Source organism: Dendrobates tinctorius, unplaced genomic scaffold (assembly GCF_039654945.1).
Source record: "Dendrobates tinctorius isolate UK_male_01 unplaced genomic scaffold, ASM3965494v1 ptg000039l, whole genome shotgun sequence".
In the NCBI taxonomy this organism is placed as follows: Eukaryota; Metazoa; Chordata; class Amphibia; order Anura; family Dendrobatidae; genus Dendrobates; species Dendrobates tinctorius.
This window is the reverse complement of record NW_027361707.1, coordinates 2157078-2229166: the sequence shown is the minus strand read 5'-3', so window position 1 is coordinate 2229166 and position 72089 is coordinate 2157078. Positions and strand designations below refer to the sequence as shown.

Sequence of the window (72089 nt, the reverse complement as noted above, 5' to 3'; positions counted from 1 at the left end):
TATCTATCATTTATCTATCTATCTATCTATCTATCTTTCTGTAGTATGTAGCATGTAAAAGATTGGGCACCCCTGGTCAAAATTCCTGTTATTGTGACCAGTTAAGCAAGTTGAAGATGAAATGATCTCTAAAAGGCCTAAAGTTAAAGTTGACACATTTCCTTTGTATTTTAGGTTAAAAAAAAAAAATCTATATATATTTTCAAACTATTTTGGGGCAAAAGTTTGGGTTAGTACCTAGTAGCACCCCCTTTTGAAAGTATCACAGCTTGTAAATGCATTTTGTAGCCAGACAAGAGTCTTTTAATTATCATTTGAGGGATTTTCATCCATTCTTCCTTGGAAAATTCTTCCAGTTCTGTGAGATTCCTAAGGCGTCTTGCATCGTCTGCTATTTTGAGGTCTAGCCGCAGATTTTCAATGATGTTCAGATCAGGGGACTGTGAGGGCCATTGGAAACCCTTCAGTTTGCACCTCTTGAGGCCGTCTATTGTGGATTAGACGTGTGTTTAGGATCATTATCCATTTGTAGAAGCCATCCTCTTTTCAACTTCAGCTTTTTTACAGATGGTGTTATATTTGCATCAAGAATTTGTTGAAATTTCATTGAATCCATTTTTCCCTCTACCCGTGAAACGTTCCCCATGCCATTGGCTGCAACACAACCCCAAAGCATGAATGATCCATCCCTATGCTTAATGGCTGGCAATATGTTCTTTTCCTGAAATTCTGTGCCTTTTTTCTCCACATGTGCCTTTGAACATTGGGGTCAAAGAGTTCTATTTTAACCTTATCGGTCTACAGGACTTGCTTCCAAAATACATCAAGCGTGTTTAAATGTTCTTTTGCATACTTCTGACACTGAATTCTATGGTGAGGAGGTAGGAGAGGTTTTCTTCTGATGACTTTTCCATGAAGGCCATATTTGTGCTGGTGTCTCTGAAAAGTAGAACAATATACCACAACTCCAGAGTCTGCTGAATCTTTCTGAAGGTGATACTTGCAAAAGAGGGTGGTAGTAGGTACTAGCCATGCAGGGTGCCCAAACTTTTACCATGGCCCATTTTCCTTTTAGTAATTTTTAAAATGAAAACAATGACAATATTTTTTTTGCCTAAAATACAAAGGAAATGTGTCATCTTTAACTTTAGGCCTTTTTGAGAGCATTTCATCTTCAACTTGCCTAATTGTTCACAATAACAGTAATTTTGACCAGGGGTGCCCAAACATTTACATGTACTAAATATGGATGGTTAGGACATAGAATGGATCTAGGAGTTGCACATTATACACAGGTCAGCATCAACTTTACATTTTTGCCTGTGTATGGTCCCAGGTCCCATCATCAGAACAAGGCCACTTGTTTCAATCAGGTTTCATGTTAAATGTAGGTTTTATAAATTTACATAATGTTTCTTTCAAAATTTTCATACTACTATTTATTGAAAAAGATTTCATACTAGACTCGTCATTACTAATCTTTTCAGAAGACTTTTTGAGCAGTCTAATTATCATCACAGAAAGAATTATAATGAAAAGTAGCATATCTACACACTGGATACACCATTCACAATAGGTGACATCACAGCTCACCTCCTCCCCCTCCTTTATAATGACTGAAAACCTCTCTACACAGTAGATAACACAGGGTCCACCATTCATAAAAAGTGATCTCACAGCTCACCTCCTCCTGTACAATGATTGATAACACCTCTATATACAGTAGATAACACAGGATCCACCACTGACAATAGATAATGTCACAGCTCACCTCCACATCCTCCTGCACAATGACTGGTAATACCTCTACATACACCATTCACACAATAGGTGATGTCACTGCTCACTTCATCATGTACAATAACTGATAACACCACCATATACAGTAGATAACACAGGATCCATCAGTCACAATAGGTGATGTCACAGCTCACCCCTTCCTCCTGTACAATGACTGATAACACCTCTATATACAGTAGATAATGCAGTATTCACCATTCACAAAGGTGATGTCACAGCAAACCTCCTCCTCCTGTACAGTGTCTGATACCCCCTCTATCTACAGTAGATAGCACAGGACCCACCATTCACCATAGGTGATGTCACAGCTCACCTCCTCCTCCTTCTCCCTGCATAATGACTGTTACCGACCTGAAGAATGTCTATTCACTTATACCATATGAGTAACGGCTTAAAAAATAAATAAAACAAATTCTTCATTTGTTGGTCATTGTGCCCCCCAAAGATCTCACTAAGGCTCGGCGTACATTTCTCCTGCGCTCTGCGCTGAGCGCTTACACCGGGGTTTCCGTGTAATTCTCTGAAATACGTGATTCAGACAGAACCATTGGAGGAAGGTTCCCTATAATGAGGCAGATGGAGGCACTGTGGATGCCGTCTGGCCTGTGATCCACCATTATTTGTCTTTTTAGGTGTGCATAAAAGCACGGTTTGCCATAGTTTTTGTCATGATCCAGGACAGGGTTTTGTCTTTGGCCCGTCCTGGTCAGACAGGGGTTAATTGTTTCTGCCTCTCTCTGGCAGAGGGCAGCTATTAAGTGGCCTCTCGACCTAGGTCCAGTGTCAGTTATACTCCTGCCCTCGGCTGAGTTAGTTGACCTCTTGCGTACCTGTGCCTTGTGCCTGATAACTTGTTGCTTGTTTGGTTTTGATCCGGTTCTGTCCCTGTTACGAGTTCTGCCTTTCCCTCTTGTACTGCGCTACCCTCTCTGTGTATGACTCTCTGCCTGTGACTTGACTATTCTCTGCTCTGTCCCTCTGGTACCGCACCGCCCTCTCTGTGTATGACATCTGCTTGTCTGACCTGCGTTTCCCTCTCCTCTACTACAGTATCTCTGTAGTAAGTATATTACATCTGCAGTAGTAGGATGCTAAGCCCCGCCCCCTGTAGTCACATGATCGTAGGTCCTTGTACTCCTTACTACTTTCAGTGTCGCAGGTCCTGTCTGCTTGAACTTTCACTGTAGTATCGGACCCCGGGCCCACCCGTTGTGTGGGTAAGTCACCCTGCTCAGCCATGGCAGTTTGCCGACGCTGACAGGATCCTGACAGTTTTGAGCACCTTTGAAAAGGACAACGCTAAACAGAGGCTAGATGGAGTACAGAGTAACTCTGCTGACTCATTATAGTGAATGGATCCTTTGGGTCTTTCATGAGAATCACATCACTCGGAGATTAATGTTTGTAGATGGAAACCCCAATATAAGTGATCAGTGTAAAGCACAGGATAAACATGATCCAAAAAGTTATTTAAAATGTTCCCAATAAAAGCTTCAACTCAATGAACAAAAAAAGCAAGTCCCCACTCAAGTCCATCATCTGTTAATGGAAATATAGGGGGCTTCCATGTTGCTGGTAGTAGAAAGGCTCTGGAAAGCATTATGGCTCCTCGCCCTCCAAAAGAAGTCCAATGAATTCTGTGCTCCCATATCCAAGTTCCCCCTCCTTTCTGAGCCCCACAGTGTGCCTAAACCACATCTAGAATCCACATCTCTGACATTTCTGAAGCAATGAAAACTTGCCTCATTTAAGGTTGCATGTCTTCAGAAGTAGGAGCTGGGCACTACCATGTTCTGGTCACTACAATGTACTGGGAATTACAATGGCAGTTTGCAATGTTCACTCAGCAACATCCACTGCTGCTTTTTCTGGAAAACACCCACTGAGTCAAAATCATCACTACACCTGTAGATAAATTCCCAATGGGGTATAATTTCCAAAATGGTGTCACACGAAGGGGGATTTTGCTCTTCTAGCACTTAAGGGCTCTATATATGGAGTCCTCAAACTATTCTAGGAAAATCAGCTCTCAAGGAGCCAAATAGCACTTTGTACATCACGAGTCTCGCCGTATGGCTAAGTAGTACTGTACAGCCACATATGGGGTATTGCCACGTTCAGCAGAAATTGTGGGACAAATTTCGGTGCCATTTTTACCCACTTGCATATCTGAAAATGTACAATCTGGGGCTGAAAATAAATTTTTCTGGGAAAAACGTAAATTATTTTTTCTTCATTGCCCAATGGTATACAATTCTGTGACACACCAGTGGAGTCAATTTAATCACTGCAGCCCTAGATCAATTTATTGAGTAGTTTGTAAAATGGGGTTACTTATGGAGGGGGTTATGCTGTTCTGGCACCTCATCAGCTCTCCCAGTGGGTTGTGTTATATGCAAACCATAACAGCAAAATCTGCACTATAAAATTTTTACAACAGACTAAGGTCCATTTTTTCCTATTAGCCCATAAAGAAATTAAAAACTTGGGACTAAAACAACATTTTAGTGGTAAAATTGTAATTTATTTTTTATTCAATTCCCAATGGTATAAAATTCTCTAAGGGACATGTGGTGTCAACATGCTCACTATGTAAGAAGATGAGCCGGGACAGAGTCAGCGGTTTCCGATGCACTTTGGGGCCGGAACTACTGGGACTGTCACTACTGTTGCCGGGTGGAAGGTTCTTCTGGAAGGGGAGGACCTTTGCACTGGACAGCAGGGGGCATGGGGGAGATAAAAGGGACTGAGCGCAGGGACGAGGGAGGTTTGGCGGGAAGGCGACAGGAGAACAAGGAGAAGGTAGACTCTCTCCCTACTGCTCCGACTGCTAACACACATGATCCATTCCCCAGCGTTCTGTCTTGCAAACTGACTGTGTCCATACTGAGCTGTCTTCGGACCCTGCCTTGCTGGACGGATCCTTCCCGCCCTCAGTGAGAGACAATCTGACTTGCTCCGTTCCTAGAGACTACTTCAGAGGGTCACACGCTGCCGCGGCCTGCGTGCTTGCATGCGGTTCGTGTTCGGCGCCATTCCAGAGGAATCCACATAAAGGACTGTTTCTACGTTCCAGTGCACTCAAGCCAAGCGGGACCGGATACATCAGCACATCAGCACAGTCGGGAGACAGTGCTTTTCGTTACTCCGTAACAGAGCCAGAGACATTGTCCACGATCTCCTGTACTCAGGAGAAATTGCACAACAAATTTTGGGGTCCATTTTCTCCTGCCATCCTTGTAAAAATAAAAAACAAATTGGGGCTAAAACAACATGTTTGTGTGGAAAAAAAATGTTTTTTCATTTTTACAGATCAGAGCAATGTAAATTTCTGTGAAGCACCTGGGTTTCAAGGTGCTCACAACACATCTAGTTAAATTCCTTGAGGGTCTAGTTTCCAAAATGCGGTTATTCCTGGGGGTTTTCCACTGTGTAGGCACATCAAGAGCGCTCCAAATGTGACATGACACCCACAGATCATTCCATCAAAGTCTGCATTCCAAAACATCATTCCTTCCTTTCTGAGCACTGCCACGTGCCCAAACAGTAGTTTTCTACCTCATATGGGGTATCTGCGTACTCACAAGAAATTGCACAACAAATTTTGGATTCCATATTCTGCTGTTACCCTCATGAAAACAAAAATAATTGGGGCTAAAATGTTATAAATTTCTGTGAAGCATCAGGGGGTTCAAGGTGCTCACCACACATCTACGTGCATTCCTTGATGGATCTGGTTTCCAAACTCAGATCACTTCTGGGGCATTTTCACTGTTTAGGCACATCAGGGGTTCTCCAAATGGTACATGGCGTCCGCTAATGATTCCAGCAATTTTTCCATTCAAAATGTCAAATAGTGCTCCCTCCCTTCCAAGCTCGGCCATGTGCCAAAACAGTAGTTTCCCCTCCCCCCATATGGGTATCGGTGTGCTCAGGAAAAATTGCAGAACAATTTTTGCAGCCCATTTTCTCCTGTTACCCTAATGAAAATAAAAAATTGGGGGTAAAATAACATTTTTTGTGGAAAAAAATTAGATTTTTTTTTCACAGCTCAATGTTATAAACTTCTGTGATGCACCTAGGAATTCAAGATGATCAACACACAACTAGATAATTTCCTTGAGGGGTGTAGTTTCCAAAATGGCACCACTTCTGGGAGGTTTCGACTGTTTAGGCACATCAGGGGCTCTCCAAATGGTGTCTGATCAATTACTGTACAGACAATTTTATGTTCAAATAGTCAAACGGTGTTCCTCCCTTCCGAGCCCTGCCGTGCACCGAAACAGTAGTTTTCCCCCACATATGGAGTAATGTCATGTTCAGTAGAAATTGCCCAACAAATTTTGGTGTCTATTTTCTCCTATTACCCTTGTGAAAATATGAAAAATTGGAGGCTAAAGTAACATTTTTGTGAAAAAAGTTAAATGCTCATTTTTTCCTTCGACATTGCAAATATTCCTGTGAAGCACCTTAAATTTTCTTTCATATAGACCCCTCAAAGTCACTTCAAATGTTCAAATGTGATGTGGTGCCTAAAAAACGGTTTTGTAAATTTTGCTAGAAAATTAAAAAATTGCTTATCAACTTTTAACCTTTCCAACTTCCTAACCAAAAAAACTATATTTTAAAAATTCTGCTGATGTTAAAGTAGACATGTGGAAAAATTTATTTATTAACTATTTTGTGTGACATATATCTCTGGTTTAAGGGCATAAGAATTAAAATTTTGAAAATTGAAAAAATTTCTAAATTTTGGCCAAATTTCCAATTTTTTCGCAAATAAACACAAGTCTTATCAAGCAAATTTTACCACTGTCAAGAAGTACAATATGTCATGAGAAAACAGTCTCAGAATCATTGGCATTCGTTGAAGCATTCCAGAGTTATTACCACATGAAGTGACGCTAGTCGGAATTGTAAAATTTGGTCTGGTCATGAAGGTGAAAAGAGGCTTGGGGGGTGAAGGTGTTAAAAACAGGCAGGAAAATGTTTTACTGAGGTTTCAAGATGTGTTATTCAAGCTCTATTAAAGAAGCAACAATAAATTGGCAATTTTGAGGACCGTAGAAGTAGGAGTTGGCCAAAGAAACTTAGTGTGTCATGCTTACGTCTATTAGAAATTGGAAGACATTCAGCAGTACCATCAATTCAGAACTGGGAACAAACAGCAGGGCCCAGCTACAGTCATCTACTGTTTGGAAAGATCTGTCCTGAAGTGGTCTTCATGTATGGCCAAAAAACATACATTTGACATGAAAACCAAGCCAAACAACTTAAGTATGCACAAAACCATAGAAACTGGGGTGCAGGACAATGGCAGCAGGTGCTAAGGACTGATGATTCAAAAGGCAGTTATTAGCAGGCACTGAGAAAGACGCCTCCCTGCAGGACCCCGAAGGCCCCTGCGGCCATCTCGGATCCGGGAGCCTGCAGGGAGGAGGCCCTCGGAATAGCGCGATCACATCGCTCAGGGAAGCACGCAGGGAGCCCCCCTCCCTGCGTTATTCTTCCCTATGCCCCCGGTACACTGTGATCATGTTTGATCCAGTGTGCTGGGGGTTAATGTCCGTGACCGCCCCTGGCACATAGTGCCGGGTGTCAGCTGTGATAATCAGCTGACACCCGGCCGCGATGAGCGGCGCTCCCCCCATGAGCGCCGCTGATCGCTATGACATACTATCCCATCCATGGAAATTAAATCCCAGGTCACATGGACAGGATAGTACGTCAGATGGCAGAAGAAGAAGCAGTTGTCAAGGGAATGATGCTAGGACTGACGATGCAGCAGCTTCCTCCCCTCTCGTCATTGTTTGCGTCAGTCATTCTGTTCATTGATTGTTATAGGATGTTCTAAACAAACGCTGGAATAAAACGTTTTCTATATAAAAAAAAATTCCTAAATAAAGAAAAGAAAAATATTCCCCAATAAATACATTTCATTATGCAAAAAAAGAAAAACAATAAAAGTACACATATTTAATATCGCCGCGTCCATAACGACCCACCCTATAAAACTGTCCCACTAGTTAACCCCTTTAGTGAACCCCTTAAAAAAAAGGCAAAACAACAATGCTTTATCATCATACCGCCGAACAAAAAGTGTAATAACATGCGATCAAAAAGACGGATATAAATAAACATGGTACCGCTGAAAACATCATCTTGTCCCACAAAAAACAAGCCATAAAGCATCATCAGCGAAAAAAGTAAAAAGTTATAGCTCGCAGAATAAAGTGATGCAAAAATATTTTTTTTTTATATAAAATTGTTTCTATTGTATAAAAGCGCCAATGCATAAAAAAGACATAAATGAGGTATCGCTGTAATCATAGTGACCCGAAGAATAAAACTGCTTTATCAATTTTACCACACGTGGAACGGTATAAACGCCCCCCCCAAATTCATTCATTCTGCCACCCAAAAATCGTAATAAAAAGCGATCAAAAGATTTCATGTGCCCGAAAATGAAACCAATAAAAACATCAACTCGTCCCGCAAAAATAAGACCTCACATGACTCAGTGGGTCAAAATATGGAAAAATTATAGCTCTCAAAATGTGGTGATGCAAAAACTAATTTTTGCAATAGAAAGCGTCTTTTAGTGGGTGACAGTTGCCAAACATAAAACCTGCCTTAAATAGTAAATCAAACCCCCCTTTATCACCCCCTTAGATAGGGAAGAATAAAAAATTTTAAAACAATGTATTTATTTCCATTTCCCATTAGGGTTAGGGCTAGTATTAGGGTTAGGGCTAGTATTAGGGTTAGGGTTAGGGTTGGGTTTAGGGTTAGCGGTGTGTTGGGGTTAGGGTTGGAGTTAGAATTGGGGGGTTTCCACTGTTTAGGCACATCAGGGGCTCTCCAAATGCGACATGGCGTCTGATCTCAATTCCAGCCAATATTGTGTTGAAAAAGTCAAACGGTGCTCCTTCTCTTCCGTGCTCTGCCATGTGCCGAAACAGTGGTTCCCCCTACATATGGGGTATCAGCGTACTCAGGACAAATTGCACAATAACTTTTGGGGTCTAATTTCTCCTGTTACCCTTGGAAAAATAAAAAAAATTGGACCTGAAATAATTTTTTTGTGAAAAAAAGTTAAATGGTCTCTTTTGTTTCAAAAAATTTCTGTGAAGCACCTGAAGGGTTAATTAACTTCTTGAATGTGGTGTTGAGCATCTTGAGGGGTGCTGTTTTTAGAATGGTGTCACTTTTTGGTATTTTCTATCATATAGACCCCTCAAATTCACTTCAAATGTGATGTGGTCCCTAAAAAAAATGGTGTTGTGAAAATGAGAAATCGCTGGTTAACTTTTAACCCTTATAACTTCCTAACAAAAAAAATTTTGGTTCTAAAATTGTGCTGATGTAAAGTAAACATGTGGGAAATGTTACTTATTAAGTATTGTGTGTGCCGTATCTCTGTGATTTAAAGGTATGAAAATTCAAAGTTGAAAAATTGCGAAATTATCAAAATTTTTGCCAAATTTCTGTTTTTTTCACAAATAAATGCAAGTCATATCAAAGAAATTTTTACCACTAACATGAAGTACAATATGTCATGAGAAAACAATGTCAGAATCCCTGGGATCCATGGAAGCGTTCTAGAGTTATGACCTCATAAAGGGACAGTGGTCTGAATTGTAAAAATTGGCCTGGTCATTAATGTGCAAACCACCCTTGGGGGTAAATGCTTCCCCAGACTGGTGTTCACTGGTTGGGACCCGGTCCCTTTATCTGCCCTTATTCACACATTGAGGTCAACTCTGACAAATGGTAAGATTTTTAATATTAGACATCGTAGGACCGTCCTGACCAGAGTTACCTTGTCAATCATGGAATGGCTTTTATGCTATTTTTGATCAAAAACAGTATTACTAAGAACTCTTTGTTATTTACATGCACTTTTACTTTTTACTTACTTAGTTATAGCAGAGTTTTTGCTCATTTTGTCTCTTGTAGGTTTAGTGGTAAAATCACGCCTACAGTTCTACAGCCTACCACTGAACGCTGCAGCAGCATTGTACACGTGGTGTGACTGTTGCAGCTTGTGCACGACCACTGGAGCAATGACAGAGACTCAGCTCAGGATCAAGGGATGGCAACAGAGAACAAAAGAGATCATAAGTGTCTAAAGGCCCTTCATACATTAGATAGCTGTAGGCTGAATGGCATCTCCAGCAAATCCCCCATATTCATGAACACTCGGCTTGGCAAGCATTCCTGTGTAATTCACCTCACTTGGAATTTTTTCCCCATTTTTTATTACATTATATAATAAAGTGAATAGTGACATTCAAAACTACAACTAATTCCACAAACAAGCCCTTGTATGGTTATGTTGATGAAAAAAAATTTAAAAAAATCTCCTGGAAAGAGAGGAAAAAGTGAAAATGCCAAAAAAAAGTAAAATTGGATGCCTCCTTAAAAGGTTTATCCAGAACTAAATTAATTTTTGACTATGAGCCAAAGAACTAACAGGCAGGTAGTTTCTAACAGAGTCAACTACCTGCCTGCTCTGCCCAGCGCAGATATCTACCGACACTGAGTCGAAATTGATGCCTCCTACCGGCTTCTCTTCCGCTAGAAGACAGGCTGCGTGGAACCGATTGTCAATCAGCACGATGTCGGCAGTCAAGGCCCGGCGACAGTGCAGTCCAGAAGAAGAAGAGTTGTCATGTTCACGTGGAGTAGCTGAATCACTGTCAGGAGTGGTCAGTGACCGCTCTGAGTTGGCGCCGGATAGAAAAGCAAGGTGGTTAGCAACTATCTGCCTGCTCTACCTAGAGCAAATCTATTCCTATGCATAGTGTTCATTGACCGCTCCTGCCAGCTTCTCTTCCACTATAAGACGGGCTGCTGAGAACGGACTGTCAATCAGCATGACGTCAGCAGTCAGGGCTCGTCGATAGAGCAGCCCAGAAGAAGAGTTGACCTGCTGACATGGAGCAGCTGAATCGCCGGCAGGAGTGGTCAGTGCCCGCTCTGAGTTGGCGCCGAATAGAAAAGCAAGGTAGTTAGCAACTATCTGCCTGCTCTACCTTGCGCAGATCTATTCCTATGCATAGGGTTCATTGACCGCTCCTGCCAGCTTCTCTTCCACTATAAGACAGGCTGCTGAGAACGGACTGTCAATCAGCATGACGTCAGCAGTCAGGGCTCGTCGATAGAGCAGCCCAGAAGAAGAGTTGACCTGCTGACATGGAGCAGCTGAATCGCCGGCAGGAGTGGTCAGTGACTGCTCTGAGTCAGCACCGGATAGAACAGCAAGGTAGTTACAAAATATCTGCCTGCTCTACCTAGCGCAGATCTCTGCCGATGGAGAGGGGTCATTCACCGCTCCTGTCGGCTTCTCTTCCACAAGAAAACAGGCTGCGGGGAACGGACTGTAAATCAGCATAACATCGGCAGTCAATGCCCGTCGACATAGCACCCCAGAAGGAGAGTTGGCCTGCTGACATGGAGCAGCTGAATCGCCGTCAGGAGTGGTCAGTGACTGCTCTGAGTCTGCACCGGATAGAACAGCAAGGTAGTTAGCAATTATCTGCCTGGTAATTTTTTGGTTCATAGTAAAGAAAAATGATTGAGCCATGGATAACCTCTTTAAGAGGTAAGGATAATACCAGAGTGCAAAAATGTACTGAAAAGTACCACAGAAAATATGCATTGTTTGAGTGTGTGAAAGCCGGCTCAGAGATAATTATTGATGAAATTGTTGGTGACATACATGACTCCATACTGATCTTACGCTTACAGTACAGGCAAAATAGTTCTCCTGTCCCTGAATAGTCATTGTCACAGCAGAAAGGTGCCTCGGCGTCACCGTCATACCTCCATCAATCCCTCCTCGCTCTGTCTGACACCATCACGGCCCCTCTGAATCAAACTAATTGAATTAGCGCCATCAATAGTCATCAATAATATTCAGCCCTTCAGCAGCTACAACAAATTGGATGAATGTGTTTTCAGATTGTAGGATTTTAGGCCATTGATCGCAAAGCTGATAATACCGAAGCCTGTTTAGATCTGCTCTAATTGACAGACAGACATTGATGGATGTCATTATAATGTATCCAAAAGGTAATCCCACTCGTAAGGTTACTAGAAAGAGGATCAATCAATGGACTGGAATGGCGCAGGACATGAAATATGTTCTTGTGGGCCTGGGTCTATGGTAACAGTATTACTGAGGATGTCCAGGGTGCACCTTGACTAATAGAAATATATGAACCAGAGACAAAGATTTAATACTGAAAATTAGGAAGAAAATAAAGACTAAATACAGAAGTTATCATATGATGACTCTGTATTATACACCGTTGTATACATACAGCCTTGATCCAAATTGGATTGGTAGGGTGCAACACCCAGTATCCTTTCCAATTATCTCAAGAAAAGTGGCCCCATCATTGTTCCCTTAGTCACTGCATCTGGTACAAACCAGCTTCATACCACTTAAAGGCTATGAAAACCATTTATCACGAAAGAAATAGTCTACATATGTAAGTGGTTTGAACCAAGTTTCAGTCCACCATATTCATTCCTTTATTCATTTTCACACTTTATCATATGCAGTTTGCAGCCTGGTCCAAGCTTCAGATTTTTCTTTTGTGGGATTTTCTCTCTCAGTTATATAGGCTGGATGTGAGCACTGTGTATAACTAGGTTGTTGATGGATACACAGAGCTCGCATCCAGCCTATATTCCTGAGAGAAACGATCCCAATCCCAACAGTTCCAATACTGTTTTTTTCTTATCATGTTATTTCCTCTATATCTATTGCCTATTTTTTGTGCCTTCCAAGATACATTCCCCCATGTCCACTGCAGATCTAGAATCATAGAATCGTAGAGTTGGAAGGGACCTCCTGGGCCATCTGGTCCAACCCCCTGCTCAAAGCAGGATTCGCTAAATCATCCCAGTCAGATGTCTGTCCAGCCTCTGTTTGAAGACTTCCATTGAAGGAGAACTCACCACTTCTCGTGGCAGCTTGTTCCACTCATTGATCACTCTAACTGTCAAAAAGTTTTTTCTAATATCTAATCTGTGTCTCCTCCCATTCAGTTTCATCCCATTGCTTCTAGTCTTTCCTTGTGCAAATGAGAATAAAGTTGATCCTTCTACAATGTGACAGCCCTTTAGATATTTGTAGACAGCTATTAAGTCTCCTCTCAGTCTTCTCTTTTGCAAACTAAACATTCCCAAATCCTGCAACCTTTCCTCATAAGACAGGGTTTGCAGACCGGTCACCATTCTGGTCGCTCTTTTCTGAACTTGCTCCAGTTTGTTGATGTCTTTTTTAAAATGTGGTGCCCAAAACTGGACACAATATTCCAGATGAGGTCTGACCAAAGAGGAGTAGAGGGAAATAATTACTTCACGTGATCTAGACTGTATGCTTCTGTTAATACATCCTAGAATTGCATTTGCCTTTTTTGCTGCTGCATCACACTGTTGACTCATATTCAGTCTGTGATCTATTAGTATACCCAAGTCTTTTTCACATGTGCTGTCACTTAGCCCTATTCCTCCCATTCTGTATATGCTTTTTTCATTTCTATTGCCCAGATGTAGTACTTTGCATTTCTCCCTGTTAAAAACCATTCTGTTCGTTGCTGCCCACTTCTCCAGTTTATTTAAATCTTTTTGAATCCTCTCTCTCTCTTCTCTAGTATTAGCTATCCCTCCTAGCTTTGTGTCATCAGCAAATTTAATCAGTTTACCCTCAATTCCTTCATCTAAATCGTTGATAAAGATGTTGAACAATACAGGGCCCAGGACAGAGCCCTGTGGTACCCCACTTGAGACATTCTTCCAACTGGATGTGCAGCCATTTGCGACCACTCTTTGGGTCCGATCACTAAGCCAGTTATGAATCCACCTAACAGTTGCCTTGTCCATTCCATACTTAGTCATTTTTTCAATAAGGATTGTATGAGAGACTTTGTCAAATGCTTTGCTGAAGTCAAGATATACTATATCTACAGCATTTCCTTGATCCACCCAATCAGTGATACCGTCATAGAAGGAAATTAAGTTAGTCTGACATGACTTATTAGTTACAAACCCATGCTGACTCTGTTTAATCACTTCATTCTTATCCAGGTATTGACATACATGTTGTTTAATAATTTGTTCAAAGATCTTTCCTGGTATAGAAGTCAGACTCACCGGCCTATAGTTGCCTGGGTCCACCTTCTTCCCCTTTTTGAAGATAGGAACAACATTTGCTCTTCTCCAGTCTTCTGGCACTTCTCCTGTTCTCCAAGAATTTTCAAAGATTATGGAGAGGGGCTCAAAAATTTATTCTGCTATCTCCTTCAGTACTCTGGGGTGTAATTCATCTGGACCTGGAGACTTGAATTCATTTAGGTTAGCTAAGTGTTTCCTCACTATCTTTCTGTTTATAGATAACCTGGATTCTTCTATTCCCTTAATAGGACAGTGAATAACAGTTGATGTATACAGCCCCCTCCCTGCTGCTATCACTAAGGTCTAATTCAAACGTCCTGTTTTCACAAATGTTTTCAAGATATTATATGGAGCTGTTCACATATCAATGCTTCTTTTGCATGAAAAAATAAATAAATAAAACGGTGACATCTGTTTTTGATCCAAGTCAAGTATCAAACTTTGCCCATGTAGGTCAATGGGGTCATGAGTAAAGCAGAGAGCTCCGTTGTGTTTTATCCATGTGCTGTCTATTTTTTAATGCCTAATGGGTAGGAGAAGTTTGGTATTTCTTTTTTTTTGCATATGAGAAAAACAGACGCCAAACTGGTGATTAAAATGGGCAAAAGAACTAAAAATGGTTGGAAATTGGATTGAGCACACTAAGCTGTTAGGCTTCATAAAATATTGCAGCAGAAACATTGTTGCTTGGGATGACAGATGGAATAGATGAAAAAAAAGAAAGATTCTTATGAAATTCAAATTTTTCCCCAAAATTTGGTTTGTGGCAATTCACAAATACTGCAAGCACAGTTTATTACAATGCCCAGTTTCAGTTAACAGGGAGCTGAATGGCTTTTGTCGCCCACTGTATGGCTTTTGTGCAAGCATGCAAGCTTTAAAAAAAAATGAAAAGACCGAAGGCAGGGAGTCCATGCAACTCTGTGCGCTTTTCTTTTTGGGGATAGGGTCATTTCCATTAAGATTGTCACGATCGATGTGTGACTGGACACACCGCCTCCAGCAGGGTGAATTTATGACACATGCGACCCTGGATACACCGCCTCCAGCAGGGCGAATTTAAATAATAAGGGGAAACACCAGGGAAACAATAGCAATGGTGGGCCCTGCGATAGGGAGCGGGGACATGGAGAGCTCCTGCACTCACCTGAGTCAGTGTTTCTACACTCCTACCGATCCCTAGGCTGGTTCCGCACCGGGCGCCACTCAGGATACCTTTAAACCCTAGCTCGCCCTGCACCTACCCCTTTCTAGTGTAATGGCCGGTGCAGAAACTAATCCCACCACTGCACTGAAACACACACAAGGGAAAGTGACAAAACAGGGAACACCACTTAGCTCTGCTCTGTTGCTCTTGCTCCTAGCAACAGAGTCCACCACCAGAATGCAGCTTTTCCTCCAGATTTGCTGCAACCTCACCAGGCCTTGTCAGAGCTGCAAGGAACTCTCTCACTAGCTCCTTCCTCCACCAAGGATGGTTGGAAATGAATACTATCACCAACAATCAGTGAGAGCACATGACTCACCTTTATAGTAAGCCAGAGGAATCACACCTGCTTAATTATCATGTGCAATGACACTTACCACCACCGGGGGAAAACTAAACTGAAACTACAAAAGTGCAATGACCCTAATGGCCACCGGGGCAAAACTAGGAAAAAGACACCACTGTGTAAAAACCCTTAATGGCCACCGGGGGTAAAACCAACCCTGAGCAAACAGCTCACAGGAAAAAAACGTTACTTGTGTTTTTACCTGACATGATCCAGCATGGATCATGACAGTACCCTCCCCATGCTCGTTCACACACAGGTCCAGACCTGAACGTTTATTGCCACTCGTTCGTTTGTCACCATTTGGAGAACTCTTTTTGGGATTGACAACAGAGGCGTCCCCCTGTGTCACCAAACTCACACCCCCGCACTTCACCAAGGGGTACACCACCCTCCAACCCCTTCCACCACGAGGTCTGCACCTCCCAAGGTAGGCCAATGACGAGGGTTGAGACTTGCCCCTACTCTCCTGCAGCACATCTGCTGCTCTCACTGGAGAGGAAGGGGTCCGTTGCAGGGAGACAGCAGAGACAGTAGTCCCTAGGCAGCAGCCTTCACACGACTGCCCCCAGCTGACTACTTCCCTCACCCGCCAATCTATTACCGGGTTGTGTCTTTTCAGCCAAGGGAGGCCTAAAACGATAGGTACTGGCATTCCCTCCATGACGTAGCATGACAAGGACTCCTCATGATGTCCTATACGTAGATGGATATTCTCTACAACTTGGGTTAAGCTCCCCTGGCTCAGTGGAACAGAGTTTATGGCCTGGATGCTTATAGACTGGGCTAGCGTCCTACACCTCAGACCATGAGTCTGGACAAAGCGAGCATCCACCAGACTGACTCCTGCTCCACTGTCCACAGCACCGGTATCACCTCCGGTACCCCGCCAGCCAACACCTCTGCTGACATGGTACCTTGGGAGGGCAAAATGGAGGAAATGTATACTCCCTGGTTGCCTCACTCCAAGCGACCAGGGGGATGCGGCTTCTTAGATGGCACAGAATATTTGGCGCGAGTTGAGCAAGCCTTCAGGACATGACCAGTGTGCCCACAGAAAAAACATGCCGACAAAACTCCCCGAACCGTAGGCGGCTCCGTACATAAACTAGCTCCTCCTACTTGCATGGGTTCGTCTGGAGACTTTGCACATACTGAGCAGGCTCTCATGAAATGACCCGGCTTCCCACAGGAAAAGCATATCCTCCCACCACGACGAGCCGCAGACACCCCATTTTTTGTATCAACAACACCGGGCTGTCTGGGTTCCTCCGTCCGCACTGGTGGGTTCTCCTCCCTGGCGAGGACAACGGGGGGCACATTTTGTGTATGTCTCTCCCTGAGGCGTCTATCCACCCAGATAGCAAGGGACATGGCGGCCTCCAGCGACCTGGGGGCGGCGTACTGCACCAGAGTATCCTGCAACTTTGGAGTCAGGCCCTGCACAAATTGACTCCTAAGGGCAGGGTCACTCCAGTGAGTGTCAGTGGCCCACCTCCTAAACTCTGAGCAGTACTCCTCAGCAACCCGGGCTCCCTGTTTACACCTACGGAGTTTGGATTCCGCCAGGGCGGCGCCATCAGGATCCCCATACACTAGCGCCAAAGCCGCAAAAAACTCGTCCACGGACTCTAATGATGGAGAATCATCCGGTAGGGAGAAGGCCCAGGATTGGGGATCCCCTTTAAGAAGGGACATAATTCCCACCCATTGCTCTTCACTCCCTGATGAACGAGGGCACAGCCTGAAATACAATTTACAGGCCTGCTGGAATACCAAGAATTGATCTCTCCCTCCAGAAAACCTGTCAGGGAGTGATATCTTGAGTTCTGGCTGAGCCTGTCTCTGAACTAAGCCCCCAAAGCCCACCAACCGCTGCAGTTGCTGCACCAACTCACCGCGCAGCCTCCTAATCTCATCAGTAAGGGTCTACAGCATTTTTTGTAAGGGTCTGCAGCATTTGGGCAAAAGTCTGAACTGGGTCAATGGCTCAGCAGAAAAAAAGTTATGTGGTTGTTGATAATGTCACGATCGACGTGTGACTGGACACACCGCCTCCAGCAGGGCGAATTTATGACACACACGACCCTGGATACACCGCCTCCAGCAGGGCGAATTTAAATAATAAGGGGAAACACCAGGGAAACAATAGCAATGGTGGGCCCTGCGATAGGGAGCGTGAACATGGAGACCTCCTGCACTCCCTGAGTCAGTGTCTCTACACTCCTACCGATCCCTAGGCCGTTTCCGCACCGGGCGCCGCTCAGGATACCTTTAAACCCTAGCTCACCCTACACCTACCCCTTTCTAGTGTAATGGCCGGTGCAGAAACTAAGCCCACCACTGCACTGAAACACACACAAGGGAAAGTGACAAAACAGGGAACACCACTTAGCTCTGCTCTGTTGCTCTTGCTCCTAGCAACAGAGTCCACCACGAGAATGCAGCTTTTCCTCCAGATTCGCTGCAACCTCACCAGGCCTTGTCAGAGCTGCAAGGAACTCTCTCACTAGCTCTTTCCTCCACCAAGGATGGTTGGAAATGAATACTATCACCAACAATCAGTGAGAGCATAAGACACACCTTTATAGTAAGCCAGAGGAATCACACCTGCTTAATTATCATGTGCAATGACACTTACCACCACCGGGGGAAAACTAAACTGAAACTACAAAAGTGCAATGACCCTAATGGCCACCGGGGGAAAAACTAGGAAAAAGACACCACTGTGTAATAAAACTTAATGGCCACGGGGGCAAAACCAACCCTGAGCAAACAGCTCACAGGAAAAAAACGTTACTTGTGTTTTTATCTGACATGATCCAGCATGGATCATGACAAAGATGATGTGGAGGAGGTAGAGAAGGAGGTGAATAAGCGATACCTGTGGCAGATAATGTGGCAGAACATATAGAGGTGTCACTGCCAGAGATGAAGAACCATAATGTAAAAGAATAACTGATACAGCAGTGGAGGAGAAGGAGGACTGTTCACAACTCTGGCTCAAACTGATGGTGTCTCTATCAGAGTTAACATCATCCTGCTGTGAATGAGACAAGTGATGTGTCAAATATTTCAATACACCCTCTACTTCTTACCTACAAATATGCTGCCAGATGCAAAGGTGAATAATTGTGATAGAAGTGTTCATGTTCTATAAAAATACAAAATTTATTGAAAAAAATCCATAAAAGACAACATTACATATAACACGTGCAATTAAGGACATACAGTAGTGATACCCTAGGGTGCAAATAATTTTATAGTAACTGTTCGATTCAGAATAAAATTGGTGAGATGAGTCAAAAATATCTCGTACCCATATGGGGCCATGCCCTTTTAACACCTATGAATTGTATGTCCACCATAAATCACACAGTCCCAAGTAATTGTGGACCACAACACTAGACATGAGTCAGAGCATAATTGCCACTTTCAAGAGATACAATGCATGCCAAAGATCATATTATGACCATCAATGCATATGCATACTACAAATCATCTCACCAAAGCACTTTAGGGCAGTCACTCAGACCCTTTAATGACCCTGACGTGCGTTTCGCTAGTGGTATGCCATACTTTCTCAAGGGGAGGTAACCTATTGCTCCCAAACAGGACCTTTTGTATCCTAGACAACCAATCATGTGTAACTCACGTAATCAGGCCTCTTTCTGGCAGTGTTGTATCAGCGCATGCGCATATGACCAGCCGCCCTGCACACACGCCTCCCAGCGGAAGCACCTGAAGACAATGTGCCGGATGACACTGAGCGGGGGGGAGGCAAGTGAGCGCATGCGCACCATGGCCACAGTGAAAGTTCAAATATTTCCACATATTAGATCATATATTCAAAAGGATTATACAGATAAAGACACAGAGAGAAACAATTTACATTAATTATAAATCACCATCATTCAAATATTCATTTTTTATCCATTGCTCTTCCTTTTTCTCTTCCGTGTCTTTTTATAGGACTTTGGCCCAAGGTAGTAGGATCTTCATAGCCAGAAATACGTCAGCATATCTTGTCATCAGGTGTATTAGGATCAAAATAGCACACATCAGTATAAAACAACAATACACACAACAGAATATAACTGTGACACTAGTCACTACTCATGGACAAACCATGAGGCAGGGTAGTCAAGAGGTCCAGGATCAGATAACAAGCAAGCTCATCGTAAACTAAAGTCAAAGTCCAAGATCAGAATTCCAGGAAGGTAAAAGATCAAGACAAAGGGGCTAGGCCAATGGATAGTCAAAGGCAAATCCAAGGTCGGGAAACAAGGATCAGAATACAAAGACTCAGAGCACAGAGCAAACACACACCACTTGAGCTTAGCTACAACTGGCAGTAATTGGAGGCAGATAGCCAGCTAAACAGCTAAAGAGCCAGGAAATCACTCTGAGCAGGAGACAAATGGTGGAAATCCCACACGCCCCAGTCCTGATTGAGCGGCTGGTCTGTCATTCAAAACACTAACAGCTCAGCTTGTCCCTGCCTCCGATTTGACGGCTCAGCTGTCCATCACCATACCGACAGCTCAGCATGCCTCAACTCTAGATTGGATTAGTGCTGATGCAGCATTTAATATTGTCTCCTGATGGCCCCTAAAACTGATAATGTCACCTGATACTACAACAGCCCCCATACACAGTATTATGTCACCACAATCACCCACATACAATATAATGTAGCCACAGCTCCCCCACTCAACATGATGGCCTCCATAACCCTCAACACAGTATGATAGCCCCCACAGCTGCGCCCAAACATTATGATGATTCCCATGACCCCTACACACAGTATAAAGGCCAAACCGTTCACTACATAGAGTATAATACGGTGGCCCACAACACATCATGATTAGAGTTGAGCGATACCGTCCGATACTTCAAAGTATCGTATCGGATGGTATCGGCCGATCTTTAAAAAAAGTATCGGTATCGCCGATTCCGATACCGGAAGTCCCATTCAAGTCTATGGGACTTCCGGTATCGGAATAAGAAAAACCCTTTCCTGCCCTTGTACAGCCTCTCTGGGGTCTGTACGGGCCTTTCGGGGGGCTGTGCCGGCCTGCCAGGGGGTCTTTGCAGGCTCCGGTGGTCTGTGCCGGCCTGCCGGTGGTCTGTGCAGGCTCCGGGGGGCTGTGCCGGCCTGCCGGGGGGCTGTGCCGGCCTGCCGGGGGGCTGTGCAGGCTCCGGGGGGCTGTGCCGGCCTGCCGGTGGTCTGTGCAGGCTCCGGGGGGCTGTGCCGGCCTGCCGGGGGGCTGTGCCGGCCTGCCGGGGGGCTGTGCAGGCTCCGGGGGGCTGTGCCGGCCTGCCGGGGGGCTGTGCCGGCCTGCCGGGAGGCTGTGCCGGCCTGCCGGGGGGCTGTGCCGGCCTGCCGGTGGTCTGTGCAGGCTCCGGGGGTCTGTGCAGGCATCGTCCGATGGGACTACAAGTCCCATCGGGCGATGCCTGCTACCATGACAGTGATTGACACATTAGCCAATGATGGGACAGTAGTAGTCCCATCATCCGGCTAATGTGTTAAATGTAAAAAAAAAAAAAAAAATTACATGCTACATACATACAACATGCATACTACATACATGCTACATTCATACTACATACTACATACATGCTACATTCATACTACATAAATACTACATGCAACATACATACTACATATATACTACATGCATGCTACATACATACTGCATGCTACATACATACCACATATATACTACATACATACTACATGCATGCTACATGCATGCTACATGCTACATACATAACACATATATACTACATGCATGCTACATACATACTACATGCTACATACTACATATATACTACATACATGCTACATACTACATGCTACATACATACTACATATATACTACATGCATGCTACATACATACTGCATGCTACATGCATGCTACATACATACTACATACATACTACATGCTACATACATACTACATATATACTACATACATACTACATACATACTACATGCATGCTACATACATACTACATGCATGCTACATACATACTACATGCATGCTACATGCATGCTACATACATACTACATGCTACATACATACCACATACATACTACATACATACTACATACTACATATATACTACATGCATGCTACATACATACTACATGCTACATACATACCACATACATACTACATACATACTACATACTACATGCTACATACATACTACATATATACTACATGCATGCTACATACATACTACATGCTACATACATACCACATACATACTATATACATGCTACATATATACTACATGCATGCTACATACATACTACATATATACTACATGCATGCTACATACATACTACATGCTACATGCATGCTACATACATACTACATACATACTACATGCTACATACATACCACATATATACTACATACATACAATACATTCATACAATACATACATAGACATACAGTACATATAACATAGAGTAACATACTTACCAATACTTGTCACATTGTTCCCCGAAGCCATTGTCTTTTCCGGAATAAATATTAACATAACAAACCACAAAAATACTCACCCACGATCCAAAGCAGTCCACGAGTGTGTCCCACGACGATCTTGGGTAGAGAACTGCAGCATCAGATGATGCTGCCGTTCTCTACGGGCTGCAGGAATCCAATGACGGAAGGTAGGTATCCTTCCGCACTGTATTCCTCCGCCACTTAAAAAAAAAAAAGTCCCTAGTCTCACTTTATGCCATTGCTGTGTGGGAAATTGTTATGTTAATATTTATTCCGGAAAAGACAATGGCTTCGTATGTATGTAGCATGTAGTATGTATGTAGTATGTATGTGGTATGTATGTAGCATGTAGTATGTATGTAGCATGCATGTAGCATGCATGTAGTATGTATGTAGCATGCATGTAGTATGTATGTAGTATGTATGTAGTATGTATGTAGCATGCAGTATGTATGTAGCATGTATGTAGTATGTATGTAGTATATATGTAGTATGTATGTAGCATGTAGTATGTATGTAGCATGCATGTAGTATATATGTAGTATGTATGTAGCATGCATGTAGTATGTATGTAGTATGTATGTAGTATGTATGTAGCATGCAGTATGTATGTAGCATGTAGTATGTATGTAGTATATATGTAGTATGTATGTAGCATGCATGTAGTATGTATGTAGCATGTAGTATGTATGTAGCATGCATGTAGTATGTATGTAGCATGTATGTAGTATGTATGTAGTATATATGTAGTATGTATGTAGCATGTAGTATGTATGTAGCATGCATGTAGTATGTATGTAGTATTTTTTTTTTTTTTTTTTTTTTTTTTAACATTTAACACATTAGCCGGATGATGGGACTACTACTGTCCCATCATTGGCTAATGTGTCAATCACTGTCATGGTAGCAGGCATCGCCCGATGGGACTTGTAGTCCCATCGGACGATGCTTGCACAGACCCCCGGACATCAGCACAGCCCCCCGGCAGGCCGGCACAGCCCCCCGGCAGGCCGGTACAGACCCCCACAGGGTGCACAGACCACCGGCAGGCCGGCACAGCCCCCCGGCAGGCCGGTACAGACCCCGGGCAGTCCACACAGCCCCCCGGCAGGCCGGCACAGCCCCCCGGCAGGCCGGCAGAGACCCCCGGAAGGCCCGAAATGACGGCGCATCATGATGCGCACACACCGCGCATCATGATGACGTCAGGCCGTCAATCAACTGAACTTCCGATTCCGATGCCGAATTCCGATATTGAAAAAATATCGGAAGTCGGTATCGGAATTCCGATACAGCAAGTATCGGCCGATACCCGATACTTGCGGTATCGGAATGCTCAACACTAATCATGATGACCCCAAAGCTCCCACACACAGTATGCTGAGCCCCACACTCTATGATTGCCCCACACAGTTTGATGAACTCACAGCTTCACCAATACATTAATACAACGTATAGCAGAGCCCGGAACACCGGTCAACAGAATCTCATAGATCATCATATAACAGAACCCACAGAACAGTACCTTCTTGGAGAGGTATCTATCTAATCAACCATCTATTACAGCATGAAGGACCAAAAATCTGAAAGACTATTTCGTCAAATGCCACTATCAAACTAATAAATAGCCATCAATTGTTTCTACAATTAAAAGGCCCCTGTTGGGTTGTACCCAAGCAGTAGATGTGTAGCCTGTCCGAATATTGAAGGAGCCAGTGATTTTATCGATGCTACTGTTAGCTCAAGATACATTAGCATTCAGTCTATAACGTGTAGCACTCATGAAGTGATTTATTTTGCCACTTGTACATGCCCTTAGATATATGTAATCCACCACACACTGTAGGATGGCCCACTGTCCCCAAACATTATGATGATGACACAGTACTCCCCACACACAGAGGCTAATGGCCCTCCAAAGCCCTAATGTCGCAGTATGATGGCCCCCGCAGCCCCACACACAGTATGATGGCTCCCCACACAGAATGATGGCCCCACAATCACCCACAGCCTTCCTCACAAAGTATAATGAACCCCACAGCCTTTCACACACAGTATGATAACCCCTCTTCCCCACACAGTATTATGTGCCTGTGGTCACCCACGCACAGTATGACAGTCCCCTCAGCTCCCCACACAGTTTGATGGCCTCAAAATCATCAACTGAAATTATAATTGGACAGATCACAGAGGGTTCCAGAACAGTTGGGAGCGGAGCGACTGTAAAAGGGGAGGAGGGAGCCCGGAGGCGTCAGATCCCAGAGCAGGAGAGGAGTCAGGAAGCTAGAGGGCGGCAGAGAGCCAGAGCCAGAGCAAGAAGGAGAGCACAGCGACGAGAGAGACTGAAGGGAAGCTCACCACCGACAGAAGGGGGATGACACCGAGTTGCCCAGTAGAAGGACACTGACCGCCCGGCCACACTCCCAGCATCCGCGCCCGCTACCGCCTGTCTCCAGCCCGCGGCTGCGGACTGTCCGCTACCGCCCACGGCCGCCGCCGCTCCTCTCCAGCCTGCAGTCGCGGTCTGTCCGCTACCGCCCCCGGCCACCGCAACTCGGCTCCGGCCCATGGCTGCAGACAGTACACTGCCTCCTGCGGCCTTTGCTGCCCGCCCGCAGCTGGTGGCCGCGGCTGGCACGTCCCGGTCCCCAGGCCCTGCCGACCCGCCTCCATCAGGAAGTGCAACGCAGAGGGAGTCTTCAGGGGCCTGCTGTGCCCCCACTTTGCCAGGGCGTAGGAATGCCCGAAGTCTTCGCCAGATCCTCGCCTGCTGGGCCCAGCGGCTGAAACGCCGAAGCCACACCAGCACCATCACCCCGCCGGATGTCAGAGAGGATAAGTGACACGTTGTAGTTAATACTTAGGACCCGTAGTCAGCCATACTGCAGACCTATAGTAACCGGTCATCGCCGGGTTAATCGTGTTTGTCTTGCCATTGTGTTTTTGTGTTTGATCCCTGTGTGGATAACCATTGTTATTTAGCTGGTTGCTCAAGCTAGCCTAAGGCATACATATATAAATGTTACATCTTCAGTTCATCATGTCTCTTGTCTCGTCACTGCATCCTGTGTACTTGCTATGACTACAGACCCACAGCCCACTATGCACGCAGTTCCCTAAACACAGTATGTTGGCCCCCAAGGCCTGCATACAGTATGAAGACCCCACAGGCACCCACACACACTATGAGGGGCTCCCATAGCCCCCTCACACAGTATGATAGACTCCACAGTCTCCAACACCGTGTGATCGTCCGCTAAACAGTGTGATGCTCCAACAGATATCCCACATACTTTGATGGCCCTCACACACAGAATGATGCTTCCTACAGCTATCCCACACATAGTATAATGGTACCACACAGTATGATAGCCTTTGCAGCACCCTCACTGTATGATGGCCTCCCACACAGTATGAAGTCCCCAGGCACATTATGATTGGGTCCACAGCTCCCTCACACAGTATGATGGACTCCACAGCCCCCTACACATAGTAGTATCGCCCCACAGCCCTCGCCTCCACACATTATGATGGCTAACACTGCCTCCCACACATTGTATGATGGCCCCACCTTAGTCCCCACATACACAGCATGATGACCCCTACAGCACCCCCACATAATATGCTGGATACCAAGGCCCAACCTCCCACACAGTATGATGGCCCCCTCAGCTCCTCCACACAATATGATGGCACCCAAAGCCCTCAACACAAAATGATTGCCCCCACAGCTCCCCTCATACATTATGAAGACCAAAACTCCCATACACAGTATGGTGATTCCCACATAGTCTGATGGACCCACAGCCCCCACACACAATATGATGAGCACCACTCGGCATGATAAACCCAATGACAGTCACTCAGTATGAAGGCCCCCACTCCCCCCCAAACGCACAATACGATGGCGCCACAACACCGGATCATGATGAGTCCACAAACACAGTTACTTTCCCAGAATGGGTGGTTTGATGCACGACGACGCTGACAGCCTAAGCCTGCTCCTGTCATTCTGTAGGTTGCAGACTTAAGTGATCTGAGGACTGAATAACAGGGACCGTTAGGGCAGGGAGACCATGGCTCCCTGCTGTACTGGAGACTTTACCTGTGTAAATGTAAGGAGGTGGTGGGGAACCTCACGTACCTCCTCTCCCCTGGACACTGTTCACATGATTACCTGTGGCACCTCACTGTTATTAATGTGTAGTGTAATGTTTATGTACTGTGATGTCTTGTATCTGCCATGTACTGTGCATATGTTTAGGATTAGGGATAGAAGTTAGCATAGAGTAATAGCGGGGTAGCGGGGTTAGAATAGAGGGGGGCACATTAGAGATAGAGAATAGGATAGCTATTAGTGTTAGTTTAGGCTCAGGCATCAAGGGGTTATTTAGAGAGGAGGAGTTAGAGCAGAGCAGCACAGAGCAGGGAGGTATAGGACAGGCACTTCCTGATTTGTGGCAGACACCCGGGCAGTCTGCCCAAGGACAGGATGCATACAGTGAGACCGTTACAGGCCATGGGGGTAAATCTGCAGGCGGCAGTAAGGGACCCCAGGCTGGAGAATAGTGTAGTCAGGCACCAGCTCAACAGGACCATCCCCAAGAAGAATCCGGGGTCTACAACCGGGGTGGGAGCTGAGATGGCATTCTCGGCACCTTTTCCAATTGGAACCGGACAAGGGGCTAACAGGGAGCTGGTGATGCTGAAGGTATAGATGGGACATGAACTGTCCAAAGATGCTGCCCAGATGGCAGAGGAAAGGAAAGTGCAGAAAGGACAGAGTCTGGCTAGAGGTACAGCCGTGAACGCCAAGAGAAATGACAGAGATATTAGAGTCTGCCCGGAAGGCAGGGAAAGAGCAGGAGACATTTCCCTGTGTGAAATGTGCTGCTAATGTAATGATTGTCTTGCCGTTAAGTAAAGTTCAACTGTTAGAAAAGAACTGTGACTTTGTGGTGTTTCCTGGAGCCTTGGAGCTGGAGACTGAGGGAATTCCAGCGACAGAAGTGAGTACCTGCCTGTACCCATCTCTTCATGTGCAAGGTGCTGGGATGCTCACTGACTGCTGCTTAATGGACTCTCCCACGACTACCACCCCATGCCACCTTGTTACATAAACATGCACGTCGATTCAGTTATAAATGGTGGTCGCTCCAGGTGGGTACCCTTATTTAAGCGGGACCAAGGTGACTGCTTTGAGAAATATTATTAACTTGCTTCTGCATCATAAAGAATGACAAAAAATGTGTACTTTAAATGCAGCCGCTGTAGTATATCACTGTGTGATCAATCACTGCTGTAGTGATTTTCTTTCTCTTGCTCTCTCTCTCACTCACAGACTACAACACTCATTTTCACTGCTGAGGTTGTGCAACATACACTGTAGAATTTACTCAGTGTTTTATGGCTTCCTCTCTCTATGTCTATTGCAAAGTTATTAGCTGTAACATCCTCCCAGTTTCCAGACTCACTTAAAAAATAGCTGCTACATTCCCTGCATCAGCTTTTATACAGGCTATGTTAGTCTCTACTGATTTGGCTGTGCTATACCTTAGTGATGTGATAGCTGCCAGATATTATATTGAAGCCTGCCCAAGGTCATGTAATCCTTCTCTCACCAATACATTCCCCTGCCTTGTGCAAACTGGTGACACACATTTTCGGTGATTCGCATGAAGCGAATCAAACATTTTTTTAAATATGTCAGATTTTGTGAATTTACAAAGAATCAATGTGAATTTAAATAACATCAAATTGATTTTCTCATCTCCAATAGATAACAATGATAAATGTAAGATAGATAATAGATAGCCAGATAATAGAGATAGATAGATAGATAGATAGATAGATAGATAGATAGATAGATAAGAGTTAGATAGATAGATAGATAGATAGATAGATAGATAAGAGTTAGATAGATAGATAGATAGATAGATAGATAGATAGATAGATAGATAGATAGAATGTGATGCTACCTGTGCAGAGAATACAGAGAACAGGTCCACAATTACCATACTGTGATTACTGTCAGTCTTCTCTATACTTAGATCTTTCTTAAGCCTTTTCTGACCATTTTATACAAAATCAGTTTTTATCAATCAATGTAAAGGAAACTCAAATGTAGATTTATCAAGAAATCCCGTGGAGATTGTCCTTTGTGTGAAGCAGGGAGGATGAGAGAGATATTAGCTGTCAGAACTCATACAATCCTTAGCCCTCACAGAGAGGTTCCTGCAGAACAGATAACTGGAGATGGCAGATGGATGGAGATGCAGCAAATGAGCCTTTAATTGACAATCAATTGTGATTAGAAGCCATAGTAACATCTTTATGACGCTGGCTCCACATAAGGGCTGATGTGATGTTACATAAGAAAACCAGAACTATCACACCTGATATGTGAGGACCCCACCGCCTTATATCTAATAGTACCAGCCTCACACACCTGCCCAGAAGGGACAGCTGCACTCAGCTCAGTACTGCAAGGCTCTGCCTGACACTGTGATGGTTTTGAATCTATGAATTTGTAAAATGTATTTAGTCTTAAAGCAAATAATGGAGAGATGGTTTGAGAAAGGGTCACACTTTAAGCCGAAATGTCGCTGAAGCCCTTATGGGCTAATAAACCCCCATATGTGCTAACTTCACCTCTTTATACTAGATAGATAGATAGATAGATAGAGAATAGATATATAGATAATAGATATATAGATAATAGATAGATTATAGATAGATAGATAGATAGATAGAGAGATAATAGATAGATAGATAGATAGATAGATAGATAGATAGATAGATAGATAATAGATAGATAGATTGATAATAGATAGATGATAGATAGATAGATAGATAGATAGAGAATAGATATATAGATAATAGATATATAGATAATAGATAGATTATAGATAGATAGATAGATAGATAGATAGATAGATAGATAATAGATAGATAGATAGATAATAGATAGATAGATAGATAGATAATAGATAGATGATAGATAGATAATAGATAGATGATAGATAGATAGATGATAGATAGATAGATAGATAGATAGATAGTTAGATAGATAGTAGATAGATAGATTTTAGATAGATAGATAATAGATAGATAGATAGATAGATAGATAGATAGATAATAGATAAATAGATAGATAGATAGATAGATAATAGATAGATGATAGATAGATAGATAATAGATAGATAGATAGATAGATAATAGATATATAGATAGATTAGATAGATAGATAATAGATAGATGATAGATAGATAGATAGATAGATGATAGATAGATAGTTAGATAGATAGATAATAGATAATAGATAAATAGATAGATAGATAGATAGATAATAGATGATAGACAGACAATGTATAAATAAAAGGTCACAAGGGAGCAGTACTTTCCCTGACAGCTGTATGCAGCCCCTCCCCTATAAGTGATGGGTAATGTGCAGATACTCTGGCAATGCCCGTGCGGCTGCAGGACAGGAGCGGAGTCCTGGGAGCGGTGATCTGCAGACCCCCCGGAGCGCAGCCCGTCCTCAGGATGGGGTCATCGCGTCCCACCCTCACCTGCTGGTCTCACTGTTTGAGCCCATTATCCCTCAGAACTTTTGATTTCTGCTTCCTGGAGGCTCCTTGCCTGGGATCATTACAGAGCCCTCCCTGGGGACACTACAGGCCTCTTCCGTACACAGAAGGAGCAGAGCTGTGTTTGTCATGTCACCTGGCTTAGATAATGCCCAGAGACCGAGCAGCGCAGTCCTGCCCAGCTCCGCTTCATCTCGGCACAGAAGCCTGGGCTCATCCCTCGTGTTCTGGGCTGTATTTCTCCGGCAGAGCTGAGATTGTCACCGAGTCATTATTATTAGGTGACAGACCTGGGATCCTGCAGTCTCCTGTCACCCAATGAGTGTCCGTCAGACGCCGGGATCTATGTATCCACGAAATAATGAGATCCCAGCGATCTCTCCGAGTGTTTGCACTTACAATCCCCCCACACTCAGCCCCTCTGCTCCCTGCTGCATTCAGTATATAGACACATGTTAGTATGAGGAAACTCAGCAGTTAAATATACAGGAACATGTGTTTTACTTTATATCTATCTATGTAGCAATCTAATTTTTATCTATATATATTTTTTATTTATCTGTTAATCATATCTGTATCTGCTCCATCTATCTCATCACTCTCTATTTATCTACATATATCTTTCTCATATCTATGTGTGGATCCATCTCTCAGGTATCTATTATATTTAGTTATCTCTCATATTTTTATATACAAAGTTGTCAGACTAACTGTCTATTAATCTATCATCTACCTAAGTGACAGAGAATGATGGATAGATAGATAGATAGACAGATAGATAGATAGATAGATAGATAGACATAGATAGATAGATGATGGATAGATGATAGATAATAGATAGATAGATAATAGATAGATAGATAGATAATAGATAGATAGATAATAGATAGATAGATAGATAGATAATAGATAGATAGATAATAGATAGATAGATAGATAGATAGATAGATGATGGATAGATGATAGATATAGATAGATAGATAGATAAAAGATAGATATATGATAGATAATAGATAGATAGATAGATAGATAGATAGATAGATAGATAATAAAAGAAAGAAAATAGATATATAGATATATAGATAATAGATAAATGATAGATAGATAGATAGATACATAGATAGATACATAGATAGATAGATAGATAGATAGATAGACAATAGATAGATAGATATATAATAGATAGATAGATAGATAATAAAAGAAAGAAATAGATATATAGATATATAGATAATAGATAAATGATAGATAGACAGATAGATAGATACATAGATAGATAGATAGCTAGATAGATAGATAAACAATAGATAGATAGATATATAATAGATAGATAGATAATAAAAGAAAGAAATAGATATAGATAGATAATAGATAAATGATAGATGATAGATAATAGATGGATAGAGAGATAGATAGATAGATAGATAGATAGATAGATAGATAGATGATAGATAGATGATAGATAGATAGATGGATAGAGAGATAGATAGATAGATGATATATAATAGATAGATAGATAATAGATAGATAATAGATGGATAGATAGATAGATAGATAATAGATAGATAGATAGATGATAGATAGATAGATGATAGATAGATAGATAGATAGATAGATAGATAGATGGATAGATAGATAATAGATGGATAATAGATGGATAGATAGATAGATAGATAGATAGATAGATAGGTAGATAATAGATAGATGATAGATAATAGATGGATAGAGAGATAGATAGATAGATTATAGATAATAGATGGATAGATGATAGATAATGGATAGATAGATAGCTAGATAGATAGATGGATAGATAGATAGATAGATAGATAGATGATATATAATAGATAGATAGATAATAGATAGATAGATAATAGATGGATAGAGAGATAGATATATAGATAGATAGATAATAGATAGATGATAGATAATAGATGGATAGAGAGATAGATAGATAGATGATAGATAATAGATGGATAGATAGATAGATGATAGATAATAGATGGATAGATAGATAGATAGATAGATAATAGATGGATAGATACATAGATAGATAATAGATAGATAGATAGATAGATAATAGATGGTTAGATAATAGATAGATAGATAGATAGATAGATCTGCTTGTGGTCCTCTCGCTGTCTTCTCCACCCCTCTGACTACCCTGTCTGGTGGGACAGTTGGGTGGGATGTTGCTGGATGTTGGGTGAAGCCCCCAGCCATCTCCAGCCTCTCATTTAGTGACTCTTCTCATCCGTGGAGTCCGCGGCCGGTGATGGTCTCCGCTCATCTGATCTGATGCTCTCATTGTGTAGAGAAGTTCCTGCTATTATTGATCCCGGCAATTATTTAAGAAGAAATCCCATCACCTCCCACTTTCCCAAATAAGGCTATTTAGATGCTGCCCAGATGAATGGAGGAAGGAGCTGTGAGCAGCCATAGGGTATCACCAGCATCCCACCTCACACTCCTCCACCATCTGCTCCTGAGGAGGACACACTGCTGCCTCTCCTCATCACACTCCACTCATGGGAAAGGGCTTTCAGGGCTTCCTAAAAGCTGCCTGCCAAGTGTTTAGCGCCACAACCTGCGTACTGGATCACTAAAAGAAAACTTGCCATAAGGATAAGGAGACCACAACCAAGAGAGTTCAACACTTTCAGGTGAAGGTCCTAAGTCTCAGCTGCCCATAGAGGTTGACAGAATCACCCAAGGCTGAGGGCTCCACATAAAGCTGAGCCTAGAAGTCATCCAAAGGTCCAAGATACCAGGACTTTTACAACCACAAGGAAAGCAGATTTTGAACCTTGGAACCTCACAAGCGCATGGACCACAAAGGCTGAGACCACGAACGAGATTTTATAAGGTTCAAAAAAGGTGTGGAGGGGCACAAGTCTGACCAGAGATTGGACTGGCTGGTGTGCAGAAGGGACATCCAGAGTCATAGAGAAGTCCATAACCTCAGAAGGTGTGGAGGAGCCCAAGTCTGAGCGGTCCAATACTTCAAAAACTCTGCAAAGTCCAGGTGACCTCAAAACTGTCTCCTGCATTAATCTGGTGAGACAGCCGCTGACATGAGTCCATGGTGGTCCTACAAGGTGTAAGCTGGACGGACTAGAAGTTGGCAAGGCAAGGAGCAACGAATTCCCTCCTAGAGACCAGCAAGCAATGAATGTGAGCAGGGACAAGGCTCAGGTAGATATCCCAATGCCCCAGGCTCAGGCAGCGGTGGTGGAAGCGGTGTCCTGCACCCTGCACAGCGCCGACATCATGGACAGCCACGGAGAGCAGAGACTCAGCGACCACCCGGGGTACGGCTGCCCCAGGGACAGACAGGGGGACAGCCAGAGGGTCAGCACCCCAGGACAGGAGGGCATCGTGCCGGCACCACCGGGGGCTCACAGGACCACTTCTTTTTCTGTCCTGGACATTTTGGACCCTAATAAGTTCAATAGCAAACAGAGGAACTGTCCCCTGGGGTACAAGTCCAGTGACTGCATACTGAGGGCAGAGGAGAAGCCAGAAGAGGGGGCAATAGACTTACCAAACCAGAAACCTTTCCTAGAAGACTTCGACAGCTGCAAAAAGTCCCCAGATGCTTTAAGTAAGTCATTGTATCTGTCATATCTATATCTATTATCTATCTATCTATTATCTATCTATCTATCCTATCATATATCTATCTAAAAAAGTGAAGCACCACTAATCTTATCCAGATACAGTGCAGGTACAAGCCTCCAGGTTCATGGACCAACTTAGAATAAAGAAAAACAATTTAGGTGAAAGGTGATTATTTATCCCAGACCTCATCCTTCCTTTTTCTTATCTATTATCTATCTATCTATTATATCTCATAAATGGTAGGCAGCACTCTAAATGATTTTCGATGCAAAAAGTTAGTGATTTATTGATCCATATATGGTATATATGTAACTTAGCATCTATTGTCTATCTATCTATTATCTACTTATTATCTATTATCTATTTTTTATTATATATTATCTATCTATTATCTATTTTATTTATCTTCTTATTATCTATCTATTGTCTATCTATATATTATCTATCTATCTATTATCTATCTATTATATGCATTGTATTTATTTATGTTTTTATTTCTTTCTTTATTTCTTTCTTCCTTTTTTCCTTTCCTTCCTTCCTTTCTCCCTTCCTTCCTTCTTCTTTCATTCATTTCTCCTTTCTTTCCTTTCTCCCTTCCTTCTTCCCTCCTTTCTTTCTCCCTTCCTTCTTCCTTCCTTCCTCCCTTCCTTCCTTCTTCCTTCCTTCCTTTCTCCCTTCCTTCTTCCTTCCTTCCTTTCTCCCTTCCTTTCTCCCTTCCTTCCTTCTTCCTTCCTTCCTTCCTTTCTCCCTTCCTTCCTTCTTCCTTCCTTCCTTTCTCCCTTCCTTCTTCCTTCCTTCCTTTCTCCCTTCCTTTCTCACTTCCTTCCTTCTTCCTTCCTTCTTTTCTCCCTTCCTTCCTTTCTTCCTTCCTTCCTTCTTCCTTCCTTCCTTTCTCCCTTCCTTCTTCCGTCCTTCCTTTCTCCCTTCCTTCCTTCTTCCTTCCTTCTTTTCTCCCTTCCTTCCTTTCTTCTTTCCTTTTTCCTTCCTTCCTTCGTGTTTGTCTATCTCTTGCCTCTGTCCATGGTACTTTTATCCAACTACAATATGTCATCCTGTATTGCTTTACGTTGCTTGGTAGAACTACAAGTTGCAGCATGATCTGCCCCTGGGTTATATACACTACTGTTGGGTTTCCACCTGTTGTTGGCTAATGCCTCACAGTCACAGATGATGGGAGTGATGCTGAACTCCCCCAGATATCACTTCTAGTTCTCTCTATGACAGCCATGTCTGGGGTCTTGAGCTTCTTGCTGACACTTGCACTCTCATACATGGAAGGTCCAAGTTCAGCACAGTAATGGCATGCTGGGAGTTGTAGTCCAGCAGTAGTTGTGTTTGTTATAGTGTGTGCTATACAATGCTTTTTAGCTTTATAGTTTCCCATCCTGTGACTTGTAGTCCCACAACCCACAGTCTAAACTCACAAAACAGCATGCGGCAAAAAGTAGCAGCAGCAACAATACAATGCAAAGAAAGCCCCGGATCAGCAGGGGGGCAGCGTTTTTGTAGCAGGACACCGGCTATGACTTGGGGAGGTTTCTCATCTTCTTGGCTTTTCAAGACAAATTTGAATAATTGTGTCAAAATGTCGCTTATCTGTAACAAAAAAACAAAACAAAAAAAAAACAATTAAATTCCTTCGATTACATCGAGAGGAGATTGTGTTGAGCAGCAGCAGCGGAGGCGATAATGGGGGATCGGCCCTGGTGCAGCCGAGCTGCCCGATCAATATCCTATTATCGAATGCTGCGTATCTCTCCCCAGCAGCCTCCTCTCCCCCCAACATCTACATCAGAGGGGCACAATCAGCAGGAGGACTCGATTACAACCCAGTACACCTATTACCAGCAGCCAGGACTCTCTGGGAAACCTCTCCTATGGGGACTGATCAGATATATATATATAAATTTACATACATATAGAAATCTATATACACATACATATATATCTATATACATATACACACAAATATTTATACACAGACATGTATAGATAGATGTGTGTATCTCCCTCTCTGTGTAAATATATATATATATATATATATACACACAAAACACACATACATATAATTTTCAGAATGGACAAATTATGGTTTTATTTGTGATATATATATGTGTACATATATATATATATATATATTACAGATAAAACCATAATTTGTCCATGCTGGAAATTGTATGTATGTGTGTTTTGTGTATATATATATATATTTCAATATGGTGGTTTTATAAATCACCTTAGAACTCATTTTATATTTACCGGAATATTTATTTTTTTAGGTATTCTGGTCCTTTTTTGATTTCCTTTTTGTTCGTACTCTAACAGAGCAAAATACCCATTAAAATACATTAATAGCATGAATTATTAGGGTAAGTTCAATTCGAATTCAGATGATTGTCGGAGAGACCTTTGATATTTCTGTTTAGGTGATTCAGCAGACATCACACTGGCAGGTTATGTGATAGGAATCATTTTCAAAACTGTAGATATTGAGTTGGTATTAGAGAAAAAAAAATCTATATTATTTCACATACATACCTATATATCTATATCTCTCTCTCTATGTATTTCATACTAGTATTATTATTAATATATTAATGTGAAATGATATATTTCTTCTTTAATTACAGCTGAATATCTACAATTTTGAGAATTATTCCTATCACACAAGTGTTTTATAGATAGAGAGAGAGAATATTTATATGTTTGCATGTTATTTCTTGTAATATTATTTCCCTCATGCTATCATTTGATTTACTTGTATTATTTTCTAATATTTTTTACTCTCTTATCTATTTAATTCATCTATTAGGATTTCAATGTCACAAAGATCTTCACTTCAAGCATCCTACCACAGTGTGTGTTGCAATCTATACTTGTGTTTCCCATGATAAGTCTTGGAATAATGGTGCCCTGTAATCATTTGCTGACTTTCCTATCAGTATATAGTAGGGGTACAGTATATATGGGGTGACTGCACAGCACTGAGAACACGTGTACTGCCTGCAACCAAATACTGTCAGGTCTGCTATCAGCAAGCCGAATTCATGTATATATATATATATATATATATATATATATATATATATATATATACACACACACACACTTCACCCATTCTACAGACCTGTGGAGTTAGATCATCTCAAGAAAGTCATTTCAGATCACAATTGACCTTTGTGCTGCCATCAATATGGGGGAGAGATATCAGCAAATTAAGATGCAGCTAATACCCAATAATACAAATTATTATTATTATTTCCCCCCCAAGAAAATATAATACTCAATTAAAATAATCCTGGAAATATAAACTAGAAGCACTGGCATCTTCACCTATTTCTGCAGAGGCTATGAGCAGTCATGCACCATCCTGTGCCCCTGAGGAGGGTGGGGGGCTACTTGCTCATACATTGTCCTAGGTAAATACACTTTAGTAAACATTTCACCCATTAAACATGATTTGTCAAAGCTCTGGGATCCTGCGTGTGCAGATACTGATCACAGCCATCACTCACTGTGAAGGAGAAGGGCCACTGTCAGTGTGGGGTACATGTGCACTGTGTGTAGGGACATTGGCAGCACTGCAATATATGTGCAGAATCCTCTAAGAATGCATGCAGCTTCAATATGCAAAACTGCAAAATGTATATAAAAGGAATATAATAAAAATAGTTTTTTATATATATATATATAATTAATAATTTTATATATATATACTTCGTGTTTATTTTTTTACTTATAACACATTACTTATATATTTTCCTATACTTGTATATTTACTTCCTTTTCTATATTTTATTATGTATATTTAAATAGAGCAGATATATATAATTAATAATTATATATATATATCCCCTTCGTGTTTATTTTTTTACTTACAACATGTTACTTATATATTTCCCTATACTTGTATATATACTTCCTTTTATATATTTTATTATGTATATTTAAATAGAGCAGATATATATATAGATATATATATATGTAATTTGTATTCTCCTGATGCCTGCACAGGTTGCAGCTTTATTAGTAGTCATTGCAGTAGATGCAGCCATTTATTCTCTGCATTAGACCTGTTAATTGAATAAGTCAGGTTGGTCAATAACTGCCCATGAAGCCTACTGTCAGGCATGTTGGCACAGTCCTCAGATGCTGGCAGTGGGCTTTATGTGCTTTATTTTTTTTCCTTGGAGATTAAATTATTGCTCAGCATAGTGGGCAGAGGTGGTGGGCTTACCACCCACCACTCCTCTCTGTCATGTCCTAGTGATCATACCTGGTCAGTGATGTTTGCTCAGCCTTTCCTATGACAGTGATGGCTTTATTGATGACCCTTTGATGGAACCTATCGATGATTTCCCTCATTGATGACTGCGCTATCCTACTGTACATAGATTAACCCTTTGGTCGATGGATGATGACAATCAACAGGCAGCATGTTATCTAATAGAAACTTTCTCTTTGCAGACGATGGAGAGTTGTACCAGCAGGCTGGAGAGGAATGTCAAAACCAAGACTTTAGCCCAAGTCCTGGAAGAAGTGACCTGGAAGAAGAAGAGGATGAGGAAGATGAAGAGGTTTGCAGTGAAGAAAGCAGCAACTCCACTCCATCTGGCACAGTGGACAGAGAGCCTGGTGGTCTTGGGTCTTCCCATCCTGAGGAAGGTCTTACAAACCATGTTAACAGTCCTGGCTCACAGCAAACCAATGGCAAGAACCAGAACCAAGGGCAAAGCCAGCATGGCAAACCTAAGAGGAAGAGGGCTGGCTCTGACTCTAAGTCTGGCAAACCCAGGAGAGCTAGAACAGCTTTCACCTATGAACAGCTGGTTGCTCTAGAGAACAAGTTCAAGTCTACCAGATACCTCTCGGTTTGTGAAAGACTGAACCTAGCGTTATCGCTAAGTCTGACCGAGACCCAAGTCAAGATCTGGTTCCAAAACAGACGCACAAAGTGGAAGAAGCAGAATCCTGGGGCTGACACAAGTGCCCCTACTGGAGGGTCCAATCATGGGGGAGGTCCAAGTATGAGTGGAGGGCTCAGCCCTTTAAGTCATTCTCCTTCTATGGTCAACCCACTGGGCATGCATGGGCACCCAGGCTACACAAGCCATGCACCCAGTGGGCTGATGTGCACAGCACAGTTACCCTTCCTCCCAGGTCCAGCTGCAGTCCTATCACCCTTTGTCCTGGGGTCTCAGTCCTATGGAGCGCCAGCATTTTATGCCCCACACTTATAAAAGTGGAATCACTGACTGTATAGCGTATGAACTATTCACTGGGCAAAGCACAAGTCTTCCTAGACTAGACAAAGCACCATGATTTCAGCAAGTCATGCACAAAGCACCATGAATTCAGCAAGTCATGCACAAAGCACCATGACTTCAGCAAGTCAGGCACCAAGCACCATGACTTCAGCAAGTCATGCACCAAGCACCATGACTTCAGCAAGTCAGGCACCAAGGACCATGACTTCAGCAAGTCAGGCACCAAGGACCATGACTTCAGCAAGTCAGGCACCAAGCACCATGACTTCAGCAAGTCATGCACAAAGCACCATGAATTCAGCAAGTCATGCACCAAGGACCATGACTTCAGCAAGTCAGGCACCAAGGACCATGACTTCAGCAAGTCATGCACAAAGCACCATGACTTCAGCAAGTCATGCACAAAGCACCATGACTTCAGCAAGTCAGGCACCAAGCACCATGACTTCAGCAAGACATACCCCAGGAGGGCAAAGGCATTAACATGGGATCCAAGAGCTGGCAATCTAAAAAAAAAAAAAAAATAAAAACAGTACTTTAGCTAGCATCATAGCACCACTGATTGCAAATGTCCTCACCTCCCTTTGGTGCTGCTCCTTGACTTACTGCTCTCTGCTATGTACTAGAAGCACAGCACCTTTAGTTGCAATGGATCTGATTATAAACCACTTATATACTGATTTCCTATGGAAAGCACTTAAAAAAAAAAGACTTTCCACCTTTCTATGTATAGAACGAAACTTAAAGGGGATACAAAAAAGATAGTCAAATGTTCCTGTAAATTGGTGAAATAAATTTTATATTCTTGATTTTTTTTCTTGGTTTTTTTTTTTTAATTTATTTTAGAATTGTTTTGTCAAAAAGTCTTCAGATCACCTACTTTTTTAGATGGAGATATCATTAAAGACACCTGTAAATGTCGTTATTAAAAAAAAAATATATATATATATTTAGTTTATGGTCACCTTATTCTCCTGAACACATTGTTGCCATTAATTACTGAATTTCAGAGACCATCATTTCACATTTTTCCAAGAATAACTGGGATGTAAATAACTTTTTTCGTTACATGCTGGGGACTTGTATAAAAAAAAAAAAAAAAAAAAGAAAAGAAAGAAAAAAAAAAGAAAATAAATAAGAAAAAACAAACAAAACATTTTTAATCTGTGCCCATGTTCCTCTCAGGGTTAATAGGAGTTTTAGGAAGTGACTGTATGTAATAATTTGCATTGTTGAAATATACAATGAACCTTGCGTTCGTGATATCACGATATACAGTATATATAGAATTTATGCATTCAATTAAAAAAAAAATGAAAAAAAATAAAATAAAATTTCTTTCTAGAAACTCTGGATGGAAAATTATTCTACAGATTTTCCTAGGATGTAAATGGTTTCAAATGTAATTATTGATCCAGTCTAACTGCTGTTCCTGAATTGTAATTTTACATTTTGCTCATTTGTGTAAATAATGGTTGATAATGATGTTTAATTTTTTTTATATTTAATTGTATGACGATATGGCGTTATTAGAGAGAGACTATTTCAAGCACTTTGCTAACACCTTTAAACATTGAACAATAAACTGTAATATAAATATATCTGGCGTTTTGCTGGTTTCTCCTCTTTTACTATTTCTTCATATTATAAAACTTCTAATAATAATACAAATTGTACTATTATTGTTATTATTAGTAACATTATTTTTACTATATTATCATTAGCACAATTAGCATTATCGTTATATTTACTCTTTTTATTATCATCATTATTATTATTATTATCACAATTAAAATTATCTATAGTTTTTAACTATTTTATTATTATATTATTATTATTATTATTATAATCATCACTACAATTACTGTTATTACCACAATTAACATTATATGTATTTTTTTCTATTTTATTGTTGTTATTATTATCACAATTAAGGTTATCCTTATTTTTACTATTTTTACTTATTATTATTATTATTATTGTGGTTTTTATCATTATCATTAGCTTATTATTATTTTCTTTAAATTTTACCAATCATACTTTTTACAGTTATTATTTTTTTATTATATTAGAAATATTGTACAAATGCAACATAAGAGAAACATTAAAAAATAGTTGCAAAACAATTTAAAAAGTGCAAAAAAAAGCAAAAGGTATTTCAATGCCAGTGATCACATGCTCATTACACACACACACACATATATATATATACTATTATTTTTTTTTAGTGTGTGGAAGTTTAAAAAAAAAAAAAAAGATTTAATGAAATCGAACAATAACATGTAATTACATTTTCTTTTCATTCCCTGTACAGAATTGAATATAAATGTTTATTGTACTGAATTTTCTTAAAAAAAAAAAAAGAGCATGACCTAAAAGTCGGAGATCATTATAGTGAGTGATCTACAGTGATCTGATCGGTGACCGAAGAGGGATGGATGTAAAGCAACGTAAAAACTAAGGACGAGGCGCAGCAGCTGTCACACAGCAGAGGATCAGGAGATCTTTTTAGCTGTCAGGATTTTGTTCCCGAGCTGTAGACTTCTCTTCTATACTTTTGTTGTTTACTCACTAATTCTTGATCGGGAAAAAAGTGATCGTCCTGGAAGGTGATCGTTTACGATGTTAAAATATCTGATCAGCCCAAGGTAAGGAAAAGTCAGGAGGAGCAGTGAAGTAATCCGATCATGACTCACACCAGCAGTGATGTGATCACTAGCACTGCTAGTCTGCATGTACCGTACAACTCGGCAGTGACACGATCACTAGCACTGCTAGTCTGTATGTATAGTTCACACAAGGAATTATATGGTTATTAGTACTAATAGTCTACATGTATAGTTCAGATCGATAGTAATATGATTACTGGTGCTACTAGTCTGCAGTTATAGTTCACAAAAGTAACCAAATGCTTATTAGTACTAATAGTCTACATGTAACATGCAAATAGGCACTAATATGGTATCTAGTTCTACTAGTCTATATGAATAGTTCACACAATTAATATGTTTACTGGTAGTACTTGACTACATATATACAGTACAAATCGGTAGTAATCATGTTACTATTACTACTAGTCTGCATGTATAATATAAATTGGCAGTGCTATACTAACAGTACTACTAGTCTGCATATATAGTATAAATTGGCAGTGCTATAGTAACAGTACTACTAGTCTGCATACATAGTATAAATTGGCAGTGCTATAGTAACAGTACTACTAGTCTGCATGTATAGTATAAATTGGCAGTGCTATAGTAACAGTACTACTAGTCTGCATGTATAGTATAAATTGGCAGTGCTATAGTAACAGTACTACTAGTCTGCATGTATAGTATAAATTGGCAGTGCTATAGTAACAGTACTACTAGTCTGCATACATAGTATAAATTGGCAGTGCTATAGTAACAGTACTACTAGTCTGCATGTATAGTATAAATTGGCAGTGCTATAGTAACAGTACTACTAGTCTGCATGTATAGTATAAATTGGCAGTGCTATAGTAACCGTACTACTAGTCTGCATGTATAGTATAAATTGGCAGTGCTATAGTAACCGTACTACTAGTCTGCATGTATAGTATAAATTGGCAGTGCTATAGTAACAGTACTACTAGTCTGCATGTATAGTATAAATTGGCAGTGCTATAGTAACAGTACTACTAGTCTGCATGTATAGTATAAATTGGCAGTGCTATAGTAACAGTACTACAGTCTGCATGTATAGTATAAAAGTAACAATATTACTTGTCTGCATATATAGTATAATTGGCAGTGATATACTTACTAGTACTACTAGTCTGCATTTATAGTTCTCAAAGCAGTGATATTACTGTTATTCCTAGTCTGCTTGAGCAGTGCATTCAGTCAGACATATGGTTACTAGTATCACTAGTATATATTATCACTAGTATATATTATCACTAGTTGTACATGATCATACATTAGCAGTTGACACAGTCAGACATAGCTATTCTTTAGAACAGTCTGCAGCAGCTCTGAGAGGTGTAGAGAGCAGCACATGCAGGCACTGATATGGTGCTGGGGCTACTCGCCTGCACTCAGAGTTCATTAGGTTAATTCCTTCTGTACACGGGCAGCCCACATACTCAGGTACTATACTCATTATTGGGTATTATGATTAATACAAGTATTACTAATATATACATAATTAATTTTCAAAGCAGTGGAATCTAGTTGTGTTACTAGTCTACAGGAGCAGTTCACACCATTAGACACACGATTACTACTAGTATGAAAACTTTATTCAACAGCTCATAGCTGCACTTATAAGAGTACTATAAAATGATGCACATAATGACAGCAGCAGTGAAATTATTACTATTAATAGCTGAAATGAGCTATCTTTACTCCTGCATTTATATGATTACTGCTAATATTACTAGTCCAGATAAGCAACGCTGTCCGCAGAATATGGTTAGTACATCATTTACTAGTCAATGTCACCAGCAGTGATATAGTTACTGCTCCTATCATTAGTCTAGATCATTGGTCCCCAACCTTTTTTGCACCAGGGACCTGCTTCAAGCAAGACCATTCATCCATGGCCCGGCAGCGATGGGGATGGAGGTGTGCAGGGGCGGGGCTTTGGTCATAAGGGGGTGGGGCTATGGACAGGGTTGTAGTTTAGTAGTGCGTACTTATCATTTAATTATAACATTTATAATGTGAATGTGACTCAACTCACCATAGGTTTTGAATGAGTGGGAGCACTGGGCTTGTTTTCCTGCAACAAGTAGGTCCCATCCAGGGGTGATGGGAGACAGCGACACCCTTGTATGCATGGCTCCGCTCCCACCCTTGTATGCATGGCTCTGCTCCTACCCTTGTATGAGAAACTGGGTCTGAGCAGAAAAAGTAAATTAATGTGCATGCAAAATGTAATTGCATATGAACACATGACCACATGAAAGGTCCTACCCTTGTATGCATGGCTCCGCTCCCACCCTTGTATGTATGGCTCTGCTCCCACCCTTGTATGCATGGCTCCGCTCCCACCCTTGTATGCCTGGCTCCGCTCCCACCCTTGTATGCATGGCTCCGCTCCTACCCTTGTATGCATGGCTCCGCTCCCACCCTTGTATGCATGGCTCCGCTCCTACCCTTGTATGCATGGCTCCGCTCCCACCCTTGTATGCATGGCTCCGCTACCTCCCTTGTATACATGGCTCTGCTCCCACCCTTGTATGCATGGCTCCGCTCCCACCCTTGTATGCATGGCTCCGCTACCTCCCTTGAATGCATGGCTCCGCTCCCACCCTTGTATACATGGCTCCGCTCCCACCCTTGTATGCATGGCTCCGCTCCCACCCTTGAATGCATGGCTCCGCTCCCACCCTTGTATGTATGGCTCCGCTCCCACCCTGGTATGCATGGCTCCGTTCCCACCCTTGTATACATGGCTCCACTCCCACCCTTGTATACATGGCTCCGCTCCCACCCTTGAATGCATGGCTCCGCTCCCACCCTTGTATGCATGGCTCCGCTCCCACCCTGGTATGCATGGCTCCGCTCCCACCTTTGTATGCATGGCTCTGCTCCCACCTTTGCATGCATGGCTCCGCTCCCACCCTTGCATGCATGGCTCCGCTCCTACCCTTGTATACATGGCTCCGCTCCCACCCTTGTATGCATGGCTCCGCTACCTCCCTTGTATACATGGCTCCGCTCCCACCCTTGTATGCATGGCTCCGCTCCCACCCTTGTATGCATGGCTCCGCTCCCACCCTTGTATGCTTGGCTCCGCTCCCACCCTTGTATACATGGCTCCGCTCCCACCCCTGAATGCTTGGCTCCGCTCCCACCCTTGTATGCATGGCTGTGCTCCCACCCTTGTATTCATGGCTCCGCTCCCACCCTTGTATACATGGCTCCGCTCCCACCCTTGTATACATGGCTCTGCTCCCACCCTTGTATACATAGCTCCGCTCCCATCCTTGTACACATGGCTCCGCTCCCACCCTTGTATACATGGCTCTGCTCCCACTCTTGTGTGCATGGCTGGGCTCCCCATCCTCCCCCATCATACTTACCCTCACACCATCACTGAACTTACCTGCATCTCTATCCTGGCGCGTCAACTTCTTCCTGTGCGGAGCGGTCACGTAGTACCACTCATTAAGGTCATGAATATGGACACCACAACTATGGAAGTGGAGTCGCGTCCATATTCATTACCTTAATGAGTGGTACTATGTGACCGCTCAGCACTCGATGAAGCTGCCACGCCAGACAGGGATGCAGGAACTGAGTGTGAATATATTGATTTCTTCTGGAAGCCGGCGGTTCCAGCTGTCACTACAGTGCTACAGCCACCGGCTCCCCTTGTGTCCAGCATTCTGAGCCGTGGCTCTGCGGACCAGCAACAGAACTGCAACGGCCTGGTCATGGGCCGCGGACCGGTGGTTGGGGACCCCTGGTCTAGATGAGCAGCTATTAACACCTGTACTTATATAAAAATGCTACTAGCATTACTACTCTAGATGAGCATTGTTCTCACCAGCAGTGATAAGGTTACTTCTTCTATCACTAGTCTAGATGCGCAATGTTCTCACCGGCAGTGATATGGTTACTGCTTCTATCACTAGTCTAGATGAGCAATATTCTCACCAGCAATGATACTGTTGTTACTTCTATCACTAGTCTAGATGAGCATTGTTCTCACCAGCAGTGATAAGGTTACTATTTATATCACTAGTCTACAGGAGCAATGTTCTCACTGATTTGAATATTAAAACTTCTATCACTAGTCTAGATCAGCATTATTCTCACCAACAGTAATATGGTTACTTCTATCACTAGTTTAGATGAGCAATATTCTCACCAGCAGTGATATGGTTACTACATCTATCACTAGTCTAGATAGTATTGTTCTCACCAGTAGTAATAAGGTTGCTACTTCTATCACTAATCTAGATGAGCAATGTTCTCATCAGCAATGATCATGTTATTACTTCTATCACTAGTCTAGAGGAGCAATTTTCTCACCAGCAGTGATATGGTTACTACGTCTGTCACTAGTCTAGATGAGCATTGTTTTCACCAGCAGTGATGTGGTTTCCTCTTCTATCACTAGTCTAGATGAGCACTGTTCTCACCAGCAGTGATATGGTTTCCTCTTCTCTCACTAGTCTAGATAAGCAATGTTCTCACCAGCAGTGATATGGTTTCCTCTTCTCTCACTTGTCTAGATGAGCAATGTTCTCACCAGCAGTGATATGGTTTCCTCTTCTCTCACTAGTCTAGATGAGCACTGTTCTCACCAGCAGTGATGTGGTTTCCTCTTCTCTCACTAGTCTAGATGAGCAATGTTCTCACCAGCAGTTATATGGTTTCCTCTTCTCTCACTAGTCTAGATGAGCACTGTTCTCACCAGCAGTGATATGGTTTCCTCTTCTCTCACTTGTCTAGATGAGCATTGTTCTCACCAGCAGTGATGTGGTTTCCTCTTCTCTCACTAGTCTAGATGAGCACTGTTCTCACCAGCAGTGATATGGTTTCCTCTTCTCTCACTAGTCTAGATGAGCAATGTTCTCACCAGCAGTTATATGGTTTCCTCTTCTCTCACTAGTCTAGATGAGCACTGTTCTCACCAGCAGTGATATGGTTTCCTCTTCTCTCACTTGTCTAGATGAGCAATGTTCTCACCAGCAGTGATATGGTTTCCTCTTCTCTCACTTGTCTAGATGAGCAATGTTCTCACCAGCAGTGATATGGTTTCCTCTTCTCTCACTAGTCTAGATGAGCATTGTTCTCACCAGCAGTGATGTGGTTTCCTCTTCTCTCACTAGTCTAGATGAGCAATGTTCTCACCAGCAGTGATATGGTTTCCTCTTCTCTCACTAGTCTAGATGAGCACTGTTCTCACCAGCAGTGATATGGTTTCCTCTTCTCTCACTTGTCTAGATGAGCATTGTTCTCACCAGCAGTGATGTGGTTTCCTCTTCTCTCACTAGTCTAGATGAGCACTGTTCTCACCAGCAGTGATATGGTTTCCTCTTCTCTCACTAGTCTAGATGAGCAATGTTCTCACCAGCAGTTATATGGTTTCCTCTTCTCTCACTAGTCTAGATGAGCACTGTTCTCACCAGCAGTGATATGGTTTCCTCTTCTCTCACTAGTCTAGATGAGCACTGTTCTGCCATGAATACATTTGCACGACCCTTTGAATACTCCCATTGGATCATCCAGTGCTGAGTTATCTGGCGGGTGCCAGTTTGGATGCCAGTTTGGATGCCAGCTGACCCTCTTGCAGCACTTTATTTCTTTTTGGACATTTGGTTATATTAATCTGCAGGGTATATTATATTGCCAGTACACCATAGGCATGGCACCATCTCTAAGGGGCATCAGGGTGGGCTTGTAGTAGCAGTAATAGTAATTGTCGGGGATCACACAGGCAGCATATTTCTAGTGTCAGCAGCTCAGGGGTTAACTGTGGCATGCTACTTAGCCCTGCGCTTGCACAGGAGGGCAGCACTACCCCCCACCAGCCTGGCAGCAGTTTACCCTGCACTTCAGCATGTGGGTGACAGTATGAAATGCTATCTCTCTACTCCCATTAGCTCCTTCCTCTTGTTGGCTTCCCTCAGTGGGCCTTTTTGACAACCTTTGCTGCTGCTGCTTCTGACACTTGAAGCGTGAGCAAGTTATAATTTCTGACAAGGAAATTACATCTTTCCAGAGACATTGATGTCTTGCAAAGTAAATGGCAGCAGAGATCTGGGGAGGATAGAGCAGAAAATGCAGCAGAGAGCAGAGCGTTCTTACTGACAGCGCCCGGCAGGTGGCGCCATAGAGCCTGCAGCAAATAGTTGGATTATGTCTAAAAGGACTGGGGGTGTTTAAACTTTTTTTTTTTGTTGCAATATTAGATAATAAATAAATAATAATCTTTATTTTTATATAGCGCTAACATATTCCGCAGCGCTTTACAGTTTGCACACATTTTTCATCACTGTCCCCGATGGGGCTCACAATCTAAATTCCCTATCAGTATGTCTTTGGAGTGTGGGAGGAAACCGGAGTACCCGGAGGAAACCCACGCAAACACGGGGAGAACATACAAACTCCTTGAAGATGTTGTCCTTGGTGGGATTCGAACCCAGGACCCCAGCGCTGCAACGCTAACCACTGAGCCACCGTGCTGCCCATAACAAGTAATGCAGATCTCCCCAAAATTCTAGTGATTATATGTATAATTTATGAATATCTAGAATGGCTAAATGTGCCTTTATTTGGGGACAGGTGGATAAGTGGCTGCCAAACCCCCCTGGCTGTTCCTTATTACTGGGAGGTGTATGGGATCAGGCTGGCTGAAATATTGCAATCTGGCAAGGAAACCTCTTTTGATTAAGTGCATTTCTCCCAACTGATCTAAAATAAAGAAAAAGTTGCACATTTTCTTCATAAATAATATTCCGCTGTTTAAGGTACGCAGCTCCCACGAAGAAGTATGGGCCGCCATTCATAAACTTTACATACAAACCTCCCAAGTTCTAACAGGACTCGCTGTCAGTCTGTGCACATTTCCCTACGTTCCAGGGATAAGGACACAAAAAATGGGTCACGTAACCAAATGAAGTAGGGGCAGCGACCCCGATTCCAGCAATAATTCAGCTTTTGAATTTCTTGCTGCAGTTTTGATTAAAAACTGTTGCATCTGCTGCAGATCTAGCAGAGCTCTGTATAAACCCCGCCCACACTAGTGACTGACAGCTTTCTGTGTGCACTGTGCATAGGCAGAAAGCTGACAACCCCTGATGGGAGCGGGGTTATGCAGAGGAGGACGACTACATGGCACGAGACAACTAGTCCTCTAGTGACAATCTCCTGCTTATAAAACTGTGATTTGATCAAAACTGCAGTAAGCAGTGGGGGCCTTTTGGCTCCTGGCTATAGGGTAATATGGACATTACAGAGCATGAGACCACAAAGTAATAGCAATCCCAGCACTAGAAAGTCCTGTAAAGTTGGACGCTATGTCATAAAATATTTCGGTAGCTGTTTGATTCCAGTAGATGTCGTTAGAAACTCAACAATAATTGGAATAAACCGATCTCTGACTATTCCAGAGATGAAAAGCAAAAAAATATAAAGTTGGACGAGGTGAATCATGTGGTCTTTATATGGCCACAAACCATCTAGTGACTAAATAGGCTCTGCCACATGTGGCAGATATTCTATAGCATCCTTCAGCCTCATAAGCATGCTGGGAGTTGTAGTTTCTTTATACTTGGAGAACTTTGGCCATGGGAGTAACAGTAGTCATTTTTCAGCACCAAGGACAGCGCTGGATCAGATATTTACAGCTTCATCAGGTAGTGAGCTCACTACTCTCAGCATGTTATGTGATGGTGCTGACTACTCTCAGCATGTTATGTGATGGGGCTGACTACTCTCAGCATGTTATGTGATGAGCTGACTACTCTCACAATTTTATGTGATGGAGCTGACTACTCTCAGCATGTTATGTGATGGTGCTGACTACTCTCAGCATGTTATGTGATGAGCTGACTACTCTCAGCATGTTATGTGATGGGGCTGACTACTCTCAGCATGTTATGTGATGAGCTGACTACTCTCACAATTTTATGTGATGGAGCTGACTACTCTCATCATGTTATGTGATGGAGCTGACTACTCTCACCATGTTATCTGATGGAGCTGACTACTATCACCATGTTATGTGATGAGCTGACTACTCTCACTACGTTATGTGATGGAGCTGACTACTCTCACCATGTTATGTGATGGAGCTGACTACTCTCACCATGTTATGTGATGGAGCTGATTACTCTCATCATGTTATCTGATGGAGCTGACTACTATCACCATGTTATGTGATGAGCTGACTACTCTCACCACGTTATGTGATGGAGCTGACTACTCTCAGCATGTTATGTGATGGAGCTGACTACTATCACCATGTTATGTGATGGGGCTGACTACTCTCAGCATGTTATGTGATGGAGCTGACTACTCTCACAATGTTATGTGATGGAGCTGACTACTCTCATCATGTTATGTGATGGAGCTGACTACTCTCACCATGTTATGTGATGGAGCTGATTACTCTCACCATGTTATCTGATGGAGCTGACTACTATCACCATGTTATGTGATGAGCTGACTACTCTCACCACGTTATGTGATGGAGCTGACTACTCTCACCATGTTATGTGATGGAGCTGATTACTCTCACCATGTTATGTGATGGTGCTGACTACTATCACCATGTTATGTGATGGAGCTGACTACTCTCACCATGTTATGTGATTGAGCTGACTACTATCACCATGTTATTTGATGAGCTGACTACTCTCACCATGTTATGTGATGGAGCTGACTACTCTCACCATGTTATGTGATGGTGCTGACTACTATCACCATGTTATTTGATGAGCTGACTACTCTCACCATGTTATGTGATGGAGCTGACTACTATCACCATGTTATGTGATGGAGCTGACTACTATCACCATGTTATGTGATGGAGCTGACTACTCTCACCATGTTATGTGATGGGGCTAACTACTCTCACCATGCTATGTGATGGAGCTGACTACTCTCACCATGTTATGTGAAGGAGCCGACTACTATCACCATGTTATGTGATGAGCTGACTACTCTCACCACGTTATGTGATGGAGCTGACTACTCTCAGCATGTTATGTGATGGAGCTGACTACTATCACCATGTTATGTGATGGGGCTGACTACTCTCAGCATGTTATGTGATGAGCTGACTACTCTCACTACGTTATGTGATGGAGCTGACTACTCTCACCATGTTATGTGATGGAGCTGACTACTCTCACCATGTTATGTGATGGAGCTGATTACTCTCATCATGTTATCTGATGGAGCTGACTACTATCACCATGTTATGTGATGAGCTGACTACTCTCACCACGTTATGTGATGGAGCTGACTACTCTCAGCATGTTATGTGATGGAGCTGACTACTATCACCATGTTATGTGATGGGGCTGACTACTCTCAGCATGTTATGTGATGGAGCTGACTACTCTCACAATGTTATGTGATGGAGCTGACTACTCTCATCATGTTATGTGATGGAGCTGACTACTCTCACCATGTTATGTGATGGAGCTGATTACTCTCACCATGTTATCTGATGGAGCTGACTACTATCACCATGTTATGTGATGAGCTGACTACTCTCACCACGTTATGTGATGGAGCTGACTACTCTCACCATGTTATGTGATGGAGCTGATTACTCTCACCATGTTATGTGATGGTGCTGACTACTATCACCATGTTATGTGATGGAGCTGACTACTCTCACCATGTTATGTGATTGAGCTGACTACTATCACCATGTTATTTGATGAGCTGACTACTCTCACCATGTTATGTGATGGAGCTGACTACTCTCACCATGTTATGTGATGGTGCTGACTACTATCACCATGTTATTTGATGAGCTGACTACTCTCACCATGTTATGTGATGGAGCTGACTACTATCACCATGTTATGTGATGGAGCTGACTACTATCACCATGTTATGTGATGGAGCTGACTACTCTCACCATGTTATGTGATGGGGCTAACTACTCTCACCATGCTATGTGATGGAGCTGACTACTCTCACCATGTTATGTGAAGGAGCTGACTACTCTCACCATGTTATGTGATGAGTTGACTACTCTCACCATGTTATGTGAAGGAGCTGATTACTCTCACCATGTTATGTGATGAGCTGACTACTCTCACCATGTTATGTGATGAGCTGACTACTCTCACCATGTTATGTGATAGAGCTGATTACTCTCACCATGTTATGTGATGAGCTGACTGTTATGTGATGGAGCTGACTACTCTCACCATGATATGTGATGGAGGTGACTACTCTCACCATGTTATGTGATGGAGCTGACTACTCTCACCATGTTATGTGATGAGCTGACTACTCTCACCATGCTATGTGATGGAGCTGACTACTCTCACCATGTTATGTGATGGAGCTGACTACTCTCACCATGTTATGTGATGAGCTGACTACTCTCACCATGTTATGTGATGGAGCTGACTACTCTCACCATGTTATGTGATGGAGCTGACTACTCTCACCATGATATGTGATGAGCTATATGAGATATGTGATGACTACTCTCATCGTCTTACATTTTGTGCGCAGCTCATATGATTCTGTTTCATCATTTTGTTATTAATTCAGTCAATATGGTGGCAGGGAGATATTAGAGCAATGAATTATCTCATCTGGGAGACTATAATTGACCAGTGGCTCAATTACTAGGAATTGTAGTTCTGCAAGGTTGGAGACAGCTTGATTACACCTCATTCACACATGTTTTTTGTCAGACAAATGCTACGGACACAGTAATTTTGCAAAAAAAAATAAATAAATAATTGGAGGCGTGTGTTTCTTTGGTCTAATTTTTGCACCATATGTGTCCATTTAATGGGTCAAAAGACGGGAAAAAAAATATGGACGCCATTCATGATACATCTGCATTCCGTCTTTGACCACCTCACCCCTTTCTGCCAGGTGCTTAAAATGAAGCAGCTAGCCTTGCAATCTGTATAGATTAACCTGACCGGGTCACAATGGAGGCCTCATTGATTGAGAAAAGGCCATAGGATGGCACATGCATAACTAAGTACCCTGCTACAGCCACCATCTAAATGCCGTGAAGCAGTAAGTCATGAAAGTAAGAGATTTCCTCTTTTAGGCCAGGTTCGCACAGAGCACACTGAGACAAAACTATCAAAACTGGCTGCAGAGATATCTTTTCTTTGTTGCTCACGGCAACCAATCACAACACAGCTTTCATTTTATCAGAGCAGTTTGAGCAATGAAAGCTGAGCTTTGATTGGTTGCTAGGGGCAACACAGGTTTATCTCTCAGACTGTTTTGATAATCAAGGCCCATAACAACTATAGTAGGATGAAAAGTAAACATTATGTCACTGAGGATTGCCAAGAGTATTTTTTCTTATGGCGTCATATTTTTATGCGCAAAACAACGCAGCATCTTACAATTCCAGCGAAGTGGATGGGATTTGTATCTGTAGAAAAACATACAAGATTTCAGTGCGTCTCCACTGCAGAAACGCATAAAAACATGGATGTAATCCGCACCTAAGCACGTTAATAAAATTGTCAAATCTATTTATCAAGGGAACGTAGCCTTATAGGAAGTATCCAAAACGAGGCAGTTTTATATAAAACATAATCTATCAAAAAGGGACAAGGCGGCACAGGGAAAAATGGCTCTAAAATGACACGTAAAGATCCATGTAAAATCTAAAGCATTAAGAACTCACCAAATGCTCATCGTGGGAATTTAACCTAATTTTACACTCCATTTTTGGCTCCAATCTGATTTTTGTCTGAAAATAACTTCACCTAAAACTGCACTAATATAGCAGTGTATGAACAAAACCAAGGGCTAAAGGGTGATAAACATCTACAACCATTGCTTCAATGTCTCTAAGGCCTCACTCACTTGTCCGTGTTTAATCAGGTCTGTGGAAAAAAAACAGGACCAGTGTCATCAGTGATTGGATCAGTGTGTCATCCGTGTGGTTGTTTTTACCATGCTTGTGTCATCAGTGTTTGGATCAGTGTGTCATCCGTGTGGTTGTTTTTACCATCCGTGTGTCATCAGTGTTTGGATCAGTGTGTCATCCGTGTGGTTGTTTTTACCATCCGTGTGTCATCAGTGTTTGGATCAGTGTGTCATCCGTGTGGTTGTTTTTACCATCCTTGTGTCATCAGTGATTGGATCAGTGTGTCATCCGTGTGGTTGTTTTTACCATCCGTGTGTCATCAGTGTTTGGATCAGTGTGTCATCCGTGTGGTTGTTTTTACCATCCGTGTGTCATCAGTGTTTGGATCAGTGTGTCATCCGTGTGGTTGTTTTTACCATCCGTGTGTCATCAGTGATTGGATCAGTGTGTCATCCGTGTGGTTGTTTTTACCATCCTTGTGTCATCAGTGATTGGATCAGTGTGTCATCCGTGTGGTTGTTTTTACCATCCGTGTGTCATCAGTGTTTGGATCAGTGTGTCATCCGTGTGGTTGTTTTTACCATCCGTGTGTCATCAGTGTTTGGATCAGTGTGTCATCCGTGTGGTTGTTTTTACCATCCTTGTGTCATCAGTGTTTGGATCAGTGTGTCATCCGTGTGGTTGTTTTTACCATCCGTGTGTCATCAGTGATTGGATCAGTGTGTCATCCGTGTGGTTGTTTTTACCATCCGTGTGTCATCAGTGATTGGATCAGTGTGTCATCCGTGTGGTTGTTTTTACCATCCGTGTTTCATCAGTGTTTGGATCAATGTGTCATCCGTGTGGTTGTTTTTACCATCCGTGTGTCATCAGTGTTTGGATCAGTATGTTATCCGTGTGGTTGTTTTTACCATCCTTGTGTCATCAGTGATTGGATCAGTGTGTCATCCGTGTGGTTGTTTTTACCATCCGTGTGTCATCAGTGTTTGGATCAGTGTGTCATCCGTGTGGTTGTTTTTACCATCCTTGTGTCATCAGTGATTGGATCAGTGTGTCATCCGTGTGGTTGTTTTTACCATCCGTGTGTCATCAGTGTTTGGATCAGTGTGTTATCCGTGTGGTTGTTTTTACCATCCGTGTGTCATCAGTGATTGGATCAGTGTGTCATCCGTGTGGTTGTTTTTACCATCCGTGTGTCATCAGTGTTTGGATCAGTGTGTCATCCGTGTGGTTGTTTTTACCATCCTTGTGTCATCAGTGATTGGATCAGTGTGTCATCCGTGTGGTTGTTTTTACCATCCTTGTGTCATCAGTGTTTGGATCAGTGTGTCATCCGTGTGGTTGTTTTTACCATCCGTGTGTCATCAGCGATTGGATCAGTGTGTCATCCGTGTGGTTGTTTTTACCATCCGTGTGTCATCAGTGATTGGATCAGTGTGTCATCCGTGTGGTTGTTTTTACCATCCGTGTGTCATCAGTGTTTGGATCAGTGTGTTATCCGTGTGGTTATTTTTATCATCCTTGTGTCATCAGTGATTGGATCAGTGTGTCATCCGTGTGGTTGTTTTTACCATCCTTGTGTCATCAGTGTTTGGATCAGTGTGTTATCCGTGTGGTTGTTTTTACCATCCGTGTGTCATCAGTGTTTGGATCAGTGTGTTATCCGTGTGGTTGTTTTTACCATCCGTGTGTCATCAGTGTTTGGATCAGTGTGTCATCCGTGTGGTTGTTTTTACCATCCGTGTGTCATCAGTGTTTGGATCAGTGTGTCATCCGTGTGGTTGTTTTTACCATCCTTGTGTCATCAGTGATTGGATCAGTGTGTCATCCGTGTGGTTGTTTTTACCATCCTTGTGTCATCAGTGATTGGATCAGTGTGTCATCCGTGTGGTTGTTTTTACCATCCTTGTGTCATCAGTGATTGGATCAGTGTGTCATCCGTGTGGTTGTTTTTACCATCCGTGTGTCATCAGTGATTGGATCAGTGTGTCATCCGTGTGGTTGTTTTTACCATCCTTGTGTCATCAGTGATTGGATCAGTGTGTCATCCGTGTGGTTGTTTTTACCATCCTTGTGTCATCAGTGATTGGATCAGTGTGTCATCCGTGTGGTTGCTTTTACCATCCTTGTGTCATCAGTGATTGGATCAGTGTGTCATACGTGTGGTTGTTTTTACCATCCTTGTGTCATCAGTGATTGGATCAGTGTGTCATCCGTGTGGTTGTTTTTACCATCCTTGTGTCATCAGTGATTGAATCAGTGTGTCATCCGTGTGGTTGTTTTTACCATCCGTGTGTCATCAGTGTTTGGATCAGTGTGTCATCCGTGTGGTTGTTTTTACCATCCTTGTGCCATCAGTGATTGGATCAGTGTGTCATCCGTGTGGTTGTTTTTACCATCCTTGTGTCATCAGTGATTGGATCAGTGTGTCATCCGTGTGGTTGTTTTTACCATCCGTGTGTCATCAGTGTTTGGATCAGTGTGTCATCCGTGTGGTTGTTTTTACCATCCTTGTGTCATCAGTGTTTGGATCAGTGTGTCAACCGTGTGGTTGTTTTTACCATCCTTGTGTCATCAGTGTTTGGATCAGTGTGTCATCCGTGTGGTTGTTTTTACCATCCTTGTGTCATCAGTGATTGGATCAGTGTGTCATCCGTGTGGTTGTTTTTACCATCCGTGTGTCATCAGTGTTTGAATCAGTGTGTCATCCGTGTGGTTGTTTTTACCATCCGTGTGTCATCAGTGTTTGGATCAGTGTGTCATCCGTGTGGTTGATTTTACCATCCGTGTGTCATCAGTGTTTGGATCAGTGTTTCATCCGTGTGGTTGTTTTTACCATCCGTGTGTCATCAGTGTTTGGATCAGTGTGTCATCCGTGTGGTTTTTTTTACCATGCTTGTGTCATCAGTGTTTGGATCAGTGTGTCATCCGTGTGGTTGTTTTTACCATCCGTGTGTCATCAGTGTTTGGATCAGTGTGTCATCCTTGTGGTTGTTTTTACCATCCGTGTGTCATCAGTGTTTGGATCAGTGTGTCATCCGTGTGGTTGTTTTTACCATCCGTGTGTCATCAGTGTTTGGATCAGTGTGTCATCCGTGTGGTTGTTTTTACCATCCGTGTGTCATCACTGTTTGGATCAGTGTGTCATCCGTGTGGTTGTTTTTACCATCCGTGTGTCATCAGTGTTTGGATCAGTGTGTCATCCGTGTGGTTGTTTTTACCATCCGTGTGTCATCAGTGTTTGGATCAGTGTGTCATCCTTGTGGTTGTTTTTACCATCCGTGTGTCATCACTGTTTGGATCAGTGTGTCATCCGTGTGGTTGTTTTTACCATCCGTGTGTCATCAGTGATTGGATCAGTGTGTCATCCGTGTGGTTGTTTTTACCATCCGTGTGTCATCAGTGTTTGGATCAGTGTGTCATCAGTGTGGTTGTTTTTACCATCCGTGTGTCATCAGTGTTTGGATCAGTGTGTCATCCGTGTGGTTGTTTTTACCATCCGTGTGTCATCAGTGTTTGGATCAGTGTGTCATCCGTGTGGTTGTTTTTACCATCCGTGGGTCATCAGTGTTTGGATCAGTGTGTCATCCGTGTGGTTGTTTTTACCATCCGAGTGTCATCAGTGTTTGGATCACTGTGTCATCCGTGTGGTTGTTTTTACCATCCTTGTGTCATCAGTGATTGGATCAGTGTGTTATCCGTGTGGTTGTTTTTACCATCCGTGTGTCATCAGTGATTGGATCAGTGTGTCATCCGTGTGGTTGTTTTTACCATCCGTGTGTCATCAGTGTTTGGATCAGTGTGTCATCCGTGTGGTTGTTTTTACCATCCTTGTGTCATCAGTGATTGGATCAGTGTGTCATCCGTGTGGTTGTTTTTACCATCCGTGTGTCATCAGTGTTTGGATCAGTGTGTTATCCGTGTGGTTGTTTTTACCATCCGTGTGTCATCAGTGATTGGATCAGTGTGTCATCCGTGTGGTTGTTTTTACCATCCGTGTGTCATCAGTGTTTGGATCAGTGTGTCATCCGTGTGGTTGTTTTTACCATCCTTGTGTCATCAGTGATTGGATCAGTGTGTCATCCGTGTGGTTGTTTTTACCATCCTTGTGTCATCAGTGTTTGGATCAGTGTGTCATCCGTGTGGTTGTTTTTACCATCCGTGTGTCATCAGCGATTGGATCAGTGTGTCATCCGTGTGGTTGTTTTTACCATCCGTGTGTCATCAGTGATTGGATCAGTGTGTCATCCGTGTGGTTGTTTTTACCATCCGTGTGTCATCAGTGTTTGGATCAGTGTGTTATCCGTGTGGTTATTTTTATCATCCTTGTGTCATCAGTGATTGGATCAGTGTGTCATCCGTGTGGTTGTTTTTACCATCCTTGTGTCATCAGTGTTTGGATCAGTGTGTTATCCGTGTGGTTGTTTTTACCATCCGTGTGTCATCAGTGTTTGGATCAGTGTGTTATCCGTGTGGTTGTTTTTACCATCCGTGTGTCATCAGTGTTTGGATCAGTGTGTCATCCGTGTGGTTGTTTTTACCATCCGTGTGTCATCAGTGTTTGGATCAGTGTGTCATCCGTGTGGTTGTTTTTACCATCCTTGTGTCATCAGTGATTGGATCAGTGTGTCATCCGTGTGGTTGTTTTTACCATCCTTGTGTCATCAGTGATTGGATCAGTGTGTCATCCGTGTGGTTGTTTTTACCATCCTTGTGTCATCAGTGATTGGATCAGTGTGTCATCCGTGTGGTTGTTTTTACCATCCGTGTGTCATCAGTGATTGGATCAGTGTGTCATCCGTGTGGTTGTTTTTACCATCCTTGTGTCATCAGTGATTGGATCAGTGTGTCATCCGTGTGGTTGTTTTTACCATCCTTGTGTCATCAGTGATTGGATCAGTGTGTCATCCGTGTGGTTGCTTTTACCATCCTTGTGTCATCAGTGATTGGATCAGTGTGTCATACGTGTGGTTGTTTTTACCATCCTTGTGTCATCAGTGATTGGATCAGTGTGTCATCCGTGTGGTTGTTTTTACCATCCTTGTGTCATCAGTGATTGAATCAGTGTGTCATCCGTGTGGTTGTTTTTACCATCCGTGTGTCATCAGTGTTTGGATCAGTGTGTCATCCGTGTGGTTGTTTTTACCATCCTTGTGCCATCAGTGATTGGATCAGTGTGTCATCCGTGTGGTTGTTTTTACCATCCTTGTGTCATCAGTGATTGGATCAGTGTGTCATCCGTGTGGTTGTTTTTACCATCCGTGTGTCATCAGTGTTTGGATCAGTGTGTCATCCGTGTGGTTGTTTTTACCATCCTTGTGTCATCAGTGTTTGGATCAGTGTGTCAACCGTGTGGTTGTTTTTACCATCCTTGTGTCATCAGTGTTTGGATCAGTGTGTCATCCGTGTGGTTGTTTTTACCATCCTTGTGTCATCAGTGATTGGATCAGTGTGTCATCCGTGTGGTTGTTTTTACCATCCGTGTGTCATCAGTGTTTGAATCAGTGTGTCATCCGTGTGGTTGTTTTTACCATCCGTGTGTCATCAGTGTTTGGATCAGTGTGTCATCCGTGTGGTTGATTTTACCATCCGTGTGTCATCAGTGTTTGGATCAGTGTTTCATCCGTGTGGTTGTTTTTACCATCCGTGTGTCATCAGTGTTTGGATCAGTGTGTCATCCGTGTGGTTTTTTTTACCATGCTTGTGTCATCAGTGTTTGGATCAGTGTGTCATCCGTGTGGTTGTTTTTACCATCCGTGTGTCATCAGTGTTTGGATCAGTGTGTCATCCTTGTGGTTGTTTTTACCATCCGTGTGTCATCAGTGTTTGGATCAGTGTGTCATCCGTGTGGTTGTTTTTACCATCCGTGTGTCATCAGTGTTTGGATCAGTGTGTCATCCGTGTGGTTGTTTTTACCATCCGTGTGTCATCACTGTTTGGATCAGTGTGTCATCCGTGTGGTTGTTTTTACCATCCGTGTGTCATCAGTGTTTGGATCAGTGTGTCATCCGTGTGGTTGTTTTTACCATCCGTGTGTCATCAGTGTTTGGATCAGTGTGTCATCCTTGTGGTTGTTTTTACCATCCGTGTGTCATCACTGTTTGGATCAGTGTGTCATCCGTGTGGTTGTTTTTACCATCCGTGTGTCATCAGTGATTGGATCAGTGTGTCATCCGTGTGGTTGTTTTTACCATCCGTGTGTCATCAGTGTTTGGATCAGTGTGTCATCAGTGTGGTTGTTTTTACCATCCGTGTGTCATCAGTGTTTGGATCAGTGTGTCATCCGTGTGGTTGTTTTTACCATCCGTGTGTCATCAGTGTTTGGATCAGTGTGTCATCCGTGTGGTTGTTTTTACCATCCGTGGGTCATCAGTGTTTGGATCAGTGTGTCATCCGTGTGGTTGTTTTTACCATCCGAGTGTCATCAGTGTTTGGATCACTGTGTCATCCGTGTGGTTGTTTTTACCATCCTTGTGTCATCAGTGATTGGATCAGTGTGTTATCCGTGTGGTTGTTTTTACCATCCGTGTGTCATCAGTGATTGGATCAGTGTGTCATCCGTGTGGTTGTTTTTACCATCCGTGTGTCATCAGTGTTTGGATCAGTGTGTCATCCGTGTGGTTGTTTTTACCATCCGTGTGTCATCAGTGTTTGGATCAGTGTGTCATCCGTGTGGTTGTTTTTACCATCCGTGTGTCATCACTGTTTGGATCAGTGTGTCATCCGTGTGGTTGTTTTTACCATCCGTGTGTCATCAGTGTTTGGATCAGTGTGTCATCCGTGTGGTTGTTTTTACCATCCGTGGGTCATCAGTGTTTGGATCAGTGTGTCATCCGTGTGGTTGTTTTTACCATCCGAGTGTCATCAGTGTTTGGATCACTGTGTCATCCGTGTGGTTGTTTTTACCATCCTTGTGTCATCAGTGATTGGATCAGTGTGTTATCCGTGTGGTTGTTTCTACCATCCGTGTGTCATCAGTGTTTGGATCAGCGTATTATCCGTGTGGTTGTTTTTATCATCCGTGTGTCATCAGTGATTGGATCAGTGTGTCATCCGTGTGGTTGTTTTTACCATCCGTGTGTCATCAGTGATTGGATCAGTGTGTCATCCGTGTGGTTGTTTTTATCATCCGTGTGTCATCAGTGTTTGGATCAGTGTGTCATCCGTGTGGTTGTTTTTACCATCCTTGTGTCATCAGTGTTTGGATCAGCGTGTTATCCGTGTGGTTGTTTTTACCATCCGTGTGTCATCAGTGATTGGATCAGTGTGTCATCCGTGTGGTTGTTTTTACCATCCTTGTGTCATCAGTGTTTGGATCAGTGTGTCATCCGTGTGGTTGTTTTTACCATCCGTGTGTCATCAGTGATTGGATCAGTGTGTCATCGGTGTGGTTGTTTTTACCATCCTTGTGTCATCAGTGTTTGGATCAGTGTGTCATCCGTGTGGTTGTTTTTACCATCCGTGTGTCATCAGTGTTTGGATCAGTGTGTCATCCGTGTGGTTGTTTTTACCATCCGTGTGTCATCAGTGTTTGGATCAGTGTGTCATCCGTGTGGTTGTTTTTACCATCCGTGTGTCATCAGTGATTGGATCAGTGTGTCATCGGTGTGGTTGTTTTTACCATCCTTGTGTCATCACTGTTTGGATCAGTGTGTCATCCGTGTGGTTGTTTTTACCATCCTTGTGTCATCAGTGTTTGGATCACAGTGTCATCCGTGTGGTTGTTTTTACCATCCGTGTGTCATCAGTGATTGGATCAGTGTGTCATCCGTGTGGTTGTTTTTACCATCCTTGTGTCATCAGTGATTGGATCAGTGTGTTACCCGTGTGGTTGTTTTTACCATCCTTGTGTAATCAGTGTTTGGATCAGCGTATTATCCGTGTGGTTGTTTTTATCATCCGTGTGTCATCAGTGATTGGATCAGTGTGTCATCCGTGTGGTTGTTTTTACCATCCGTGTGTCATCAGTGATTGGATCAGTGTGTCATCCGTGTGGTTGTTTTTATCATCCGTGTGTCATCAGTGTTTGGATCAGTGTGTTATCCGTGTGGTTGTTTTTATCATCCGTGTGTCATCAGTGTTTGGATCACTGTGTCATCCGTGTGGTTGTTTTTACCATCCGTGTGTCATCAGTGATTGGATCAGTGTGTCATCCGTGTGGTTGTTTTTATCATCCGTGTGTCATCAGTGTTTGGATCAGTGTGTCATCCGTGTGGTTGTTTTTACCATCCTTGTGTCATCAGTGATTGGATCAGTGTGTTATCGTGTGGTTGTTTTTATCATCCGTGTGTCATCAGTGTTTGGATCACTGTGTCATCCGTGTGGTTGTTTTTACCATCCGTGTGTCATCAGTAATTGGATCAGTGTGTCATCCGTGTGGTTGTTTTTATCATCCGTGTGTCATCAGTGTTTGGATCAGTGTGTCATCCGTGTGGTTGTTTTTACCATCCTTGTGTCATCAGTGATTGGATCAGTGTGTTTTCCGTGTGGTTGTTTTTACCATCCTTGTGTCATCAGTGTTTGGATCAGTGTGTTATCCGTGTGGTTGTTTTTACCATCCGTGTGTCATCAGTGTTTGGATCAGTGTGTCATCCGTGTGGTTGTTTTTACCATCCTTGTGTCATCAGTGATTGGATCAGTGTGTTATCCGTGTGGTTGTTTTTACCATCCACGTGTCATCAGTGTTTGGATCAGTGTGTTATCCGTGTGGTTGTTTTTACCATCCGTGTGTCATCAGTGTTTGGATCAGTGTGTCATCCGTGTGGTTGTTTTTACCATCCGTGTGTCATCAGTGTTTGGATCAGTGTGTCATCCGTGTGGTTGTTTTTACCATCCGTGTGTCATCAGTGTTTGGATCAGTGTGTCATCCGTGTGGTTGTTTTTACCATCCGTGTATCATCAGTGTTTGGATCAGTGTGTCATCCGTGTGGTTGTTTTTACCATCCTTGTGTCATCAGTGATTGGATCAGTGTGTCATCCGTGTGACCGTTTTGACCATCCTTGTGTCAGCAGTGATTGGATCAGTGTGTCATCCGTGTGGTTGTTTTTACCATCCTTGTGTCATCAGTGATTGGATCAGTGTGTCATCCGTGTGGTTGTTTTTACCATCCTTGTGTCATCAGTGATTGGATCAGTGTGTCATCCGTGTGATGTACCATGTCTGCAAGATATGTTTTCTGTTGCAATGTGCTAACAAATCCTCCATCCTAGGACATTGTAAACTCTCAGTAGTAGGAATTCCTTCCCCCCAGGTTTTATCAACCCTGCCACTTCCTCTGGAAGAGCAGGAATGTTAATTAGCTAGACCATCTTCCTCACACCATTTGCCTTCTCTCCTCTTCAGAGCGGGAAAAACTTCTTTGTTTGAAACGAATAAAACTATGAGAGACTATACCATAAGAACCAAATACCCTAGAGATATGAAAATCATATTTTTGTAACCTGAGCGGTCCCAGCTTCGAGACCGCGTATGTTTCGAAGTTCTACCCTGTCCAGAACATGAGAAAGGATTTGCGCCCAAATGGACGGTCATATCGCATAGATGTTTGATGTTTTCTTGATGGGCTCATTACGCTGGGAAACATGATACCACTGATGAGTCCATACCAGCTTCTCCCATAAAGTTATAGCTAATCTAAGTTTTGTAGCCAAAACATAACTTGGATAAGAGAGGTGGGATCAACCCAGAATGCACCTCTCTGTGATGTCACATAGGAAAGTCTATAAGGCATTTCCTGGGCAAACCAGCTCAGAACAGCTCAAGTCGTCGTGCTAGAAGGACCCCAATGAGCGGAGAAGTGCAGCTCCACCTCCACCCACCTTAGCCGCATGGTCTGCCTAAGGAACAATATGGAACTGTGAGTGTAATCTCTTTGTTTTCTCCACTTTTATTTTATACCTGTACTGTACATATTTTATGTCTCAATTTTATAGCAACTTTTATCTGTAATCACTGTCCTCTTTCGGAAAATAAATGAAATTATTTAGATCTGTCTCCATGCTCTAAGAATCGAACTATACGCCTTTGATAGATAATCGCTACTAATTCAAGGGGTTTGCCACGGACCCTCTTAATTTAATACTGTGAATTAAGTAACCGTGACTGGTGGCAGCGCGTTGTGTACGGCTATTACGGCTTGCTGGCAGTCTAGAAGGGTCTTATATTGCTGAGTAAGGGGCTTCAGCCACAGCATTGATAATTCCCTTACTGCAGAAGCCTAATTGCCGGTTCACAACAGGCAGCCCGTCCGGCGACTAATTATCCTAGGTGCAGTTCCCTGACTGACCTGAGGGTAAGGGGGGCGCCGGAGAGCTGCGAGTTCCAAAGTGGAACTGAGAAAGTGGGATATACATAAATCCCCGCAGTACTTGGAAGATTGATAGCAGTGGTGGGGCATCCAAATTAAACTCCCCCTGCGGCAAATTGTAGAGCGAGATTAGCTTGCTGGATATTTTTGGTCACATGGTGCCAGTGTTGGGATAACTAAGATAAGCCCCACTGCGCCTGTGATAGCCGTGTGCCGGCATTGTGTCACGCCCCTCCGTCCGCTGATACACCCGTGTCAGTGGTGGGACTGTGACATAGTGGTGACACAGGGTCCGCTGTCCGTCGCGTTTTGGTGGCAGCGGGACTCCCGTTAGTGTCGCCCGTAAGTGGACGAACGGCGGTGGGCTGTTCGTCACATATTGGTGGCAGCGCGGTGGGATAATCCTAGAGCATTAGTGATTTGGTTTGAGCAATCATTCCTCTCACTAAAAACCTGCACGGTTCCTGCGGGAATCCTGCATCATAGGTTTTGGAGAACAGACTCAGTGGTTACTAGTCCTGAGACATTAGTGTGTACTTGCAAGTATCCCCCTCCCGTTTCTTCGTTTTTCTTTTTCTATCTTTTATTTGGCAACCATGGCGGCAAAAGGAGAACCTTGGTACACCCGGCAGACAAAGGAAGTTCTTGCTGCGTTATGCACGTACCAAGACCTTGACGCCACGAACAAAAACAGAGCTCAAATGATCGCGGCTCTAGTGCAGCTGGACAACGACCAGAATCCAGCGAGCGCAGAAGTTGGCCCAAGTTGCAATGGGGCTGCAGCAGAGGCTCCACTCCTGAGCGCTGGCCCCACATTCAACCAGAACGGGGTGGACCCCTATCTGCAAATGGCCTTGGACGAACTCCCCGCCGAAGACAGTGATGGGCGGGTGAGGCTGATCCAGCAAGCTCGAGAGAGAGCAGAGCAGCGAGCCGAGTGCCAGGCGGAGAGAGCTGAGCGCCAAGCTGAGGCTGAGAGAGCCGAGCGCCAGGCGCAGAGGGCCCATGAACTGGAGGTACTCCAGCGGGGTGGGAATGCCCTCACAGCCCGAAGCCGTGAGCCCAGCAGCGTCCAGACTCCTAAACCCCGGCCAGAGCATTTTCCCGTGATGGAAAAGGACGGGGACTTGGACACATTTCTGCGAGCCTTTGAGAAAGCCTGCAGACAGTACCAGCTGCCTAGAGACCAATGGGCAAGGTACTTGACCCCAGGGCTAAAAGGCAAAGCCCTGGAGGCATTTGCTTCTCTTCCGCCAGAAGCCGATGATGACTATGACGCCATAAAGCAGGCGCTGATCGCCAAATACCGGCTGACACCTGAGGTATACCGAAAGAAGTTCCGACACCTCCAACGTGGCCCACACGATAGCTACAGTGATGTGGTGCAAGGACTCAGGACCCACTTTGACCAGTGGATCCATGGACTGTCCGTTGAAACCTTTGAGCAGCTACGGGACCTGATGATCAAAGACCAGTTCCTGCATCTCTGCCCAGCTGAGGTCCGACAGTTCATCCTGGACCGCGAACCAACGAACGCGGACAAAGCGGCGCAGATCGCCGACAACCACGAGGCCAACCGGAAGCCCGAGATGCGGAGGCCAGTCGCCACCAGCTGGAAAGGGGGTAAGCCAGCAACCAACCCCAATGCCCCAGCTAGCCGTCCCTCCGGAGGCCCTGTCCCTGTTGCCAACAACAGGCCGGCTACTGACAGTCGCCTGTGTCACCACTGCCAGCGGCCTGGTCACTTCTTTTACACCTGTCCGAACAGGCCGAAGAACCCCCCAGCCAAGGCCCCCGGGCCCAATGCCTCTGTTCTTTTGGTGGGAGGTGTGGTTGGGAGGGCTGACGACAACGTTCAACCTGTTCAGGTGGGGGCCCGTCTTGCTACAGGCCTCAAGGACACCGGGGCTGAACGAACCCTCATCCGTCCTGGACTGGCGGCCCCTGAAGAGTTTGTTGAGGGGAAAACCCTGACTGTCACCGGGATTGGAGGCACCCGTTGTCCCTTGCCAGTGGCACGAGTTTTTCTTGACTGGGGTGCCGGGAGCGGGTTGAGGGAGGTGGGAGTGTCTGAAAATTTGCCCACTGATGTTTTATTGGGGACTGACTTGGGGAGGATGGTTGCATACTATGTCCCTGACACCCTTCCCCAAACTGATAATAAGGGTAACGTTAACCCTGATGATGTTGATGATGGGAAACTGAATGTGTTACCTGCTAATGCCTTGATGAGTAATGATGCAACTAACAACCATTCTTTCCCCAGGTACGATGCTGATGCTGATGTGAATGTACCAAAGCAAACTGATAACCATTCTTCTCCTAGGAAGGATGATGATGATGTTGATGTATCTGTGCCGACTGAACCCGTTAACCCTTTCTTTGAAGCGGTAGATGTGTCCACAGGTACCGAAGTGCTCAGCCCCGTCACTCTGCGGAGTGAGACGGCTGAGGAACCCCTGGCAGGAGTAAGCAACGGTGCTCAAGGAAATGGGGAGGTGCATGGGGACCATGAGGAAGGTAATGCCATGCAGCTGACCAGTGCCACCGAGGAAGGTAACTGGCCCATAAGTAGCACTGCTCCTGAAGTGTTGGGGGTGGATGGGGAGGTAGAGCCCAGGGCAGCACCAGCTGGTGGGTCTGCAGAAATCCCCAGGGAGACAGCATACATAGCAGCTGTCACACGCAGTCAGAGTGCCCAGATCGCAGGTAACGCACTGTCTTCTGGACCCTCTGCTGCTACAGGAGAGACTGAACCAGAGGTGAACCCAGAGCCGGTTCCAGAGGGTCCCAGTAAAGAGGGGACCCTGACGTCACTTCTGGCAGCCTCCAGCATGGAGTTCCAGGCTGCTCTGCACTCAGATGCCAGCCTGGAGAAATTGAGAGGTCTCGCCGAGACGCCCACCTCCAAGTCTGATAAGGAGAGGGTGTTCTGGGAACGAGGAAGGTTGTACCGGGAGACAGTACCCGGAGATCCTAAAAAGGAGTGGTTGAGGGAAAGACAGCTGGTCGTCCCCTATCAGTTCAGAACTGAGTTGTTGCGGATTGCCCATGAGATTCCACTCGCTGGACACTTGGGGATCAGCAAAACAAAGGCCCGGCTGTCTCAACACTTCTATTGGCCCAAGATGGGGACAGATGTAACACACTACTGCCGCTCCTGTGCCACCTGTCAAAAAGTGGGTAAGGCGGGCCTGCTCTTAAGGCTCCCCTTATTCCTTTGCCGGTGATAGAGGAGCCTTTCCAGAGAATCGCGGTGGACATTGTAGGACCGCTGTCCGTCCCCAGCAGCTCCGGAAAGCGATACATTCTCACCGTGGTAGACTACGCTACCCGGTACCCAGAGGCAGTAGCTCTGTCTTCAACCAGGGCAGATAAGGTGGCTGACGCACTGGTGACCATCTTTTCGAGAGTAGGATTTCCCAGGGAGATGCTTACCGATTAAGGGCCCCAATTCATGTCTCGCCTAATGGAGGCTCTCTGTGAGAAAATGCAGGTGACGCAGCTGGTATCGAGTCCGTATCACCCACAGACTAACGGTTTGTGTGAACGTTTCAACGGTACCCTCAAACAGATGCTCCGCATACTGGTTGAGACCCAAGGGCGCGACTGGGAGCGGTACCTCACACACCTGCTGTTCGCTTACAGAGAAGTTCCGCAGGCTTCGACCGGGTTCTCCCCCTTCGAGCTCCTGTATGGCAGGCGAGTCCGGGGACCCCTTGGGTTGATAAGAGAATCCTGGGAAGATGAGCCAAACCCCACAGAAGTGTCCATCGTGGATTATGTCATGCGCTTCCGTGACAAGATGCAGACCTTGACGCAGTTGGTGCATGACAACATGACGCAGGCTCAGGCTGACCAGAAGCGCTGGTACGACCAGAATGCCCGGGAGCGGACCTACCAGGTGGGTCAAAAGGTGTGGGTGTTGGTCCCGGTACCAACGGATAAGCTTCAGGCAGCCTGGGAAGGCCCGTACGTCGTCCACCAACAGCTCAACCCGGTCACCTACGTGGTCACGCTTGACCATGCTCGGGGTAGGCGCAAGGCCTTTCACGTCAACATGCTGAAGGCGCACTACGAACGTGAAGCTTGCATCCTACCGGTCTGCAATCTGCCAGAGGATGGGGAGGAAGATTCCCTCCTGGACATGCTGGCCAAGGCCAATGGGTCCATTGAGGACATGGAGATAAGTGGTTCGCTCACCGTGTCCCAGCGGTTGCAGTTGATGGCCACCCTGGAACTCTTCCGGCCCGTGTTCACCAACCGTCCTGGGAGGACGGAGTTAGCGGTTCATGAGGTGGACACCGGGAATCATGCCCCATTACGGCGAACACCTTATCGGATCTCTGAAACGGTGCAACAAGTCATGCGCCAAGAGGTCGATGAGATGTTAAGGCTGGGAGTGATTCGACGGTCAAAAGGTGCGTGGGCTTCACCTGTAGTCCTCGTGCCTAAAAAGGATCGAACCACCCGGTTCTGCGTGGACTACAGGGGGCTCAACGCCATCACAACCTCTGATGCCCACCCGATGCCGCGCATCGAGGATCTGCTCGAGCGGTTGACAAACGCCAACTACATATCCATCATGGATTTGAGTCGGGGATACTGGCAGATTCCCCTGAGCCCTGAGGCGCAGGAGAAATCCGCCTTTATCACCCCCTTTGGACTGTACGAGTCCACGGTCATGCCCTTCGGCATGAAGAATGCCCCTGCCACTTTCCAGCGGATGGTCAACCACCTGCTTCGGGGACTGGAGGAGTACGCAGTGGCGTACTTAGACGATATTGCCATCTTCAGTTCCACCTAGGAGGAACACCTTCAGCACCTCCAGGAGGTGCTCAAGCGTCTTCACCAGGCAGGCCTGACCATCAAGCCGGGGAAGTGCCAGATAGGCATGCGCGAGGTCCACTACCTGGGGCACCGGGTAGGCGGGGGTTCCATGAGTCCGGAGCCAGAAAAAGTGGACGCAATCGTGTCCTGGCCCACCCCCAGGACCAAGAAACAGGTGAAGTCCTTCTTGGGCACTGCAGGGTACTATAGGCGGTTCGTACAGGACTATAGCGCCCTTGCCAAACCCTTGACTGACCTCACCAAGCAGAGGCTACCCCAAACAGTCAACTGGACAGATGACTGTGAGGCGGCTTTCCAAGCTTTGAAAGCAGCCCTGTGCAACTCTCCAGTGTTGAGAGCAGTCGACAGCAGTCGCCCGTTTCTGGTACAGACCGACGCCAGCGAGTTTGGCCTCGGTGCTGTGCTTAGCCAGGTCGACTCGGGGGACCAAGAGCACCCCGTGTTGTACCTGAGCCGGAAACTTTTGCCGAGGGAAGTGGCATACTCGACCATCGAGAAGGAGTGTCTGGCCATGGTGTGGGCACTGCAGCGTTTGCAGCCCTACCTGTATGGGCGCGCCTTCACGGTGGTAACCGACCACAACCCACTGAGCTGGTTGCACACCGTGTCGGGAACCAATGGAAGATTGCTCCGCTGGAGCCTTGCCCTTCAACAGTACGATTTTACTGTAAAACACAGGAAGGGCAGTGAAAACGGCAATGCCGATGGGTTGTCCCGCCGGGGCGAACCCGCTGAGGTGCGCATGGCCGATTACCGAGAGGTAATGCCTCCTTAGCGCCCTCTTAAGGGGGGAGGTGTGATGTACCATGTCTGCAAGATATGTTTTCTGTTGCAATGTGCTAACAAATCCTCCATCCTAGGACATTGTAAACTCTCAGTAGTAGGAATTCCTTCCCCCCAGGTTTTATCAACCCTGCCACTTCCTCTGGAAGAGCAGGAATGTTAATTAGCTAGACCATCTTCCTCACACCATTTGCCTTCTCTCCTCTTCAGAGCGGGAAAAACTTCTTTGTTTGAAACGAATAAAACTATGAGAGACTATACCATAAGAACCAAATACCCTAGAGATATGAAAATCATATTTTTGTAACCTGAGCGGTCCCAGCTTCGAGACCGCGTACGTTTCGAAGTTCTACCCTGTCCAGAACATGAGATAGGATTTGCGCCCAAATGGACGGTCATATCGCATAGATGTTTGATGTTTTCTTGATGGGCTCATTACGCTGGGAAACATGATACCACTGATGAGTCCATACCAGCTTCTCCCATAAAGTTATAGCTAATCTAAGTTTTGTAGCCAAAACATAACTTGGATAAGAGAGGTGGGATCAACCCAGAATGCACCTCTCTGTGATGTCACATAGGAAAGTCTATAAGGCATTTCCTGGGCAAACCAGCTCAGAACAGCTCAAGTCGTCGTGCTAGAAGGACCCCAATGAGCGGAGAAGTGCAGCTCCGCCTCCACCCACCTTAGCCGCATGGTCTGCCTAAGGAACAATATGGAACTGTGAGTGTAATCTCTTTGTTTTCTCCACTTTTATTTTATACCTGTACTGTACATATTTTATGTCTCAATTTTATAGCAACTTTTATCTGTAATCACTGTCCTCTTTTGGAAAATAAATGAAATTATTTAGATCTGTCTCCATGCTCTAAGAATCGAACTATACGCCTTTGATAGATAATCGCTACTAATTCAAGGGGTTTGCCACGGACCCTCTTAATTTAACACTGTGAATTAAGTAACCGTGACTGGTGGCAGCGCGTTGTGTACGGCTATTACGGCTTGCTGGCAGTCTAGAAGGGTCTTATATTGCTGAGTAAGGGGCTTCAGCCACAGCATTGATAATTCCCTTACTGCAGAAGCCTAATTGCCGGTTCACAACAGGCAGCCCGTCCGGCGACTAATTATCCTAGGTGCAGTTCCTTGACTGACCTGAGGGTAAGGGGGGCGCCGGAGAGCTGCGAGTTCCAAAGTGGAACTGAGAAAGTGGGATATACATAAATCCCCGCAGTACTTGGAAGATTGATAGCAGTGGTGGGGCATCCAAATTAAACTCCCCCTGCGGCAAATTGTAGAGCGAGATTAGCTTGCTGGATATTTTTGGTCACATGGTGCCAGTGTTGGGATAACTAAGATAAGCCCCACTGCGCCTGTGATAGCCGTGTGCCGGCATTGTGTCACGCCCCTCCGTCCGCTGATACACCCGTGTCAGTGGTGGGACTGTGACATAGTGGTGACAAAGGGTCCGCTGTCCGTCGCGTTTTGGTGGCAGCGGGACTCCCGTTAGTGTCGCCCGTAAGTGGACGAACGGCGGTGGGCTGTTCGTCACAATCCGTGTGGTTGTTTTTACCATCCGTGTGTCATCAGTGTTTGGATCAGTGTGTCATCCGTGTGGTTGTTTTTACCATCCGTGTGTCATCAGTGTTTGGATCACTGTGTCATCCGTGTGGTTGTTTTTACCATCCTTGTGTCATCAGTGATTGGATCAGTGTGTCATCCGTGTGGTTGTTTTTACCATCCTTGTGTCATCAGTGTTTGGATCAGTGTGTCATCCGTGTGACCGTTTTTACCATCCTTGTGTCATCAGTGATTGGATCAGTGTGTCATCCGTGTGGTTGTTTTTACCATCCGTGTGTCATCAGTGTTTGGATCAGTGTGTCATCCGTGTGGTTGTTTTTACCATCCTTGTGTCATCAGTGATTGGATCAGTGTGTCATCCGTGTGGTTGTTTTTACCATCCGTGTGTCATCAGTGTTTGGATCAGTGAGTCATCCGTGTGGTTGTTTTTACCATCCGTGTGTCATCAGTGTTTGGATCAGTGTGTCATCCGTGTGGTTGTTTTTACCATCCTTGTGTCATCAGTGATTGGATCAGTGTGTCATCCGTGTGGTTGTTTTTACCATCCTTGTGTCATCAGTGTTTGGATCAGTGTGTCATCCGTGTGACCGTTTTTACCATCCGTGTGTCATCAGTGATTGGATCAGTGTGTCATCCGTGTGGTTGTTTTTACCATCCGTGTGTCATCAGTGATTGGATCAGTGGGTCATCCGTGTGGTTGTTTTTACCATCCGTGTGTCATCAGTGTTTGGATCAGTGTGTCATCCGTGTGGTTGTTTTTACCATCCGTGTGTCATCAGTGTTTGGATCAGTGTGTTATCCGTGTGGTTGTTTTTACCATCCGTGGGTCATCAGTGTTTGGATCAGTGTGTCATCCGTGTGGTTGTTTTTACCATCCTTGTGTCATCAGTGTTTGGATCAGTGTGTCATCCGTGTGGTTGTTTTTCCCATCCTTGTGTCATCAGTGTTTGGATCAGTGTGTCATCCGTGTGGTTGTTTTTACCATCCTTGTGTCATCAGTGTTTGGATCAGTGTGTTATCCGTGTGGTTGTTTTTACCATCCTTGTGTCATCAGTGATTGGATCAGTGTGTCATCCGTGTGGTTGTTTTTACCATCCTTGTGTCATCAGTGTTTGGATCAGTGTGTCATCCGTGTGGTTGTTTTTACCATCCGTGTGTCATCAGTGATTGGATCAGTGTGTCATCCGTGTGGTTGTTTTTACCATCCTTGTGTCATCAGTGATTGGATCAGTGTGTTATCCGTGTGGTTGTTTTTACCATCCTTGTGTCATCAGTGATTGGATCAGTGTGTCATCCGTGTGGTTGTTTTTACCATCCGTGTGTCATCAGTGATTGGATCAGTGTGTCATCCGTGTGGTTGTTTTTACCATCCGTGTGTCACCAGTGTTTGGATCAGTGTGTCATCCGTGTGGTTGTTTTTACCATCCGTGTGTCATCAGTGTTTGGATCAGTGTGTCATCCGTGTGGTTGTTTTTACCATCCGTGTGTCATCAGTGATTGGATCA

The 72089-nt window shown here is 43.8% G+C and overlaps 1 protein-coding gene across 1 annotated transcript; it reads left to right on the top strand.

The window, feature by feature from the left end:
* The first annotated feature begins 32229 nt into the window (after window positions 1–32229).
* On the top strand, window positions 32230–39039 carry NKX1-1 (NK1 homeobox 1). Its single transcript, XM_073574745.1, has 2 exons — window positions 32230–33257; window positions 37742–39039. The coding sequence occupies exons 1-2, from the start codon at window positions 32822–32824 to the stop codon at window positions 38512–38514; spliced, it is 1209 nt and encodes a 402-aa protein (XP_073430846.1). The 5' UTR covers window positions 32230–32821; the 3' UTR covers window positions 38515–39039.
* Window positions 39040–72089: the final 33050 nt, after the last annotated feature.

What these genes read in the sequence shown, in the direction of transcription:
- NKX1-1 (XM_073574745.1), top strand. Translation starts at nt 32,822, where the DNA reads ATGAATGTGAGCAGGGACAAGGCTCAGGTAGATATCCCAATGCCCCAG. An exon ending in AAAGTCCCCAGATGCTTTAA is followed by an intron (nt 33,258 to 37,741) that starts GTAAGTCATTGT and finishes TTCTCTTTGCAG; the next exon opens with ACGATGGAGAGTTGTACCAG.